At 50.4% G+C, this 70,266-nt stretch overlaps 2 protein-coding genes across 6 annotated transcripts; one reads left to right on the plus strand and one right to left on the minus strand.

Annotated features, from left to right (window-relative positions):
- The first annotated feature begins 899 nt into the window (after positions 1-899).
- TNFRSF1A (TNF receptor superfamily member 1A) lies at positions 900-13,423 on the plus strand. The gene is made up of 10 exons (XM_081588254.1): positions 900-1,149; positions 7,973-8,126; positions 8,355-8,483; positions 8,708-8,857; positions 9,010-9,088; positions 11,274-11,344; positions 11,435-11,548; positions 11,830-11,858; positions 12,060-12,327; positions 12,465-13,423. Exons 1-10 carry the CDS (start codon positions 1,111-1,113, stop codon positions 12,770-12,772), a joined length of 1,341 nt encoding a protein of 446 aa, XP_081444380.1. The 5' UTR covers positions 900-1,110; the 3' UTR covers positions 12,773-13,423.
- A 177-nt stretch (positions 13,424-13,600) lies between these two features.
- On the minus strand, positions 13,601-44,017 carry PLEKHG6 (pleckstrin homology and RhoGEF domain containing G6). 5 transcript variants are annotated; one of them, XM_081588251.1, is made up of 17 exons: positions 43,957-44,012; positions 33,807-34,001; positions 31,785-31,990; positions 30,441-30,590; positions 27,133-27,297; positions 26,594-26,689; positions 26,304-26,354; positions 25,890-26,039; positions 24,923-25,033; positions 24,667-24,816; positions 24,330-24,467; positions 24,011-24,130; positions 22,641-22,773; positions 22,421-22,536; positions 15,608-15,753; positions 14,253-14,951; positions 13,601-13,812 (listed from the first exon to the last, which is right to left on the minus strand). In XM_081588251.1, the coding sequence occupies exons 3-17, from the start codon at positions 31,920-31,922 to the stop codon at positions 13,803-13,805; spliced, it is 2,373 nt and encodes a 790-aa protein (XP_081444377.1). In that variant the 5' UTR covers positions 31,923-31,990; positions 33,807-34,001; positions 43,957-44,012; the 3' UTR covers positions 13,601-13,802. The 5 variants fall into 5 exon arrangements, with proteins under 5 accessions (XP_081444377.1, XP_081444378.1, XP_081444375.1 ...); XM_081588252.1 differs by having other exon boundaries at positions 33,807-34,171; XM_081588249.1 differs by lacking the exon at positions 33,807-34,001 and having other exon boundaries at positions 43,957-44,017.
- Between the last annotated feature and the right edge of the window lie 26,249 nt (positions 44,018-70,266).

Raw genomic sequence — 70,266 nt, forward strand, 5'->3', positions numbered from 1 at the left:
TGTATGGCAGAAACATACACAATATTGTAAAGCAATTGTCCATCAATTAAAAAAACAACAACAAGGGGGGGACTGTAGTAGATTATCTCTGAGGTCAGTTTGGATTGATGTATTGGAATATTTGGGAAAAGAGCACTGGGAACGTTCTAGCAATACCTGATGGAGTGAGCTGTAATTCCATTAGGCCTCATGACATCACCTTCCCCATGGAAGCTGGGTCAGGCACTGTGGCTCTCATTTCATGACCGAGGTCTTCTGGGAGGCTCAGCGAGAATCAGCAGTTGGGGGTCCCGCCCGGCACAGGCTGGATGAGACCTGGTGGGGTGGGGAGTGGGGCAGGTCAGGACCCTCAGTCAGGGTTAAGCTTTACTCTGAGGTTTGGATTGCAGGCGTACATTCCCAAGAAAGTGAGACATTAGGACGTTATTGGAGAACCCTGGGAAAAGGGGAAGAGCCCTGAGGACTGGGATCATGTCTGGCATCACTTACCTGACTGCGACAGTGTCAGAGAGGGTCTCCATTGTGCAGACTGGAGCACAGCAGACCACCCAGCTAAAAAGCAGAGAGTTCTCAGCTGGAACACAGCCAATCTGACTCCAAAGCCCTGTCTTTCTCCTTCTGTTCACTTGGGACAGGACAGGCATTGTGGGAGAGGAGGCAGAGGGCCGGGAGGGACGCACCTGGGTGTTTGGGGGTGGGGGGCGTGGTTAGACCTGGGCACGTGGCTGCTGGGTCCCAGAGCCCTGCGTCTGTCTGACTACAAAGGGTTAAGGGACCTTGGCCCCCCCTTCCTCCCGCCTCCTCCCGCCTCCACCCCAGGCTCTTCCTGTCCTGAAGTTGCAATACCCTATCTGCCTCTCTCCCTTCCCCTCCCACCTCCTCTCAGCTCAAGTTTTCTCGGAGTTCTCCCGGCTCAGGGCCGCAGGGCTGGCCTTCCGGGTTTGAGGTCCTCCAGATTGAGCTGTGTGCCCGCCCCAGTCTCAACCCTCCACTCCCCGACCCGAGGCCCGGGCTCCGCTGGGGATACGCAAGGACTGTGTCGCTGCCACTGTCGCCAGCCGCCACTGCCCCAGCCCTGATGGGTGATTGAGAGGCCACAGCTGGCCGGACATGGGCCTCCCCACCGTGCCTGGCCTGCTGCTGCCACTGGTGAGACGGGGAGGGGGCCCAGGGCGGAGTGGGCAGGCGGGCGAGGGGCGTCTGGGGCTGGAGAGAGTGGAGGGCCAGGCCCAGCCTCAGGCCTGCGCGGGCCTGCCGGCACACGCTGCCCCATTCACCCGCGGCCCGGAGCCGGGGACAAGCTTGAAAGGCCAGGAGGGAAAGCGGACCCAGGCCTGGGCAGACTGAGAATGTGGCGGCAGGTGCCCACAGGGTAAGGAGAGGCAGTTTGTTAGGAAATCGAAAGGAATGGGAGAAAGAAGGTGGGTCCTCTCAGAGTCCGGATGGTTCTGCCCAGCACATCGTTGTGTTGGGCCACGGAGAGGCGAGGCTGTCTGGGCGCCGGGCTGAGAATGGAGAGCCGGGGCTGGATGCCGCTCGTGAAGTGGGGAAACTGAGTCCGGGAGAGGCCCTGGCCTGGGGACGGTGGGCTTGTGATGCTATGTTGGGGGCGTTTGGGAAGGGAGTGGGTAACCACATAGGGGCTGGAGATCCCGCGGCCTCCTCAGGCCCAGGCCTCCCGGCCCCCTGGGGGGCACTCTTCACCCTTGGTCTGTGGCCTCTGTCTGTCGGACTGACCCTCCTCCGAGGCCACAGAGCCCCGGGGCCTGTCCCCCGGCCCCCTCCCCCGGCCCAAACAACAGATCACTTGCTTTCTTCTTCCACAGCTCAGTTTGGGGAAGTTGGTAGACACTTGTTTTCGTCACTGGAAAATGTCCCTTTCTCTCGCCTCAGCCTTCTTTCAGTGTATCCTTGACCCCTCTGCAGTGGTCCAGGAGTGGAGACCCAGCCCCTCGCCTCTGCCGAGCTCCTAGTGGGGACTGTGTTGGCCACTCTCTCCTGGTTCACCCAGTCGCCAATCCCCACCTTGACTCCCCCAACCTCTTCTCCCTCAACCCTCCTTCTGCCAGGGTCTCCTCCTGTGTGCCCTAATCGGTCCTTCTTTTCGGTCACGTCTCCCCACAAGTCCAGACTTCTCCGAGTCTCCTTTTTGAATCTTTCTCTCCAGTTTCTCCCTCTTCTCTGCTCTAGTCCACCTTTCTAGACACTAGTTCTTCACGAAGCACCCCTCCTCCCTCCTAATCTCCGTTGTCCATTCTTCCACGCCCCCAAGCCCACCTTTCCCTTCTCTCCAGGCTGTCCTCACAGGCTCCCCCCGTTTCCCTGTCCAGCCTCCCCGACTCCTCTTGTCTCCCGGGGCAAACCACCGGATCCAGTCCTGTCTCCCTCAAGTACTAGCTGTCTGGACTTGAATGGGTTACGTAACCTTCCACGTCTTGCTTCTTTATCTCTAAGATGGACTGAATAGTCCCCACCTCATAATGTCGTTCTTTTGGTTTGTTTTGTATTTAGTTTAATTTTATTATTGGAGTATAATTGCTTTACAGTTTGTCTTAGTTTCTGCTGCATAGTGTCATTTCGAAGATGACATAGATGGATATATATCAGGTATTTCATTCCTTTGTGCCTGCTTGGTGCTGGATACTGTTTTAGGTGCTGGCAGTGAACATAGTCTTTGCCTTCATGGGATCTCTGATCTAGTGGAGGAACAGGGTATGGCAAACGGAAAGCACTCAGTATTAACGAGAGCTTTTCTATTGTTAGTAGTAGCAGTGTGTGTGTATGTGTGTGTTGGTTAGTCATGTCCAGCTCTTTGTGACCCCATGGATTGTAGCCCGCCAGGCTTCTCTGTCCATGGAATTTTCCAGGCAAGAATACTGGAGTGGGTAGCCATTGCCTTCTCCAGGAGATCTTTGTGATCCAGGGATGGAACCCAGGTCTCCTGCATTGCATGCAGATTCTTTACTGTCTGAGCCACCGGGGAAGCCAGTATTGGTGGTTATTGCTCAGTGGCTTCTGCATTTGGAAAAGAGAGGTACAGGGGGCCTGGACAGATAAAGAAAGGTGTCAGGTGCCTGGGGTTGCGGCTGATGCAGCCCAGGTTGGGGTGTAACAGCTAAGGGAACAAGCTCAGGCTGGAACTGGAGGGGACACAGGAGGTGTGCAGGGCTGGGTAAGGCTGTCCCTGGGCCAGTCAATGAGCAGTGCAGGGAATACTGTGTGTGTGACGGGGTGAGGGTGGTAGAGGTGGGAAGAATGCAGGAGACACTGTGACAGAGCACACAAGATCTTGCTGCTCCCAAAGAGCTTACAATCTTGTAGCCAAGACAGCTTACAGAAAAAAAATGATTTTAGAGATCTTGGGGAAAATGCCCACAAAAGCGTGATGTGGTGCGCTGGAACACCGGTGGGAGGCAGAACCAAGAGGGGGGTGAGTGCTGTCCTGTCTGTGGATCAGTGCCCAACTCCCTCCCCAGTCGCCCATCTCTGACCTAACTAAGAAGTCTTTTGTGTCTTCATCTCATCTTCCCTGGCATTCCTATGGGACCTGCACCTCTAAGGTGCTCCTCCTCGGTTTGTTGAATGAAAAAAGGATGGAATGAGGGAGGGAACGCCTCCTGGAAATTGGGTTTTGGAGCTGAGATTTGAAGTCACAGACAAGCAGGAGGCTGAAAAAAGGGATACTTGTCTGAGGGAGAGCTTGAGCTTCCCTGGTGACACTAGTGGTCAAGAACCTGCCTGCCAGTGCAGGAGACGCAAGAGACACAGGCTCGTTCCCTGGGTCCTGGAGGAGGAGGAAATGGCAACCCGCTCCAGTATCCTTGCCTGGAAAATCCCATGGACAGAGGAGCCTGGCGGGCTACAGTTCATGGGGTCGCAAAGAGTCAGACACGACTGAAGTGACTTAGCACGCACGGAACGGAGGAACAGAACAATGGGGTTGTGTGTTGGAGGTTGGTGGTGGCAAAAAGCTCAGTGCCTTGGCTGTAGGGGTAAGTCTCTGTTGTGGAACAAAAAAAGAAAGTGAGAGGGGCTCCCCTGGTGGTCCAGTGGCTAAGACTCCTGAGCTCTCAATGCTGGGGCCCTGGATTTGATCCCTGGTTGGGGAACTAGATCCCACATGCCACAACTAAGACCCTGCGTAGCCAAATAAATAAAAATAAATATTAAAAAAAAAAAGAAAAAGTGAGAAAGAGAAAATTGAAGGAAGTAGGGGAAGAGATGGAGAGAGAATCTTAACTGTGATCCCTGGTAGAGGAATTCCATTCATTCATTCATTTCTTCATGAATGATTCTCTCAGGTCCGCTGTGTCCAGGAATGTGTCCAGAATAGCAGTAGGCACCTCTTCAAGTTCTTATTCAGGGAAGGAAGGAGTGACCTATGGAAATGATGTTCCGGTGAGGAAGATTCCTACACCTGTGGGTGCAAGTTGAAGCTTGAATGCAGATAAGCAAGGGTGGAGGCTGGACTAGAGCAGAAAATAGGCGAGAAGACAGTGGCAAAGAGCTGGGAGTGAGGCAACCCCTGGACTTGCAGAGGACTGAGAGGTCTGGCAAGTCTGGCAAGATGGATTACAGACCCAGATGGTGGCATGGGAGGGATGGGGGCCCTGAGGAGAGAAGGGTGGCCAAGACAAGTTGATATTGTGATATCTGTCTAGATAACGAGGTTGCTGGGTTTTGTTTGGGGGCACGTAGAGGGTCTGGGAATTCGCCAAGTGAAGTGCGTATCTGACAGGCTCAAGCAGAGGTTCTCAGACTCTTATGTGCCTTGTGTTCAGGCAGGAATGTTCAGACTCTTATCTGTAAGCGCTGCCTTCACTCACCAGGGATGCTCACGAGGAGAGGAAGGCTTGCCAGCATCTCCTGTGAGATTGTGCCAGTGGGTGTGCGAGTGTGTGGGAAGGAGGGAGGAGTTTTTCCCTGGAGATAAATATATTCCTACAGCCCAGCACTGACTCCCATCTTCCCACTTGGGTTATCACTGGCTTTTACTGGAGTAGAAGAGAGATAGTCATGAAATCAATCAAACCACATTTATTTTGCCCCTACAGTTCTGTGTGTGGGGAATTAGACAGTATCTCTGACCAAAACGCTTTCAGATCTCTCATCGCATAGTTTATGGTCTACTTGGGGAGATTATTATCTAGTCACCCAAAGCTGTTATGTTATGATAAGAGCCCCAAATAGATATAATAAATCCATGTTTTTAAAGTTCATGGGGTGGGGTTTGCATGGGGTGAGCTGGAGTGGGGGAAGCCTCACTGATGGGGGGCTTCAGGGGAGGGAGGCCGGGCCTCAGCAGAACCTTGGAGGGGAAGCTGTCTTAAGCTCCCCAGAGATTTTGACATCAAATGAACAAAACGCACTTTAATGAACAAATGAATGGGGAACGGGACAGTGAGGCCGCTGGTCAGAGCTAGACCACCGGGTCTGCCTCTGCTGTCAGCTCTTCCACCCCCACGCTGCAGCCCCAGCGCAGGAAGTCACACTTAAAAGCCTCCCCAAGCGGAAGTTGTGGGGGAGTTGGAGGGGTGCTGGGCCACCTCCTCAACTGTCTCTCCACAGGCACCCCAACTTCCTGCCCTTGCCCTGCTCCAGGCCACAGACACTCAGGTTGACTGGGGTCTGGGCGCTCAAAGCTCACCTTCTGTTTCTACTGTTTTACTGTAAGCCTGCTAATGCAGGAGACATAAGAAATGTGGGTTCGATCCCTGGGTCCAGACGATCCCCTGGAAGAGGGCATGACAACCCACTCCAGTATTCTTGTCTGGAGAATCCCATGGACAGAGGAGCCTGGCCAGCTACTCAAAGAGTCAGACAGGACTGAAGCAGCTTAGCACAGCACACTGCAAGATGCAGTGGCTAAAGATGCGCTTGGTGCTAAGGGATGGTGCCCACTAGTGGGGGGACCTGAGGCTCTGGCTCCTAGAATCCAAGTGGGCTGGCTGGGGGTGCATGTGGGGACTGGGCGGCCCCCCTGGGGATATGGTGCTGGTTGTCTTCCATCCCTGCTTGCTTGCTCCCTCCCTCATGAAACTGGGTGTTCAGGGCTCTGGAGTTTTTTCTGTGCAGCTTGTGGGCTTGTGGGAGGGGCTGAGGAGCCTCAGAACTGGCCTTGTTTCCTAAGGATTATTCAAGGACCCCAGGGAGGTCCTCAAGCCCAACCCAGCTGGCCAGAACCAGCTGAGCTGTGGGAAGGCGGTGAACTCGGCTGGGAGGGCAGCCTCGGTTGGCTCCCTTCTGGAGCTAGGGCGGATCAGGGGGCCCTCGTCGTCGGGGGACTGGCAGGGCTGGGAGGAGGAGGGGTCTGGGTGAGGCTGAGTCTAAAGGAAGGATGCTGAAGGGTGGGAAGGAGCTGAGTGGCCCTCTGGGAGGGGGAGGGGCAGGTAGTGACCTGAGAGGGGGAAGCCCGAGGTCACGAGGTCACCGGAGACTTCCCTTTGGGATGGAATGGATAAGGAGCCATTTCCCGAAAAAGTGGGCCAAGAGGGACTGAGACCCATGGCCTGGCTGTTTGGAGGAGGAGGGGAGGAAGGGGGGCTCTGCGTGGGCATAGACCCTGGCCCCCAGGAGGAGGGAATCAGATGGGGTCCAGATTGCGTGCGGGGTCCTGGTCCCATCAGCCTTTCTGCTGACTCATGACCCTTGAGGAGCCGGGGAAGCGATGGGTCCCCTCTCCCTCCCCTGGATTCCCTCCCTCCCTCTGGCCTGAGTCACTGGGCGGAGCTGCTGGGAAAAGATTTCCCTTTCCCGGATCTGCGTTAACCCCCAAAGTGCTGGGGATTGCAGCAGGAGGCATGTGGCTTGAGAAAGCCTCTGTCCCTCCTTCTTGGGAAGCTGATTCCTCACCAACCCACAGCCCCTGGAAAGCTGCACCCTCCCCCCAAACTCTGGCCCAGAACTGGACCCCCACCACCACCCGCCCCCATTCTTTTCCCTGACACTTCCAGCCTCCTGGATGTAGTTCCAAGGTCCCATGACCTTAGGTACTATGAGCCCTTCTTCGGGAAGGGAACTGCACATACAGGATTGGGAAGCCCTTCCCATAAACTCTTCCTGTTGCCCTGGAAGCCCCAGACACGGGGCTGGGGTGGCTAGGGAAGGGTGCTGCCCCTGGGTAGGGAAGGCGCCCTAGAGGGTTGCAGCTGGGTTTCTGAGTGTGGCTTCCTCTGGCTGGCGCTGGGGCTGGGGCTGGGGCTTCTGACTGCTGCAGCGACACCCAGAGGGAGACTGGGGGGTGACCAGCCTACAGCTTACCTGCTCTGGGCTGCCAAGCCCTCCTGTCCCGGCTGGGGTCTCTGGGCTCTGATTTGCCTGTAGCTCTCAAAATGTAACAAGGCTTCCCTGGTGGCTCAGTGCTAAAGAATCCGCCTGCCACTGCAGGAGACATAGAAGACTTGGGTTTGATCCCTGGGTTGGGAAGATCCCCTGCAGGAGGAAATGGCAACCCACTCCAGTACTCTTGCCTGGAGAATCCCATGGACAGAGGAGCCTGGTGGGCTACAGTCCATGGGGTCGCAAAGAGTCGGATACGACAGTGTAATACAGGAAAGGGCACGACCCTAAAGGTTCACCTCTGTGACTGTTCACAAAGTGAATACACTGTGAGCACAGCACCCAGACAGAGAAACGCCACCTCAACCTTTAGGGCTGCTCATTGGAAGGAAAGAAAGGCCTGTTCTCAACCCCCCAACTGAATACCTGCCCTGGTCCAGCCCTCAGAGCTGGTTTGGGCAAACAAGGATAAAGTACAAGCCGCACCTGGGATCTTCCAGCCTTGAGTTGGAGGGAAAAGGATGGGAAAACGAGAGAACAATGGCGATGGCACAATGCCGACAGCCCAGGCGGAGTGTGGGTCGGGGTGTCCCGGGGAGAAGACTTGAGAAGGTTGGGAAGGCTGTAGACCTGCTACCTCTATGATCCCCATTCTCCCTCTCCTGAAGGTCCTTCTCCATTGACTCCTCCCCAGGTGCTTCCAGCTCTGTTGGCAGATGTGTACCCTGCAAGGGTTCATGGGCTGGTCCCTCACCCCGGGGACCTGGAGAAGAGAGAGAGTTCCTGCCCCCAAGGAAAATATAACCACCCTCAAAATAGCACCATCTGCTGCACCAAGTGCCACAAAGGTAGGAGAAAGAGATCCCCGTGGAACTCCTCAGTCAGAAGGCCCTACTTCTTCCTTTACATTTTCCAGATGTTCTAGAACCTGGCTTGGTTGCCTCTCCTGGTCTGGGGCTTTCTCCCTCCTTTCCTCTCCTAGGGACTTTGGGGAGGTGCCCAGGCTATCCTCCCAGGCCTGGGGCTCCTCCCCTTGAGCTCCTGGCTGCAGCCTAATTCCAACCCCCGAATCATAGGTACCTATCTGTACAATGACTGTCCGGGCCCAGGTCGAGACACGGACTGCAGGGTGTGTGCCCCTGGCACCTACACTGCCTTGGAGAACCACCTTAGACGATGCCTGAGCTGCTCCAGGTGCCGGGAGGGTGAGTCTTAGGAGGGCGTGGGGCTCTGAACAGACTGGGTCAGGTGGGTGTTCGGAGGGGTGTGCAGTCCGTCTTTAGGGGAGGGGACGGGTATGTGCTGCTGGGCGTGGGCACGGATGCTCGTGCACAAGTGACGGAGTGTATGGCTGTGAGTGTGCATTACACAGAGAGACACACCAGATGAGGACCATGGGGGCTCATACCCCATCTCCTCCCCTCACCAGAAATGTTCCAGGTGGAGATTTTCCCTTGTGCAGTGGACCGGGACACCGTGTGTGGCTGCAGGAAGAACCAGTACCGGGAATACTGGGGTGAAACTGGCTTCAGATGTCTGAACTGCAGCCTCTGTCCCAATGGCACAGTGAATATCCCCTGTAAGCATGGCTCTCCCAACCCCGCTCCTTGCCCCATCTCCATCACTAGAGGAGGGTCTCCGCCTTGCTGTACCCCTGCCCCTCCCGGCCCTCCCTCTTGCCCTCAGGGTGAGGGGCGTCCTCTTTCAGCTGTGCTGTTTGTCTCCCCACAGGCCAGGAGAGACAGGACACCATCTGCCATTGCCATATTGGCTTCTTTCTAAAAGGCGCCAAGTGCATCTCCTGTCATGAGTGAGTCCTTCCGCCATCTGCTGGGCACTGGATTGGGGTGGGAAGATGGAGAGGTTCTAGGGGGTGCTTTTGCTCCTATGGGATGCTTTTTTTTTTTTGGAAAATGTTATCTATTTATTGGCTGCGAGAGGGCTTTCTCTCATTGAGGAGAGCAGGGGCTACCCTCTAGTTTTGGTGCACAGGCTTCTCATTGTGTTGGCCTGCCCTTATCGCAGAGCACAGGCTCTAGGGCACTTGAGCTTCCATAGTTGTGGCACACGGGCTAGAGAGTTGCAGCTCTGAGAGCTGGGGCTCAGTCATTGTGGCGCATGGGCATAGCTGCCTTGAGGCATGTGGGATCTTCCCAACCCAGGGATAGAATCCATGTCCCCTGCAATGGCAAGCAGATTCTTAACCACTGGACCACAAGGGAAGCCCGCTACTGGCTGTTTGGTATGGGAGAACTTCATGCCAAGACACCAGCCAGTCTTCCCTGCCCCCAACTTGTTCACAAATCTTACGAAGTCTTTGAGGAATAAAGGCTCATACCCCCAAGGGCTCGCAGTTCCTTTTAGACATTCAGATCTTTTTCTGAAGACATTCAGATTCTTGGGCCACAGACTCTGCTATTGACTCTAGGAATACACGCTTACATCTCTGAAATCAGACTGCATCTTACAACAGTTGATGGCACAGGTGGCAGCTGCGTGTAGGATGTAAATAATGATGCCTTTGATTGTTGATCTTAGGTTTGATGCAGCATAGTCTTTCCCTCCCAGTCCTTTTGACCACACCTCCTCACTCCTTGCTTTGCACACTTGCTTCCAAAGAGGAAACTCTGAGGGCTCTAAAGTTGAATTGCCCTGGGGTTAAACCTCAGGCTAGCCATGTATTGGCTGTGTGAGCTTGAGCCAGTGACTTAACATCTCTGAGCCTTAGTTCTTCTTTACCTTTAAAGTAAAGATAATGACATCAGGTTGGCAAAGTTGTAAGAATGACAAAACATAACTACAAAGTGTCTGATGAGAAATTAGTTTCTTTTTCCCACTAGTCTCTTTTTCTTAAAATCACTTTTACACCCTTTCCATATGGTTCTCTGTGTGAGCTTGTGAGGTGGGCAAAATCAGCTCTCCTTGTTTGCAGATTCCTGCGGAGAACTCACCTCCTCAGGTTACTTCCAGAACCCCTGATGTAGTTCTCATCCTTCTGTGCTGCCTGGTGCCAGCTCCCAACATGGGAAGACGTGCTTCTTCTAGTGTTCTCTGGCTTCCCCCAGCAAGATGTGTTTTTTAATGGTTCACATGCGTGCTAGACCCCCTCTCAAAGTCAGGTGCTGTCATCAGCAGTGTCATCTAGAGAAAAAGTTATTTAATCTCTCTGCCACTGGATTCTCATCAGTAAGACAGTGATAAAATAATTCAAAGGACTTCCCTGGTGGTCCAGTGGCTAAGATTCTTCTCTCCCAATGCAGGGAGTCTGGGTTCCCTGGTCATGGAACTAGATCCCACATGCCGCAACTAAGACCCAGTGCAGCCAAATATTTAAAAACAAACAAACAAAAAAACAGTTCAATGACAGTCAGCATGTATCAAGCATTTACTATATGTCAGGCGTAATTATTTTACTTAATCCTTAGTCCAAGTAGGATCCCTATTTTACTGATGAGAAAACTGAGGCTTACAGGTGAAGTGAAGTGCCTGTAGTCACACAGCCAGTCTGGTGACTCTGACTCTGACTGGTGGCTCGGTGGTAAAGAATTCGCCTGCCAGTGCAGGAATCACAGGAGACACTCATTCAATCCTGGGTCAGGAAGATCCCCTGGAGAAGGAAATGGCAACCCACTCTAGTATTCTTGCCTGGGAAATCCCATGGACAGAGAGCCTGGCGGGCTACAGTCCACGAGAGCGCAAAGAGTTAGATATGACTGAGCACACACACACTGACTGCTTTTAACTCTTTCTCTACACAGCCTCTTCAAGATCAAATCCAGCTCTTTAAAATGAAATGATTGTGGGATCAGCTAATTTTTTTTTTTCCTTCCTCTGCATCAGTTGCCAAGATGGGATTAATTTCCATTCTATTGCAAGATAGCTAAATATTTGTAAAGGGCAGAATTTCCAACAATCTGTATGGGTCTTTCTATTTTTCCCCCCTATATTCCTCTTAATTAGGGGTTCCTACTCACCAGCACTATCTCTTCTTTTAGGTGTAAGAACAAGGAGTGCGAGAAGTTATGCCCAACCCGACCTTCAACTGGCAAAGACCCTCAGGACCCAGGTGAGGAGAACTTTCCTAGTGCCCAACCAAGCCCAGGGGCCCATTCCTGGTCCTGCCCTCGCCTCTGACCATGTTCTGCTCTGTCTCCAGGCACTACAGTACTATTACCCCTGGTGATTGTCTTTGGGCTTTGCCTGGCATCCTTTGCCTCTGTTGTTTTAGCATGTCGCTACCAGCGGTGGAAGCCAAAGCTCTATTCCATCAGTGAGTGGGGACTTGGGGAGGGCAAGGGGATAAGGGAGGGTGGGGTGCAGAGGCACGGAGGGAGATTAAGGGTGTCCTCTTAGTTCCCTGCCGAGGACCCCACTGGCCCGAGCTGGTCCAGGATGGCTGGTGAGACCTCGTACTGCATCAGTGGTTCTCTTGTCCCTGGGGTCACATAGACCCTGAAGCGTGTCACCACAAGGGCCCACCACCAGTCCTGCGATGGGTGCCAGGGCTGAGAGGAAGTGAAATTTGTGATGCTCTGTTTCTTTTTTTCTCAGTTTGCGGGCAGTCGACTCTGGTAAAAGAGGTAAGATGACACCGGGGAAGGACCCCCAGTCTTCCCTGACTGTCCACTATTACCTTGTAACACTCAAAGCACCCGGAATCAACCCCTTGCCCTAGGTCTCCCCTGATTCCCTCTAGCCGGGCTCCCATCCATAATCCAGAAGAACTGGGGCTGTGGAGCTGTTTTTCCTCTCGCACTAATGCTGTGCCCTCCCTTCCTCAGGGGGAGCCAGAACTCCTGGCCCCGGCTCCAGGCTTCAACCCCAGCACCACCATCTGCTTCAACCCCACCCCAAGTTCCAGTCCTGTCTCCATTCCCCCTTACACCCCCTGTGACCAGTCCAGCTTCGCATCTCCCTCCAGCGAGATGGCCCCGCCCCATCTAAAGGCTGGCCCCATCTTCCCGGGGCCTCCGGCTTCCACCCACCTCTGCACCCCAGTTCAGAAGTGGCAAAGCAGCGCCCCCAGCGCCCCCGATCAGCTCGCGGATGGTGAGTTCCTCATTCATCCTCTCTGGGAAACCTGGCCGGGGAGGCGGGTTGCGGGGGGCGCCCTGGGTTGCGAGCGCAGTGGGGGCCCGGCCGGAGGGCCGCCGCCGCTCCAGGCTCAAAGCGCCGCCTTCCCGCAGCCAACCCCGCGACCCTGTACGCGGTGGTGGATGGTGTGCCCCCGTCCCGCTGGAAGGAGTTTGTGAGGCGGCTGGGGCTGAGCGAGCACGAGATCGAGCGGCTGGAGCTGGAGAACGGGCGCCACCTGCGCGAAGCGCAGTACAGCATGCTGGCGGCCTGGCGGCGCCGCACGCCGCGGCGCGAGGCCACGCTGGAGCTGCTGGGCCGCGTGCTCAGGGACATGGACCTGCTGGGCTGCCTGGAAAACATCGAGGATATGCTGGGTGGCCCCGCCCGCCTCGCGCCCGAGCCCCGCCTTCTCCGGTGAGGCCCCGCCCCTCTGACTGCGGGTCCCCCCGCCCTGCGGACGGCTGCTTCCTTCCTGCGCCAGGCAGCCCGGAAGGACCTGCGAGATGCCCTCTGGACCTCTTGTGTTTTTTTCTGGAGAGGAAGAGTCTTGGAGGAGCAGGCACGATCTGGCAGCCACTGACCTGGTGCTACTCCCTCAGTGTACATAGCTTTTCTCGGCTGCCTGAGCACTGCTGGCGGGTCAGCTGTGTGTCTGTGTCTGTGTGTAGTGTGTGTCTGCGTGCAGTGCGTGTGTCTGTGTCTCTGTGTGATGTGGAGTGTGTGTACTCGGGAGAGAGGCCGAGTGTGCCTGGAGCCCACGGCAGTGGTTGCGAAGATGAGGGGCGCCCTGCCTCATTGCCTGTTTTTTGGACTTGGAGAACCCAGCAAGGCGACTTGGGGGCCCTACGTTGGTCCCTGAGCCGGTTTCGCAGTAGATAAGCCATCTTTGTATCCACTCTGCACATCCATTCATCCACTCTGTACACTAATAGAAACTTTGTCCCCCTGCCTGGACCAGCTGAACTGTCCCCAGGCAGGTTGGGGGGAGCACAGAACAATGGGGCCTCCCAAGGGAGCTGTGGACTTCTGTAAATACACTAAAATCCTCCAATTAAAGCTCTGCCCTGGAGGGAGTGGTTTTTCTGAGTGATGATGCTGTTGTGGGAGGCGGGGGAGGAGGAGGCCAGAGCCCTGATTCTGGCAGGGCACAGATGGAGTCACCTGTGCTCAGTCTGTTACAACCGCCACGACCCCCCACCCCAGGTTCTCTTTGCTCCACCCTCATCTAGTGCTGCTTGGACCGTGGTTTTCATGTACAACTTTATGTGGGGCTTCGGAGTGTCTATGATACATAAATGTACAGTTCTTGATCCCCAAAGTCCTCTGAGCAGGAGGGCCAGGATGCCTGGGGAAATGTCCTTGAGGTAGAGTCCCAGGGTGGAGGTGGTGACCAGCACTCATCAGAAGAGATTGCCTCCTGGAGAAATGCTAAGGGTCTTTCGTGTTCCTCACACCTCTCTGAAAGGGAAAGAAGCAGGTGTCAGGTAGACGTGGGTGAAGAGAGGCTAAAGGGCCCCCCCGCCATGATACCACCACCCCCATTCCTGCCCTCCTTTATTTTTTGCCTTTGCACAGCGGCTAAGTCATGTCTTAGTCATGTCCGACTCTTTGTGACTTCATGGACTGTAGCCCACCAGGCTCCTCTATCCATTGGATTTTCCAGGCAAGAATACTGGAGTGGGTTGCCATTTCCTTCTCCAGGGGATCTTCCCAACCCAGGGATTAAACCTGTGTCTCCTGCATTGGCAGGTGGATTCTTGATCACTGAGCCACCTGAGAAGCCCTCCTATGTTGACCCATCTCACCCACCCCCCTACCACCACCTCTTGCATCCCCGCTAGCTCCACACTGACCTTTCCCTCCACTCCCTCCCAAGCCAGCTTCCTTTCTGCACTTACGACGTGGAGAGGGGTGTGTCCAGGTGTACGACATGAGACCCTCGCATCCTCTGCAGTTGGGCCCGAGTCAGCTTCCGAGGCTTGCTGTTCCCAGGCTCGGGGACGCCCTCTATCCTTTGACTGGCTAGTTCCTCGCGGATCTCTCGGAGCATGTCCTCAGGCTGGAGGGGGTGAGGTGAGGGAGTGTAGTCAGGTCCCTGGAAGAGATGCCCCTCTTCTTCTTCGTCCCCTGAGGACTCCCAGGGGCTTTCCCCAGCAGAGTCAGCGTGGGTCGGGGAGGGGGACAGCTGCCCCCGAAGTCGGGCCCTCTGCAAGGTTTCCGCCACCACATTCTCGCCCACTGAGGTCCGGTCTTCTTCCTCAGACCAGGTCGGTGGGTCTACCCTGGGAAGACTGCCTGCTTTCCGGACACCTTCCTCTGGCAGTACAGGGGCGCTTCGGCGTTGGGGAGCCTGGGGGTCAGAAGGCTGGGGACGCAGAGGGACATCTCGGAGTTCCAGGGTGGAGAAGGTGAGGCGAGGGTCCCGCCTAAGGGCCCTCAAGCGTAGACGGCTCAGTGAGGAGTGAGACTCTTTGGGGGAGCCTGGGATGAGAGTGCCGTAGCCAGAGTCCGAGGTGTCATCTGGTACCGAGGGGGCATCTTCATCTGTGTCTTCTGTCACCACCAGGTCGGGGGTGACGGTCAAGGACTCGCAAGTCCTACAGTTAATAGCAAATGGTCAGAGTCAGATGCTGAGGGGCCAAGTTCAAGTTCAGGGAATCTCCCTCAATCCCTCCATCCAGAAATGGCCCCTCCTTCAAACTTATTTTGGTCTCACTTTTTGCATTTCATTGATTGTTTTTCTCATCTCACTGGCTAGACCACAAGCTCCTTTAAGGCATTTTAGCCCCTACATTCGGGTCCAGAAACTTGTTATCAAGTATTTGCTCTTTCCTGAGCTCTGCTGAGTTTTCCCCCTAATGGATGGAATCTTTTTTTTTCCCCTGTAATAAACCATGATGCTCAGCAACTGTGTTATTTTGGGTGAAGCTCTCACATTATCCGTCCACATTTGAACTAGCCAGGTTCCTACAGCCCTGACATTCTGCAAAACCCCTGGCCTGGGGAGCCTATTCCTCTCGGGGAGTTTGCGCCTCTCCTGCCCGTTTCCTTTACCCTGTGCCCACCCAAGGCTGGCTAACCCAAAGGCGGTCCTTTACAGGGCTGGTGCCAAACTATAGCCTGGGTTCCTCAGTCAGGTCCCACCCTCCCTCCCGCCAAAGTTGTCATTCCTAGCCTCATAGGTTCCCCTTCCTTTCCTCCCAGCCTGCAGCCCCCCTACCCTGGGAGAACTTATGCTCCCTGTGGTTCTTACCTGACCTCCGTGCTATTCCGAGAGCCCTCCTGGGAAGGTGTGGAGGGCCTGGTGCTCGAGGACTCCCCGTCTCGGTCCCGATAGAGGGCCAAGAGCTCCCTCTTCTGTTGGATATACTCCTCTGCCTTCAGCTTTTGCAGTGTGACCTGAAGTGCGGAAACTTTCATTAAGAGCTCTCCTTTATTGAGCACCTGTTGTATGCCAGGTACCATGCTAAATGCTTTACAAATATTATCTCACTTCATCTTCTCCACCACCCTATGAAGCAGATTTTTTTGCTCCTACATTACTCCCGGGACTTCCCTGGTGGCTCAGTGGTAAAGAATCCACCTGCCAATGCAGGAGACTCGGGTTCGATCCCTGGGCTGGTAAGATCCCTTGGAGAAGGAAATGGCAGCCCATCTCAGTATTCTTGCCTGGAGAATCCCATAGACAGAGAAGCCTGGCAGGCTACAGTCCATGGGGTTTCAAAAGAGTTGGACATGACTTAGGACTAAACTACAACAACTTTACTCCTGAGAAACAGACTCTGAGGTTCAGTAACTACCAAGGTCATGCCTTGGGAAAGTGGGATAGAGCCAAGATTTGAGCTCTTGAGCTGGTCCTGGGGGTAGGTGGGGGAACAGAAGTGCCCTTTCCCAAGCTGTACCATTCTTCCTGCCTCTCATGCCCCCTTGGCAAGCCCTCTCTCTGGTTTGTTTTTTCCTTCAAGAAGCCCTTCTTGATTGGTGGTGATAGTGGCATAATTGCTCTGAATGATGCTGGATCCTCAGGTTACTCTTCCTCCTACCACCAGGATGGGCAGGGGTATGCTTTGTCCTGGGCTGAGGACTCTGCTGTCCTTCAGAGATGAGAGCACCATCGTTCCAAGAGGAATGGAAAGAGGATATACCACATTTTGTCCTCCTTAGCATTTTCCTATGGGCACCATCAGAATAAAAGAGTGATGTCTGAAAAGTTGTTCATAAAGCCCTTCTACATGCATATGGATACTGGATACACATCACCACCTGGCAGGGTGGAAGCATGGATGTTAGCCCATTTTACAGATGAGAAAACAAGACTTAGAAAGATGAGTGGACTTGAACCAGGCCACACAGGTAGAGAGAAGCCTTTGTGAGTCCTAGTTCAATAACTGCACTATTTTTCAAGGGCAGCCTTAAAGGGTCAAAAACGATCCAAGGACAACTTTTCTCTTGGCGGCGGGGAAAGGCGGCAGCAGAAACCCTTGGAGAGGCTTAAGGTGGAGGTTTGGCAAAAAGTCTGTGGCGGCGGCTGCTGCAGGCAGCGCTGGTACCAGCCCAGACTAAAATGGCCGTATGACTGTGGAAGTATCGAAGGCCTTCCATGCTGGTGAGCAAACCGGAGCCTCACGCCTTCCTTCCCCAAGGTCCAACAGCTGAACGATAACATCTGGTACATCAGGGGGCCGCTAAGACCACACCCCCAAGCTCTACTCTGATTGGTTGATGCCCATTAAGGACTTTGAATACGCTCCGGCCCCACCCCATCCAGCCTTGAAGTACATGAACCCGCCACTCTTAGGCATCTGGACCTTCGTAAGGCTCAGAGGTTAAAGCGTCTGCCTCCAAAGCGGGAGACCCGGGTTCGATCCCTGGGTCAGGGAGGATCCCCTGGAGAAGGAAATGGCAAACCACTCCAGTATTCTTGCCTGGAGAATCCCATGGACGGAGGAGCCTGGTAGGCTACAGTCCACGGGGTCGCAAAGAGTCGGACACGACTGAGGGACTTCCCTTTCAAAGCCTCTCTAGAAACACAGCGAGGTAAGGGGGAGCTGGGTCTGTAAGAGAGACATGTTGGAGAAATAGATGAACAGGGACAGGAATATGACCTCCAGCTCGTATTTCCAATTTTCCCGCCTTGGCTTCCCAGTCACTGTCTCCTGAGAGGATTCTCAGTGGTCCCATAAGACTTGGTATGTTGGCCAGAGCCAAGGTGATGGTTCCTGGGGGCAGGAGACCACGATGCCAGGCCAGGTCCTGTGACCTGAGTGTGGTGAGGGAAACGAGGTGGGAGGAGCTGGTCTCGGGGTCAGGGCAGGGCTGGGGCAGCCTGCTTGATGTTTGGGACCCAGGGATCCAACCTACATCTCTTGCATCTCCTGCACTGGCAGGTGGATTCCCTACCACCGATTCACCTGGGAAGCCCCACCCTAGCCCCAACCCAACATTATGAAATGATCCCCAAAGAGTCTAGTTAATAGCCATCACCGTATGTTGTTACAAACATTTTTTTCCTTGAGAAAAGGACTTTTTAGGATCTGCTCTCTTAGTAACTTTCATAGTTCATCCTTATGTCTCACCTGAACTCCAGTCTGTTTCCATATTCCCACAAACCCCCCACAAGCCCTTAAGAGATCTCTGGGCTTCGCAGGCGGCTCAGTGGTAAAGAATCCACCTGCCAATGCAGAAGATGCAAGAGATGGGGGTTCCGTCTCTGGGTGGGGAAGATCCCCTAGAGAAGGAGATGGCAACCCATCCCAGTATTCTTGCCTGGAAAATCCCATGGACAGAGGAGCCTGGCAGGCTGCAGTCCATGGGGTCGCAAAAAGAGTCGGACACGACTGAGCACACTTGCATTGCTAAGAGATCTCCACTTGGCTGTCTCCTATGACTTCATTTCCAAAGGCTTCTGTTTAAAACTAAACCTCACTACCCCAGCCCCACCCCACCCAGGAAGCAGCAACTAAACAAACAGGTTTCCCTTTCTGATGATTTCAGTTGTCTTTGCCAAGGCAGCTTTTCACACAGGAACTTTGCAAGCAAGTCATCCTTTGTCCTTGTGGATCCGAGTTACCACGAGCTGGCACCACATTGCCTGCTTAATCTGAATGGTTTCTTTGAATCTTCCCTATGAGACAAGGACTGTTATTATTTAAATCCATTTTGCAGGTGAAGAAATGGAAGATCAGCCTCATAACTCCCCCAAAGTCACCCAGTCAGTAAGAGGCAGAGCTGGGGTCTACACCATGCATTCAGTATAGGCTTCTCTTAGTCTCCCTAAGGCTCACCTGTCTCTTCTTTCTTCTTCAGCTCCTTTCTTCTTTTTCGCACCATGTCCCTAAGGCCATGGCCCTCAACCTCAGTGTTTCATACCCAAACTAGTGCGGTAAATCTCCTGCCACCAGTCTCTCCCTCTCCCAGCCCACCTGTCACATGGCCACCTGACAATTCAAGACCAGACACACAGATTTCACCATGGCCTTCCCTTGCTCAAGAATCTATGGCAGCTCTTGTGTCAACCTGCTAACTAAATTCAGACTTGTCCAGTCCACACTCTTCTGCAGGCCCTGGGATCCCTGTAGAACTCGGCCTGTCATCACTGGCTCCACACAAAACCCTTCCCTCCAGACTCAGAAGACATGCTTACTGTCCCCCCCAAATAAATCCATCCCAATTTCTCCCTTGAGTCTTTCTTCTGCTTGGGGTCTTCCCATCCTTAAAGTCCAACTCAAATCTTCCCTCTTAAAAAAAAAAAGTTTATTTATTTATTTTGCTGGGTCAGGTCTTAGTTGCAGCATGCAACTGTGTCATTCAATATCTTGCATTTATTGTGTCATTCGATATCTTGCACTATGGCACTCAGGCTCAGTTACTCTGCGGCATCTTAATTCCCAGATCAGGGATTGAACCCGCAACCCTAGCATTGCAAGGTGAATCCTCAACCACCGGACCACCAGGGAAGTCTGCTTCCCTCTTCTTCGGTCATTCTGCTCCCATAGTGGGTTGAATAGTGGGCCTAGACAGACAGGTCTAGGTCCTGACTCCCAGAACCTGTGAATATGGGCGACCTTGTTTGGAAGAAGGGTCTCTGCAGATGTGCAGAGATTCTAAGTGCAGAATCTCAAGATGAGGTCATCCTGGATTTGGGGCTAATGAGCAGTGTCTAAGAGACAAGAGAGGGAAACTGGGACACAGAGACACACAGAGAGAAGGACCACATGAAGACAGAGGCAGAGAGTGAAGTGATGCTGCCATGGGTTAAGGAACACCTGGAGCCCCTATGAGCTGGAGGAGACATTGAAGGATGCCCCCTAGAGCCCTGGAGAGGACACCTTGATTTTCAACTTCCAGCCTCCAGAACTGTGATGGAATACATTTCTGTCATTTTAAGGCACCAAGTGGTAACCAACACAGCTGTGTTTGGGGAACTTCCTTGGTGGTCCAGTGGCTAAGACTCCACGCTCCCAATGAAGGGGGCATCCGGGTTCAATCCCTGGTCAGGGAACTAGAACTCACATGCTGCAACTAACTAAAGCTTTCCCATGCCACAACTAAGAACTGGTACAATCAACCAACCAACCAAGCAACTAAATAAATAAATATTTTAAAAACTACAGCTCCATTTGGGGAGAAAAGACAATTTCTTTAACAAGTGGTGCTGGGAAAACTGGTCAACCACTTGTAAAAGAATGAAACTAGAACACTTCCTAACACCATACACAAAAATAAACTCAAAATGGATTAAAGATCTAAACGTAAGACCAGAAACTATAAAACTCCTAGAGGAAAACATAGGCAAAACACTCTCCGACATAAATCACAGCAGGATCCTCCATGACCCACCTGCCAGAATATTGGAAATAAAAGCAAAAATAAACAAATGGGACCTAATTAAAATTAAAAGCTTTTGCACAACAAAGGAAACTATAAGCAAGGTGAAAAGACAGCCTTCAGAATGGGAGAAAATAATAGCAAACGAAGCAACAGACAAACAATTAATCTCAAAAATATACAAGCAACTCCTGCTGCTGAATTCCAGAAAAATAAACGACCCAATCAAAAAATGGGCCAAAGAACTAAACAGACATTTCTACAAAGAAGACATACAGATGGCTAACAAACACATGAAAAGATGCTCAACATCACTCATTATTAGAGAAATGCAAATCAAAACCACAATGAGGTACCATTTCACACCAGTCAGAATAGCTGCTATCCAAAAGTCTACAAGCAATAAATGCTGGAGAGGGTGTGGAGAAAAGGGAACCCTCTTACACTGTTGGTGGGAATGCCAACTAGTACAGCCACTATGGAGAACAGTGTGGAGATTCCTTAAAAAACTGGGAATAGAACTGCCATATGACCCAGCAATCCCACTGCTGGGCATACACACCGAGGAAACAGAACTGAAAGAGACGCGTGTACCCCAATGTTCATCGCAGCACTGTTTACAATAGCCAGGACATGGAAGCAACCTAGATGTCCATCAGCAGATGAATGGATAAGGAAGCTGTGGTACATATACACAATGGAATATTACTCAGCCATTAAAAAAATACATTTGAATCGGTTCTATTGAGATGGATGAAACTGGAGCCCATTATACAGAGTGAAGTAAGCCAGAAAGAAAAACATCAATACAGTATACTAATGCATATATATGGAATTTGAAAGATGGTAACGATAACCCTATATGCAAGACACAATAAGAGACACAGATGCATAGAACAGTCATATGGACTCTGAGGGAGAAGGTGAGGGTGGGATGTTCTGGGACAATAGCATTGAAACATGTATATTATCATATGTGAAACAGAACACCATTCCATGTTCGATGCATGAGACAAATGCTCAGGGCTGGGGCAATGGGATGACCCAGAGGGATGGGATGGGGAGGGAGGTGAGAGGGGGGTCCAGGATGGGGAACACATGTAAACCCATGGCTGATTCATGTCAATGTATGGCAAAAACTACTACAATATTGTAAAGTAATTAGTCCCCAACTAAAATAAATAAATTTATTAAAAAAAAAAAAACAAACTACAGCTCCATTTGGGGGCCCCTGCTTTTGAACTCTTCTAGTTTTTGTTGCAGGACTCTGCCCAGGGTTAACATCTGCCCAGGGTTAACTCGCCGGGTTAACATTTTCACGGGCTCTGTGTCATTTACAGGACAAAGTTCAAGTGCCCTGAGCGTGGCATCTGGAGACCACGTGATCCGGCAGGGCACTGCTGCCCTTGTGCTGGATGCCCTGGTAATGCCACCCACTAGGCTGGTGATGGTCTTAACACACGACTGCTTCCGATTTCCGACCTTCACACACTCTGCTCTCCATCTGGAATGTCTTTCCCACCCACCTCGTTCCCCCGACGTGCCCCTAGATATCCACCAACTGGGCTCAGATGGTAGCTCCTTTTGAAGCCTTCTCATCATCCCTACCCTCTGCACAGTCCCTGTCCCAACCAACCCCCAGACAGAGTGAACCACGCTCTGCTCCTTCCGCACGTTTCTGTTACGTGTATACTCATTTGTCTAGATAGGCTGTAGCGTGTATTCCGTGAGGGCAGAAATGGCATTTTATACTTTTCTGATTCCCCAGCTCCTTGCCTTTCGTACGCAGCAGGTGCCCTGTCTGCTGAGTGGAAGCCCAAGTTCAGCAGTTAATTGTTTCACAGCCTCGAAACCTTCAGGGAAGTGTGTCTTGGCTGGCCCAGAGATGGGCACCCACGCTGGCCAAAAGCTTTCTTCTGGGTTCTTTTTTCTTTTATGCTTTTTTTTTTCCGGCTATGCCCCATGGCTTGTAGGATTTTAGTTCCCAGACCAGGGACTGAACCCATGCTCTTGGCAGTGAAAGCGCAGGGTCCTATCCCCTGGACCACCCAGGAATTCCTTCTTCTGTGCTCTTAAGGATGGTCAAGGCTGTGTCTTCCTCTGAGAGCACACCAGAGGGGCAGAAGGTCTGGTCTGAAGCTGAGTGCTTCTCCCCTAGCTTCTCTCTCCTCTCCTTGATCCTCCCCTCTTGTGTCCGAGCTCCAGGGCCCTCCCCAGCTCCGTGCCCAGCATCACATACCTGGGCCTGCTGGGTCTTCTCCAGCCACCGGGCCCGGTCGGTAGTGCTGGGACAGTGCACGGTGAGGGCGCTGGAGACACACTGGAATTCAGTGAGGTGGATCAGCAGGAAGCTGCCTGGGGGCAGGAAAAGGTCTGCTTCCAGGGCTGGACCTTATCTGATCCCCAACCCCACCTCTGCTTCCGAAGCCGATCGGAAGGGAGACAGAGGAGAGACTTACTGGGATCACGGAGTGGCCGGCACACAAGCTTCTCCAGCATGAGGGGCGGGCGGATAACCTTGGCTTTGTCTGCCTTGCGAAGGGGCTTGGTCACCAGGAGCACATCAGAGAACAGGAACAGGTACACTTCCAGCTAAGAGCGTGCAAGGGTCAAGAGAGACAGGGTCAACTGGAGCAAGGGCTGGATGGACAGGGGTCAGGCCTCAGGCATGGGTGTGCGGGCAACACAGAGCAGTGAGAACTGAGAGCTGGGAGCCCCTTAGTGTGGGCATGTCTCTTTTCAGGAAAGACAGTGGCTGACTTGGGTCACAGCAACCAGCAGAGCAAGGCCAGAACCATGTCCTCTTCCCAACACACACAGACACAGTAGAAACACAGGGACACACACACAGACATAGACACACACACAGACATGACACACACAGAGAAACATATGGACACACACACAAGGACATAGAAGCACACACAGAGACACACAGACACACACACAGACATAGACACACCCACAGACACACACAAAGATACAGAGAGACACACGGACACACAGACATAGACACACACACATAGAATACAGACATAGACACACACAGAGACACACGGACACACACACACAGACAAAGAAACACACACAGAGACACATGGACACACACACAGACAGACACACAGACACACACAGACAAAGAGACACACACACACAGACATAGACACACACAGAGACACAGAGAGAGACATATGGACGCACACAGACATAGACACACACACAGACACAGAGACACACACACAGAGACATATGGACACACAGACACACACAGACAAAGAGACACACACACAAAGACACACACAGACACAGAGACACACACAGACATAGACACACACAGAGACACACAGACACAGGCAAATACACAGACATACAGACACACACACAGACATATGGACACACAGACACAGGCAAATACAAAGACACACAGACACACACACACACACAGAGACATATGGACACACGCAGACATAAACACACACACAGACACACACAAAGATACACACAGAGAGACACACGGACACACATACAGACACACACACACAGAATACAGATATAGACACACACAGACACACACAAAGATATACGCAGACACACAGAGAGACACATGGACACACACAGACACATGGACACACAAACACACGGACACACAGACACACAGACATGGACATACACACAGACACATGGACACTAGCAGAGATACACACACACAGAGACAGACATAGACACACACACAGCCCCCTCCTCCCATTTCCAGCCTCTGACCTAGCCTGGCTCCCAGGGTCTCTCCCTTCTTCCTCTTCCCTTCCCTCCCATCCTCTCTGCTCCTCACCTTCCCTTCTCGTCCCTCCTTCACACGCACGGGCCCCTCGAGCAGCAGCTGCCTGGTGTGCTCTGGAGCGACCCCTAGCATAGGGGCCATCAGGTCCAGGGTGGAGAACGGTCGCAGGTTCTGAGGGTGCAGAGAGCAAAGCGGGTACTGGGGACCCCGCCCCTTGGAGGAGTGCCTCCGGTTCACCCCCCTAAGCCCGCCTGGGACCCACCCCCCCAGGAACGATGGCCACAGGCAGAGCCCTTGGCACCTCTGCCCCTCCCCCTCCAGGCCTGGGGGCCTTACTTTCCCGAAGCCCCCTTCCCTCTGTCTCTCTCACCTTCTCCACCTCCTCGCTGGACGGCTCCAGCACCTCGTAGGGCCCGATGCGCCGGGCTGCAGCCACCAAGCTCTCCTGCTCTTCGCCCTGGCGCACTTGCTTGTTGATGTGTCGCAGGAACGACTCCACCGCTGCGATCTGGGGGAGCGGGAGGGGGAGGGTGCAGAGGAAGACTGCTCGGCTCCTCGCTGGTTCATCCCACCCACCACGGACGACATCAGCGCCACACGGGCACATACGCATGAGGAAGGAGACCTCAAGGGTTCCCGGAGCTGTGCCCCCACACACCAGCCCCCGACAGCCCCCCTCCCGCAGGGGTCAGCCCTGCAGGTCCTACCATGGCGGTCAGGGCCTCCCGGGCCTGGGGCTTGGGGGTCCTCTTGAGCACAGCCTGGAGCAGCAGCGGGTACTTGGTGATGCGCTGGTGGGGCTTGATGAGCAGGTCTCCCAGCATCTGCCTCCCCGAGCGCTTGTGCTTCTCACACCACTGCCAGGGAAGGGGGTCAGGGGTCAGGGGTCAGGGGCTGCAGGCTACCCACCTGCCTTGGACCAAGGTCCGCCGCGTCCCCCTTCCCCAGCAACTCCTCTCCCACCTGCACGAAGATGTGGAAGAGAGGGTTGTGGTCCTGCTGCTCCCGGGCGTAGGCCATGGTCTGCCTCACTCGCAGGCAGTATAGGACATAGGGCTGGAAGCGCTGGCTGCACTGGAGGGAGAGGTGTGTAGGCGGGGAGCGGGCAGGGGAAGGCGGGATGAGATACAGGCTCCAGCCGCACACAGCATGCGGAGCAGCCTGGCCTAGACCCTTCGTCCAGTGCCTGCCAATCCAGAACCCCCTCGACTTCCAGCCCCTCTCCTTGGACTCCAAGAAGGGGTTGAGGTCCTGAGGGGTTGACCAGCTGCCCCCCTCTGAGCTCCATCCTCAGCCCCCGCTGTGCTGCACTGTTCTGGACTTCACCTGCCATCAATAATTCAGTGGGCCCATTGTCAGGGCACTGCAGATCCCATTTCAGCCCAGCTGTGGAGTGGTGACCTGAGGCTTGCCCAGAGCCCTGCCTGGGAGAAGGGGGCCACAGAAGGCCCCCAGGAGACTGTGCCCCCACCTCTCTACCCCAACCCAACTGGGAAAGGCCATGCTTCCCTGGCTGGGGAACTGGGTGGAGGTTGGATCCCTGGCCTCTTGCTTGCCAGGGCCCTGTGGTCTTTCACATCCCCTCCCCCCAGGCTCCCAAGGGACAAGTCACTAAGGCCCCAGTCTTGCTCCCTGATGCTTGTCCCTGGGTCTCTGTTCCAGACATAAGATTTCATGGCTGATGTGTGTAGCCCTTCCCTGAGATAGCTGCCCTCTGGGATGTCCAGAAGCCCAAAGAGCCCTGGGGACAGAAGTCATACTGGTGAAATGAAGGCAGGAGGTGAAGTGCTATTTAGGGGTAAGGGCCATGTGTTTAGACTCGCTTGAATCACAGCAGGATTCCGGGGGCAAGGGCTTGCCATGCAGACAGGACCCCTCTGGGCCCTCCCAGTTCCACCCCATCCAGAAGCGGCCCTTCTCTCCTCCTCACCGTCAGGAAGCCGTCCTGCAGGCTGACCGGGTCCAGAGGCTGGCCTGAGGCTCGCGTCTCCTCCAGGGTGGGCCCTAGCACCTCTTCCCAGAAGCTCTGGTGGGCTCGAATCAGGCTGGGGACGTTTCCAAACAGAGTCTCAGCTGACACCTGGAGGAGGGAGTGGCACTCAGCCACGTGCCTGGGCAGGTGACCCGCGGGCTGCACTGGCCACGGACAGGCAAGGCCAGCTGAGCCTGGGTGGTGGAGGCTGGGGCCTAGAGCAAGAAGCGGAGTGGGGAGGGCGGGGGGTGGGGGTCCTAGTAGATGGGGCAGTGGCATTTCAGTTCTCTGTGACCTTGCCCCCGCCCAGACCCCAGGCTCAGTCCACCCACACCGACCCGTCCCCCCGCCCCACACTGAGTGCCCACTTACTTCCGTCAGCAGACCCACGCGCTGCAAGTTCAGCAAACCCGCGGCTAGGAGCTGGATGCAGGGAGAGAGAGGGTCTTAGCGCCTGGCCTCCTCCCCTCGGACCCCAGCCTTCACAGCATCCCCACCCCCATCTTCAATACCGCAGCCTCTCTCCCAAGACCCTGGGCATGGGGCTCTAGGCATCCTGCCCCTCCATCTCCAACAACCCTGCCCTGTCCTGGTCTGGATGATGAGGGATGATTCAAGGGCCAGGGCCGGGGCCGCTGGGTGCGGTGGGGGGTGGTGCTCACATCCGTCATGATCTTGAGCTTCCGCACGTAGATGAGCTCCGTGGTCAGTAGCTCCCACAGGGCCTCCTGCTGGTGGCAGAGCTCCCGGCTCATCTCCTGGGTGGGGATGGGGCTGGTGAACGATGACAAGACCAGCTGCCGCCATCTGCTAAATGCTACCGGATCTGTGTCCTAAACAGCCTTTAACCTTCTCGCGGTCCTCCAGTGTGGAGGAGGTATTTGTCATCCTCATGTCATGAGGCGACCAAGGCACGGAGAGGCTTGTTGTCTTGTCCAAGGTCTCACTAGTACCTTGCCGGGCCTCACTAATACCTGGCAGGGTCTCATTAGTACCTGGCAGGGTCTCATTAGTACCTGGTGGGGTCTCATTGGTACCTGGTGGGGTCTCAGTAATACGTGGTGGGGCCCGGATCTGAAGCTTCAGTGACATGCCTCTAAGTGCTGTCCCCGCGGACCCCACTTCCCATGGCCTTTCCCTCCTCCAGGCCAGAGGTGAAGGGTGTGTGTGTGTGTCTCGGACCCCAAGGGAACAGGCCCACCTTGTGCCCAGGCACCAGCTCCTTCCAGGACTTCTCGATGGCCACGCTGTTGTCACTGCCCTCCCCGATCTCCCAGTGCTGCCGGTCCTCGGGGGGCAGGCGGGGCATCCCAAACATGCTGAAGGTGTGCAGCCTCACCTGCAGCTCGTGGGCCTTGGTGACTTCCTAGGGGCACCGAGAGGGGATTAGTCCTGGTGCCCAGACCACCGGTGGGGAAGGGCTGCGTGTGTGCATGCGTGTGTGTATGTGAGAGAGCTCATCTTTAGGTGGGTTGATAAGGAGTCTGGGGCCTTTGAGGAGAAAGGGGTCTAGAGCCCTCGAGAAGGAGAAAGGGGTCTGGGGCTCTCAAGGAAAAAAGGACAAACTTTTTTTTCTACATTGCTTTGTCTTAGTCAATATAACAATGTATCTTGCTTGAGGACATGTTTCCCCTTAACAAGAACCTTCTGACTAATCTTGTTATCTTAAGACATTTATTGTGGGAATGAGTCTGGTAAGACCTTTCTATTGTTAGTTCTAATCTTGTTAACTTAAGATGTATGTGGGAGTTCAGTTCAGTTCAGTTCAGTTCAGTCGCTCAGTCTTGTCCGACTCTTTGCGACCCCATGAATGCCAGGCCTCCCTGTCCATCACCAACTCCCTGAGTTCACCCAAACCCATGTCCATCGAGTCAGTGATGCCATCCAGCCATCTCATCCTCTGTCATCCCTTTCTCCTCCTGCCCTCAATCTTTCCCAGCATCAGGGTCTTTTCCAATGAGTCAGCTCTTCGCATCAGGTGGCCAAAGTATTGGAGCTTCAGTTTCAACATCAGTCCTTCCAAAGAACACCCAGGACTGATCTCCTTTAGGATGGACTGGCTGGATCTCCTTGCAGTCCAAGGGACTCTCAAGAGTCTTTTCCAACACCACAGTTCAAAAGCATCAATTCGTCGCCGCTCAGCTTTCTTTATAGTCCAACTCTCACATCCATACATGACCACTGGAAAAACCATAACCTTGACTAGATGGTCCTTTGTTGGCAAAGTAATGTCTCTGCTTTTTAATATGCTGTCTAGGGTGGTCATAACTTTTCTTCCAAGGAGTAAGCGTCTTTTAATTTCATGGCTTCAGTCACCATCTGCAGTGATTTTGGAGCCCAGAAAAATAAAGTCAGCCACTGTTTCCCCATCTATCTGCCATGAAGTGATGGGACCGGATGCCATGATACTAGTTTTCTGAATGTTGAGCTTTAAGGCAACTTTTTCAGTCTCCAGTTTCACTTTCATCAAGAGGCTCTTTAGTTCTTCACTTTCTGCCATAAGGGTGGTGTCGTCTACATATCTGAGGCTATTGATATTTCTCCTGGCAATCTTGATTCCAGCTTGTGCTTCCTCCAGCCCAGCGTTTCTCATGATGTACTCTGCATAGAAGTTAAATAAGCAGGGTGACAATATACAGCCTTGACGTACTCCTTTTCCTATTTGGAACCAGTCTGTTGTTCCATGTCCAGTTCTAACTATTGCTTCCTGACCTGCATACAGGTTTCTCAAGAGGCAGGTCAGGTGGTCTGGTATTCCAATCTCTTTCAGAATTTTCCACAGTTTATTGCGATCCACACAGTCAAAGGCTTTGGCATAGTCAATAAAGCAGAAATAGATGTTTTTCTGGGACTCTTTTGCTTTTTCGATGATCCAGGGGATGTTGGCAATTTGATCTCTGGTTCCTCTGCCTTTTCTAAAACCAGCTTGAACATCTGGAAGTTCACGGTTCACGTATTGCTGAAGCCTGGCTTGGAGAATTTTGAGCATTACTTTACTAGCAGGTGAGATGAGTGTAATTGTGCGGTGATTTGAGCATTCTTCGGCATTGCCTTTCTTTGGGATTGGAATGAAAACTGACCTTTTCCAGTCCTGTGTCCACTGCTGAGTTTTCCATATTTGCTGGCATATTGAGTGCAGCACTTTCACAGCGTCATCTTTCAGGATTTAAAATAGCTCAACTAGAATTCCATCCCCTTCACTAGCTTTGTTCATAGTGATGCTTCCTAAGGCCCACTTGACTTCACATTCCAGGATGTCTGGTTCTAGGTGAGTGATCACACCATCGCGGTTGTCTGGGTCATGAAGAACTTTTTTGTACAATTCTTCTGTGTATTCTTGCCACCTCTTCTTAATATCTTCTGCTTCTGTTAGGTCCCTACCATTTCTGTCCTTTATCGAGCCCATCTTTGCATGAAATGTTCCCTTGGTATCTCTAATTTTCTTGAAAAGATCTCTAGTCTTTCCCATTCTATTGTTTTCCTCTATTTCTTTGCATTGATTGCTGAGGAAGGCTTTCTTATCTCTCCTTGCTATTCTTTGGCACTCTGCATTCAAATGGGTATATCTTTCCTTTTCTCCTTTGCTTTTTGCTTGCTGTCTTTTCCCAGCTATTTTTAAGGCCTCCTCAGACAGCCATTTTGCTTTTTTGCATTTCTTTTTCTTGGGGATGGTCTGGATTCTTGTCTCCTGTACAATGTCACGAACCTCCATCCATAGTTCATCAGGCATTCTGTCTATCAGATCTAGTCCTTTAAATCTATTTCTCACTTCTACTGTATAGTCATAAGGGATTTGATTTAGGTCATACCTGAATGGTCTATGTGGGAGTGGGTCTTGTAAAAGTATATAAGGCCCTGATAAGACTACCAAGGGGGACACTCTCTGTCTCCCTTCTGATGTCTATGTCAGAAACTTTCTCTGTCCCCTTTTACCTTAATAAAACTCTGCTACACAAAAGCTCTTGAGTGATCAAGTCTGGTCACTGGTCCTGAAGCTAAATCTTCGGGGATCACGAATCTGACATCATTCACTGTAAGTTATCATATGTGTGTGTGTGTGTGTATGTGTGTGAATGGGAGGTGGCAAGCAGCCCTGAGCATGAGTGGGGACACGCAGGCCTGGCGAGAGGCGAGGATCAACCCTGGCTGGGATTACAGGGGTCGGCACAAGGCTGGAACCCGGATGGAGAGGTGCCTTGTCTGCAGGAAGGTCCCTGACTCCGGGCTCCCTAATCAGAAAGACAGCTTCCAGGTCTCTCCTGAGTCAGACCCGTTCAGAGGGACCTTCAGGTGGGGGCCAAAAGGGGGCTTAGGGAACCAGCGGTCCCGGGAACATTTGGACACTTGCCCGTAAAGCGGACATTTTTATGAGACAACCTGGCTGGGAGATGCTCCCCTGAGGGTCTCTAGACAGAGCTGCACTTGGCTTCTTGGAGGGGCTCTGGTGTTCTCAGCTCTGATTGCAGCTCAGACTGGGAGCTCAGTGATGGAAGGAGAGGGACCCCTCACCTTGAGTTTGGGGGAGTGAGGTGTCCCGACCCCAAAGGGACTTCCGTGCGTCTTCTCGGGCTCTGGTTCTCGAAGCCTCAGCGGAGACAGGCGTCGGGCTGGGCCAGAACCCGTGGTAAAGGGGATGTAGCCCTGGAGGCGGCTGGGATCCTGGAGGAAGAGCAGGGGGAGCTCTGGGTGTGCCCCCTTCCCCCAGAGGTCCCAGAGAGGCAGAGTGGGGCCCGGCTTAGCTCTGGACAGCGTCCCCCACATCTGCCTGCAAGTTGGGCCGGCTCACCGCTCCCCTAAAACCAGTTTAGTGTGAGCCGCTCTGGCCCTGAGTCACAGTGGCTGCTGCCAGGAAGGCTGCCTACATGGGCAGGAGCCAGTCAGGTAGGGTAGAGGGGCTGAGGGTAGAAGTGGCCTTGTGCAGAGCAGGTGCAGAGGCACGTATGCGACTGGGCTCTGCGTGTACCCCAGTGTCCCCAGCTCCTGTGTGCTCCCTACACTCTGGCCGTGTGTGTGCACAGGGCCCGGTGCACATACACTCTGCGACCCATGCACGTGGGGGTGAGGGCACACACATGTGTGGCCTCCTCCCCGGGGCATACACCATCCCGTTGGGAGTGGCTGCCCTTCTGTGGGAGAAGTTGAGGCTTGGGCCAGCAGTCTCTCCCGGGCAGGCCTGGTCACATTCCTTGACCTGCCTGTGGCCTCACTTACCCCACAGACTTCCTAGTCTCCCTTCCCGCCCTCAGTGGTATCCCATGGCCAAACCTTCCTCTGGTCAGATGGGGGCTACCCCCGGCTGGAAGCAGAATTGACCTCAAGGTGGAGGGAGGCCGAGGGAAAGACCGCTGGGCCTCCACGCCCCTTTCCTTGGTCAGCGCTGGAGGCCGGCCAGGGGGGTGGAGCCGGGCTGGAGCCAGGCAGGCCCCCACACCCCTCCCCACCTGTACAGTAGGGACATCTTGAACCTTTGCTCTTCCTCCAAGCCTGACTCAGAGGAAGGCAGGTCTCAGGGAGTCGCTCACAGGCTCTCCCCTAGTAGAGCTGGGAGTCTGGGAGGCACTGAACCCTGGGTTTGGTCACCTCCCACCCCCAGCTCCATGCCTCCAACAGCACCGAGGGCCTGGCCCCTCCTGGCTCTCTGCTTCACCTGCCCCATCTGTCTGGGGTGGGTGTGGAGTCCCGTGACCCTGGCCCCACACAACTGTCCTCTTCCTCACAACCCAAGAAAGAAGGCAGGGGTGTAGGCTGGGAAGAGAGCCGCCCAAGGCCTGGCAAGGGGACAGAAACTTGAAAGCCCGGGTGTCCTCCCGCCTGCCCCGCCCAGGTCACCTTTGGGGCACAGCCTGGACTCACCAGCACAGGGCCTCCTCGGGGATAGACACTGCCTGGAGGACTTGCGGCTGAGGCCCGATACCTGCCTCCATAGGTCTCAATGCGGGAGGCCACCAGCCCTCGGAGGGGACCCTTATCGGGAGGACCCAAGGCCTGCATCCCTTCTCTCCTGGGTCACCTGCAAAGGCTCATCACTCCAACGTGCAGGGGAAAGGGGCCCCCTGAGGCTGCAGAGAGAACATAAGGATGGAAGGGCCAGCCTTGGTTAGTGGAGAGTGCCAGGCTGGAGACAGAGGTGGAGGGGGAGGGGAAGAAGGAGAAGAAGGGGAGGAGTAGAGCCCAGTTTGCTTGTTGGGGGAGTACCATGGCCTCATCTAGGACTTGGTGGGGGTTGGGTACACCCCACATGCTGGGCAGAAAGCCCCTTGGAACCATACCCCCTCATTCACATGTGCACACTTGGGGTACCAGTTCCTGCACTGGCTTCAAAGGATGCTGACATCCTAAAGAGTAGCTGGGAGGAAGGGTCACAGACAGGTCCCCTGCTTCCTGGGTGCCCCCAGGTGAGGGGGATGCCCCTTGCACCTAGCAACACCCTTCCCTCCTCAATACATGGGAGTGGGGGTAGGGGTGGGAAGTTGCGGGGGGTGGGGTGCAGAGGCGGTGAAGACAGCCCGACCTGCCACCTGTTTTTGCACAGCCCACAAGCTAAGAATGGCTGTTTTACATGTTTAAATAGTTGGAAAAGTCAAAAGAAGAATAAATTAAAACAATAAATAAAATTATGAAAAAGAAGACTAGTTAACAACACAGGAAGATTATATTCAATTCAAATTTCCATGTCCCTAAAGAAAGCGCTATGGGATCACAGACATGTCCCCTCCTTGGCCAGTTGTGACTTCCTCCCTGCTAGCTATGACAGAGACCGCAGCGGCTTCAAAGTCTGAAATATTTACTCTCTGGCAACCCATTCCAGTATTCTTGCCTGGAGAATTCCATGGACAGAGGAACCTGGCAGGCTACAGTCCATGGGGTCGCAAAGAATGGGACACGACTGAGTAACTAACACACAGACACAGACACAGACACAGACACACACACACACACACACAGAGACACACACACACAGACACACACACACACACACACACACACACACACACACACACACACACACGGAAAGGAACGCCCCACCCCTTACTTAGACCTTCAGGCCATGGGCAAGTCTTAGACCGCTGGCCTTAGAGATGAGCAGAGAGGGAGCGGGCTCTGTCTAGTCTCCCCAGCCTCTGGGAGCTCCTCGGTGAAGCTGGGAGACACGCGGGGGGCTCCCTCCCCTCCCTCTAAACCCCGGTAGAGGCCTCCCCGCTCTCTGGGTGGGCGGGGCTTGGAGAGGAGAGACCGCCTAAGCAAGTGCTGGTGTCCCTCCTGGTGGGCTCCGGAACCCCGCTCCGCCCTCCCCTTACCTTTCCTCTGATTTGTGAGCTGGGGAGCGCAGCGTTCCTTGCCTCCCAATAACCCTCCCTCCTTGGGCTCCGAGTCCCTCTTCCCGCAGCCCCGGGTCCTTTCTGAGCTTTGACCCGCTTCCCTTCCTCTGGGCCCCGCGCCCCCCGCCTCCCGTCCCGCCCCGCCCTCCCGCCGCTCACCTGTGCCCGCAGGTGTCCCGGCGCCCGCTGCCCGCGCCGCCAGCCCCGCGGTCTCCGACAACGGCTCCCCCGGCGATGCTCGCCCCGCGGCCCGGCCGGGTCTGGGACCGAGCGGCCCGCGGGACCCGGGCTGCGCGGAGCCGGGCAGGGAGGGCGGGGGCGGGGCGGGGGCGGGGCGGCGGGCCGGCTCCTCCCTCTCCCGTGGGCATCCGACCCGCCGCGCAGCGGGCGCCCTTGGTCCTTGGGCACCGGGCGGCTCTGCCTCGCCCAGCAGGGCCCCCTCCTCTCTTCCCCTCGCCCCTGAAGTCGCCACCCACCCAGTCCGTCCTGTCGCCGTCGCGCGTTGCCCTCCGGGTCGGCGGTGGTGATGACCGAGTGACCCGATGCAGGTACCCACCTCGCTTTCCGCGTCGGTGAGTGGCCGGCTAGCCCCGTGCCCCGGCCTCGGCCTCGTCTTCCTCCTTTAACCAGGCAGGAGAGCAGGACCGGGAGCAGAAGGGGCCTCGGGGATCAGGGACCCCGGGGGCACTGCCCCCTTCTGGCAGCGGAGTCCAAAGTGTGACCTTTATCTCTGCTTGTCGGCTCCAGCCATCTGGTGGAAGGTTGGATTTCACCTTTGCTCCGGGGATGGCGCCTCATGCCAGGCTGAGGCTGGCCCAACGCTTCTCCCACTAACCAAATCTGGGGGTGGGCGGACCCCACTCTTTACTGGCAAACAGCCACACTCCCGCCTTCAGGAGGGCGTCTGAGTACCTACAGCCACTAATAAAACAGACACTGTTCAAGGAAGGGCACACTTCACATTCCCAAGTCAGGACACATAGTCTGACAGAAGTACTGGATATCAGGAATCAGGAGTGTCCATAGATGTGTGGTCACTGTCATCTCATGCTCAGGGAGCCAAAGACCCCGTGGAGGGTGGAAGGGAGGTGGGGGCAGATCTGAATGCAATGGCTCTGGCCCTCCACGGTGTCCCGTGGCCTTCCTCCTGTGAGTCGGCTATGCCGTGAGGTATACGGACACTTTCAAAAGCTCCCTCTCTCATTGTTTCGCTGGCTTATTGAACCCACTGGTAATCTCAGGTGTTCCAGTCCTCTCTGACCGCGACGGCTCTGTTTGATGTGGAAGAGGGATCTTTATCCTTTGATAGTTTCTAATTTCATCCACCTTCCTCCTATTCGCCCTCCAAGTATTCTCTTGTTCTGAGCTTGCTGTGATGTGATTGCTCTTGTAGTTCAGAAGAGCTGTTGGTACCTCCTGCTTCCTGCTTTCCAGCTCATTCAGATCAGTTTTAGGGAGAGCAGTAGGATGGGGCAGGAACTGGGATGGAGAGAAGCCTTTTTCCCATTCGCGCGCCCGCGTGTGTGTGTGTGTGTGTGTGTGTGTGTGTGTGTGTGTGAAAGACAGAGAGAGAGACCCAGAGATAACAAGACTAGCCACGAGGTAAAGACAGCCAGTAAACAGGAGGTGGTGGTGATTACTGGCAGTATTAAATGACACCCTAGACACTGCTGGTGCCAAGGATGCCCTCCCAGTGTCTCCAGGAAGGAAGTGGAAGCAGTAAGAATGGAATTGAAATTGAGAGACCAGAGGCAAGCCTGGACTTACAGGCTCTGGGGAGAGCTGGCTGAACTGGCCCAGTGGACATGAGAGCGTTAACCCTTTCACTTCCCTCTAGGCTGAGATCCAATCTCCACCCGCCACTGCCCCAGGGCCTGTCTTCAGCCCCTCTGGGAGGCAAGGTTCCCAGGGAAAGCTGGAGTCTAGAAGCTGGGGGAGTGGCCGGGAGGAGTGTGTGGGCTGGGAGGTGGGACTCCTGTGTTCTATTTGTTCTGTTCTGGCCTCCTTAGTTGGTTCCTCTCACAGTCTCCCTTGTCCTTCGGTGCTGTGGAGAAAAGACCCCTGCCTGTGATAGGCTGAGAGGGGAGCACAACTCAGGGAGCTGAATGCAACCTAAAGACTTGAAAGATTGGCGGGTTGGCCTCTACTGAGTGGAGCTGGGGTGGGGGTGGGGACACCTGGATAGTGTCTTCCTTCCTGGCCAACCCCCACCTTCCCTCATACCCATCCCTCTTTTTTTTTGGTTGCACCACACAGCTTTCAGCATCTCAGTTCCCCAACCAGGGACTGAACCTGTGCCCTCAGCAGTGAAAGCGCAGAGTCCTAACTGCTGGACTGCCAGAGAATTCCCCCGGCTTGAGTCCCATTTCTCCTCTGTGCCTCAGTTTCTGCCCCAGTGCAGATGACCCCAGCAAGTCCCCAGCTGGACCCCGCAGCTAATGAGGTGTCTGTCTGTCCAGGAGCAGAGCTCTGAGGACCAAAAGTGTCTGTCCAGTACAGCATGAGGGTAACTTCTGGGGCTGGCGTAAGGAATCCCAAGTCCCTCCTGCCTTTCCTCACAGGTGGGAAGGTCAGGGAGATTCCCCTGATCCCTGAACTCTGCCTAGCCCACACCTCTTGGGGTGGGGCGGGGGCCATCTGGGTTAATGAGGTGCTGGCAGGCACTGGCAGCCAGGCAGCTGATCGGAGGCATGTCCTTCTCTAGGCAGCGCTGGGAAGGGTGAGGTTGGGCAGGGGAGCTGAGGGTTCCAGCTGGGAGGCACCAAGTCACGTGAGACAGATAAAACCAGGAGGCCAGTCCAAGGGGCACAGCTGACAGCGCCTTAAATGGGAACTGATGCCCTCCCTCCCTACGCTGCTTACTGGCAGTGTTCTCTGTGCCAAGGTGGGGAGGTATATAGAATATGCATTCCTAGTACGAGTATCCGCGTTGAATAGTACAGGCTTCCCTGTACCACCCTGTAGTTCAGCTGGTAAAGAATCTGCCTGCAATGCAGGAGATCCGGGTTCGATTCCTGAGTTGGGAAGATCCCCTGGAGAAGGAAAAGGCAATCCACTCCAGTATTCTTGCCTGGAGAATCTCACGGACAGAGGAGCCTGGCAGGCTACAGTCCATGGGATTGCAAAGAGTTGGACACAACTTAACGACTAAACCACCACCCCCCACTCCAGTGTTCTTGGGCTTTCCCTGGTGGCTCAGGCAGTAAGAATCTGCCTGCCATGCGGGGAACCTGGGTCCAATCCCTGGGTTGGGGAGACCTGGGTTCAGTCCCTGAGTTGGGAAGATCCCCTGGAGGAGGGCATGGCAACCCACTCCAGTATTCTGGCCTGGAGAATCCCCACAGACTGAGAAGCCTAGCGGGCTACAGTCCACGGGGTCGCAAAGAGTTGGACATGACTGAGCGACTAAGCACAGCGCAGCAGCATTCCTAATACAGAGATAGTCCCTGACTTCCAGGAGATTACAAAGGAAAGGGGAGACAGACAGGCTAGTGGGGAACAGAACGTTGGTGTGTAAGTTACATGTAAGGAATGAACCAAGAGCTGTGGGAGGGATGAATAACTACATAGGGTAGCCAGGGAAGGCTTTGTAGAGGAGGCGGATGTTGTGCTGATGGCTTAGAAGATAACTAGGAGTTTGCTAGGTAGAATAGGAGGGAAGGGCATTTCTGGAGGAGGGAATGGCATGAACGAAGACAAAGTGTTTAGAGAGGAAGGAGAAGGGACTTCCCTGGGGGTCCAGTGGTTAAGAAGCCTCTTTCCAAGGGGAAGCTGATTCAGATTAGGGGACTAGGGTCCTACATGTCTCTGGGCAACCAAGCCTTTGCACCACAACCAGAGTGCCCTTGAGCTGCAACGAAGACCCAGCATAGCCAGAAAAAAAAAAAAGAGAGAGAGAGAGAAAGTGGGGAAGGGCAGGATTCCCAAAGGCTTCCTGAGAGTCTGCCCTGATAGCATCCTGCGGACATTGCCCCCTCCCAGCTGCCAATTTCTGGGTGGTGGCTTGAGAGGACTAACTTCTTCCTGGTGTTCAAAGACCTCAAATGTATGGTCCCGGTTATGCTTCCTGCCCTTCACCTGCTGCTCTCCTGCTTTGTCCCTGGACAGTCCCCATCCTCTGAATCTACATCATCTTCCCTGACTCCACGGACTTGCTCAAACATGTCCCCCTAATGGCATAATTAACACTCCTGACCCCTTGTTCCCCCATTTCCACTTCCACTTTGTTCAACATCCCACACCCTTCAGGACCTTTTCCTGACAGTTCCTCAACCAGAGGGATCACTTTCTTTCCTGCTTTCAATGCCTTGGCCACCAGGCTCCTTTGAAAGGCACCACCTAATATTGCTGATGTGGGCATAGGTGCCCATGGCCCTCACTGGACTCCTAGCTCCTTGGTGCAGGGACACCCCAGCACAGGGGCTGGTGCAGGCCTAGCATCGCTGTCTGTGGAGTTGAACGGCCTTGACTTACTAAAAGGACTCAGACAGGATGAACTTGTAGATAGAATGTCATCTCTCTGCTCCTGCTGAAATAACCACCTTTGTTTTTTAAATACTTGGAATGCTTCCCTAATTTCATTGGAGCATTCCTGATTCATTAGTGAAGCTTCAGCATATCTTCAGTGGTGCTTCTGGCTCCTTAGGACAACCACCCCAAGTAGGTTTTACCTTGCACACCAGTTTTGATGGCTTAATAGTGCAGTCTTCTAGAATATTTTGTCCAGGGCTTCCCTGGTGGCTCAGTGGTAAAGAATCTGCCTGCTAATGCAGGAGACATGGGTTCGATCCCTGGGTTGGGAGGATCCCCAGGAGAAGGAAATGACAACCCACTCCAGTATTCTTGCCTGGAAAATTCCATGGCCAGAGGAGGCTGGCAGGCTACAGTCCATGGGGTCGCAAAGAGTTGGACAAGCCTGATCCACTAAGCATACAGCATGCACCTCTTCCCCGAGGGCCGTGGTCTCCCCTAGTGGCAATCCTTGGAAGTGCAGTTCGGTTTGACGGTCTGGTTTTCCCTTTCATGCACTGAAAAAGGAAATGGCAACCCACTCCAGTGTTCTTGCCTGGAGAATCCCAGGGACGGCGGAGCCTGGTGGGCTGCCGTCTATGGGGTCGCGCAGAGTCAGACATGACTGGGGCGACTTAGCAGCAACAGGGGGGCCAGAGTGGCCAGGCTCCAAGCCTTGGCCTTTCTCAGTTAGATGGCAGCTGTGTGGTCTCACAACTCAGCACTCCTCGCCATGTAAGAAGGCTGCCTAACGGGCAGATGGTCCTCAATGCTGCCTGATGACTGCCAGCAAGGGTGCTGCCCAGATTGTCCCTTTGTTCCAGCAGCTCTGATCAGTGACAACCCCTTCCTCCAAGCAGTCATTTAATGTCTTCCCTCATGTCTGGGCTGACAGTGAGTGTCGACCTGCTCAGCCCGAGTGACTCAGCAGCACACAGAATGAAGAATTTTAAGGCTCTGGGTCAGTCTTTGCAAAAGTTTTCAAAATGAGAGGAGCTCACCACCCCCAACCTCGGTCAGCTTCTATGAGCACTATGGCCCTTGTCACGAGTCCAGGCTCACAGCCAGCCCTTGCTCGTGAAATACACAAAATATATATGTATTTTGAGGTTCATTTGCCCAGAGAGATTGACTGTCGGCCCATCTCATTATGGTGCCTCTTGCCCAGCCTAGGAAGGTGGGTAGCTCTTTCACTCCTAAAGCAGATGCTAGCACAAAAGTCCTAAATCATTATTTATAATTTGATTTGACAACCCTGAATTTCAGGAAGTTCTTTCTCATCTCTGACCCAAATACCTCCTGCTCAAGCTTAAAGTAATTTCCTCATGCTCAGGGGAATACCCGTCTCTGTATCATGGGCCCCTTTTTGGATAATTGAACCACAATTTGGGTCACAGTTCGTGGCTTCCCAGGTTGCTAGTGTTAAAGAATCCACCTGCTAATGCAGGAGACTTAAAAGACACTGGTTTGATCCCTGGGTTGGGAAGATCCCCTTGAGAAGGAAATGGCAACCCACTCCAGTATTCTTGCCTGGAGAATTCCATGGACAGAAGAGCCTGGTGGGCTACAGTCCATAGAGTCACAAAGAGTTGGACACAATTGAAGTGACTTAGCAAGCACACTCGGGTCATTGTAACAGCATGCTGAAGCCTTGGATCCACTCCCCATCCTTCAGAGACTTAGATTCTCAGTTTGGGGTCATGTGGGCAGCCCCTAGGTCTCAAGAACCATCCTGTGTGCCTGGCACTGTGTTCAGTGGAGACCAGTTAGCTCTCTTCCCTGCATAACCCAGTGGAGTGGGGCTGCCTGTATTAGCCCACTTGATAAATACAAAAACGAGACTCAGAGGTGAAGCCCCTTGGCCAAGGACATGAAGCCAGTATGTGGAACAGCATATGGAACATCCAACAAAGCTTCAGGGTGGACACTGGTCCAAGGACTAGCCTCACAGGAGATCTCTGTGTGCATTCTGGAGAGATGTCTTCTCTGACCTCGCCCCCATTTCATCCCCATTTTATGCTCGTCCCACGTGGCACTTGTGGTAAAGAACCCGTCTGCCAATGCAGGAGACTTAAGAGACACAGATTTGATCCTGGGTCAGGAGGACCCTCTGGAGGAGGAAATGGCAACCCATTCCAGTGTTCTTTCCTGGACAATCCCATGGACAGAGGAGACCTGCGGGCTATAGTCCACGGGGTTGCAGAGAGTCAGACATGACCGGGCACACAAGCGTTATGCTCATCTCCACCCTGATCCTGCACTGATCCTTTGCATCTGCCTAGATGGCCTTCAGTCATGGCCCCATGCGTTCCTTACAGTCATTGTTCAAAGGCAGGCCCTTCACAAGGGCTTTTGGGGCAGGTGAACTTGACTTCTCCAAGTCTCCATCCTTGTATGTAAAATGAGGATAATAATACTAATTTTTGAATCATGATGATAATAACAGCTAGCTTTTTATTAAAGCAATTACTAGGTGCAGGCATAATTTAGCACTTGACATGTGTAATTTCATTTAATCCTCACCAAAACCCTTCGAGTTAGATATTAACCTCATTATAACAGATGAGGAAACAGGCTCGGAGAGGTTACATAACATGCTCACAAGGACAAAGTTAGTAAGAGGAGAAGCCAGAATTTGAACTCACGTTGTCTGACCCCAAAGCCTGCACCTCTCACCTCTCGCCTGTAGAAAACAGATGGGTTACTGTGGGTAAGCCTGCTGTAAGACGGTGAAGGACAGGGAAGCCTGGCTTGCTGCAGTCCATGGGGTTGCAAAGAGCTGGGTATGACTTAGTGACTGAATTGAACTGAACTGAAAGCCTGCCGTGGGGCTAGGAAACCAGAGGAAACTGCCTGCCTTGTTTCCATCTGAAAGGCTGTCTCAGCATCCAAAGAGACAGAACTGTCATTCCCGAAGCCTTGAGAAGTGATGCTGGCCTTTGCTCAGGGCTGTCCTGGGGCACAGGGCCCTGCAGCTCACGACCAGCTCTGTTTCCTTAAAAAAAAGCATCTTCGCGGGATTTCCCTGTCGGTCTAGGGGTTAAGACTCCGCGCTTCCACTGCTGGGGAAATGGGTTCGATCCCTGGTTGGGGAACTAAGATCCCATGTGCTGAGCGGTACAGCCAAAAATCATCTTCATATATCACCCCATCCCCCAAATATCACTCCTCACATCTGTTCAGCCTCTCCGCTCCGTCTGTCTCCTCGAAAGCCCTCTTCCTGATCATCTGTCCTGAAGCTGCATCCCCTTGCCGTTATAAAGTCACCTGCCCTAGTCCTCTCACAGATTTTTCCGAGAAGCCACTGTGCTCAAAAGCAGGTAGTCAACTCCCATGAGGATGGAAGATGCTTGTCTTGGTATCCGGACTCTGGGCACGTCCGAAGCTGATGAGAAACCCTAATGGGCTGAGGTGCCAACTGAGAGGCGATTTAGACAACTGCCTTCCTCATGGGCCTCTGTCCCATCTCCCTTTTCCTTCCCCCTCCTCCAGCCCCTGGGGGAGGGAGGAAAGGGGAGTTATTTGACCCTCCTGACTCATCCAGTTCTGCACGTTCTGCACAACTCAGATTGATTCCTGCCCAGCCATCAGACCCCTCCAGTCCCAGCACCCTTGCCCAGCCATCAGACCCCTCCAGTCCCAGCGCCCTCTCCCACCTTTGGTTCCTGTTGCTTTCACCACCCCCGCCTCTCAGCCTGCCTTCACTGTTACCAAACTTTCCATGGTGGGTGTTGCGTCTCCTTAACTAGGCTGTGTACTCCTTCAGAGAGGCAGCAACAGCACAGTTGTCTAGCTCAGGTGTGGAGTCAGGCAGCCTTGGTTTGAATCCTAATTCTGACACTTTGGCTATGTGGCCTGGGCAAGTTATTTAATTTCTGTGTCTCTGAATCTTCACAGCAGAAGCATCTATCTCATATGATTGTATGAGGACCAATTGAAAGTGTTGAAAAGCAAAAGTGTAAATCGCTCAGTCGTGTCTGACTCTTTGCGACCCCATGCACTGTAGCCCACCAGGCTCCTCTGTCCATGGGGATTCTCCAGGCAAGAATACTGGAGTGGGTTGCCATACTCTCCCCCAGGGGGTCTTCCAACCCAGGGATTGAACCCAGATCTCCTGCATTGCAGGCGGATTCTTTACCATCTGAGTCATCAGGGACCAAATGAGTTAATATTAAAAAGCACTTAGAATGTGACCTGACATTGGATGCTCAATACAAGTTTATAATATAAATAAAGTGCAGCAATGGACAAATAATTAATTACTGTTAGAATAATTAGGCATCAGAGCAAATTAACAACAAGAAGAGAAGATACTACAATACTAGGAAGTGGCAGGCTTGCAAAATATGTATTTAATGATTGTTGTTAAATGCATTCTTTACAGGAGAATCACATCACAGTGCTGTTAAAAATTAATCTAACAAGGACATGGTAGGAATTAACAAATGAGGTGAGAAATGACTGACAATTGACTGGCAGGAGATGATCCAGCAAGCAGGAGACATGTATCCAAATTAAAGAAAGAAAAAGAATGATTTTCCATTATCCAATAATTTAGGGGCCAAAGTTAATAAAAAAATTTTCTATAAGTCATTAAATGTTTGCAAAAATATAAAGCACTGAAGTGCCTCTAATACATGTCCCTTTTATTTAAAGACCTCAAGTAATAGCTCAGTTGGTAAAGAATCCACCTACAACGCAGGAGACCTCGGTCATGATTCCTGGGTCTCGAAGATCCGCTGGAGAAGGGATAGCCTACCCACTCCAGTATTCTTGGTCTTCCCTTGTGGCTCAGCTAGTAAAGAATCCACCTGCAATGCAGGTGACCTTGGTTCAATTCCTGGGTCGGGAAGATCCGCTGGAGAAGGGAAAGGCTACCCATTCCAGTATTCTGGCCTGGAGAAGGGAAGGAGAATTCCATGGACTGTATAGTCCGCGGGGTCGCAAAGGGTCGGACACGACTGAGTGACTTTCACTTTTACTTTCTTTTGCATTCAGCTGTTGAAAGTAAATGTGAAACTTTTTCACTTCCTCCTCCTGGAAGTCGTGTAAATATGCAGAGGAGAACAGACCCAGACAGCACGGCTGAGGGTAGCAACCAAGCTCTTCAAGGCTGAGAACAGCCAGGGCGCAGGTGCGCCTCGCAGCAGAGAGCGTCCATTGCCCAGATGTCCTTTAAGAATCATGAATATTTTTGAGATCGACGGACAAGGCACGTGCTGAGCCACCAGTTTGTCACCTGCATCAGGTAAAGTGCCATCACCCTTAGGACTTCGCCTGTTTTGTGCTCAGGGATTCACCCTCAGGAATCAGGCATTCTTGGACAATGGCGGGGGTGGGGGTGCAAATGGAAATGAATAGCATCCTGGGGCTTTCCCGGTGGTCCAGTGGTCCAGATCCTGTGCTTCTTCGGCAGAGGATTTGGGTTTGATCGGTCCAGAGAGTTCTGCCTGCCTCAGGGTGCGGCCCCTCTGTGATATATCCAAGTCTAGAACACACCAACGGGGCCCAAGTATGTTTTTATTTATTATTATTTACCACTGCTTTATGGACTCATTTTCTATCAAATCTTTAAAAAAATTTTTATTGCAGTATGTGCTGTACTTAGTCACTCAGTCGTGTCTTTCTCTTTGCGAGACCATGGACTGTAGCCCACCAGGCTCCTCAGCCCATGGGATTTTCCAGGCAAGACTGCTGGAGTGGGTTGACGTACCCTCTTCCAGGGGATCTTCCTGACCCAGGGATCGGACCTACATCTCTTATGTCTCCTGCATTGGCAGGTGGATTCTTTACCACTAAGACCACCTGGGAAGCCCCAGTTTCAGGTGTAGAGCAAATTAAATCAGTTGTACATATACATATACCCCCTCTTTTTTAGATTTTTTTTCCCTTATAGATCATTATGGAGTACTGAGTAGACTACCCTGTGCTATACGGAAGGTTCTTATTATCTATTTTATACATGGTAGTGTGTACATATCAATTCCAGTCTCTCAATTTCTCTCTCTTCACCCCCCTGCCCCTTACTGCCTGGTAACCATAGGTTTGTTTTCTGCATCTGTGACTCTATTTCTGTTTTGTAAATAAGTTCATTTGTACCTTTTTTGATTCCCACATGTAAGCACTATCATGCTATATTTACCTTTCTCTAAAATAAATATTTATCATGCTATATTTATCTAAGTGAAGTGACTTACTTCACTCTGTGTGACAATCTCTAGGTCCATCCACTACTTATCTTCTTTTTAATGTCACATTGGAGAAGGGCATGGCAACCCACTCCAGTATTCTTGCCTGGAGAATTCCACGGACAGAGGAGCCTGGTGGGCCATAATCCATGGGGTCGCAGAGTCAGACACAACTGAGAGACTAACACTTGTCCCCAAAACAAAAAGATATATGTGACAGAGAAGACATGAAGATGGGTCACAGGTTTGTGGCGATTCGATTAAAAGAGGACTCCTCAAAACTGATATTTTGGTGTCGTTTTATTTGGGGCCACAAAGCTTTTGCATTCCAAGCATTAATATAATACTTAATAATAATTAGTAACAAAAATCCAGGAGGGGTGAGAGGCTGAGGCACACCTAAAGTGTCTCATGTAGGGGTGTATTATTTTTTACATGCTCCCTCCCCTCCCTATTAGACAAAATTATTGATGACATTTCATATTTGTCCTGACTCAATAAGAAACGTTTAACCTGTGATTCACCCTCTTTTTTGCTATTTAAAAACAGAAAACACTTATTCGTCCTTTAGATCTCAGGCCCCTTAAAAGTTGGGGCCTTCTCTGACCCCTGGAAGTGTCCTCCATAAGTGTCAAAAACGCCATGAAAGGTTGGTAGAAAGATGAGGGAAGAACATTTCATGGAGTAAGGACTTCAGGTAGGTGAGTCAAGTGCCCAGACTATCCAGCGTGGGGAATTTGAGGAGTGGACATAAGCTCAGGATGGGGGGCTCAGGGTCAACTGGTTGTTAGGGGTTGAGAGCAGGAACTCCAGAAGAATGACCCATGGTTTATCTGTGTTTGCTGGCCTTGCCAAATGTCACGGTCTGCTGTTCCAGGAGGTTCTCAGAGGCCAATCCAGAAATCCAGGGCCCTGCCCTCCCAGGGTTGCCAGGGCAACCTTGTTGGTAAAGAATCCTGTTTACTACCTTCTGACTCACGCTTACCTGTGGTTTCTATGGCTGCCACCAACAATGGAGCATAAATCCATTCCTGGAGGGTGGGGTCTGCAGGGTGGGGCTGCCCTCTTCCTTTTTCTGGCTCAGAACCACACAGAATTTCCCAGACCATAGCAGAGATGATGGGGGTTGGGGGAGAGTCTTTGACTATGGAATTTCAGGTGGGGTGTCTTTGGGAGGGGATTTGGAGAGGCGGGGGCCAGGAGCAGAGAACGGTAGAGGCACAGGTCTGTGCATTTCAGCCTGGGGTTCATGCAGAAAGGACAGTGTGGCCCCAAGCTTATCGAAGCCCTTTCTCTCTAAATAATTATGGTGAGAGAGTCTTGGGGTACAGGAGAGTTAGAGCAATAAGACTTTCCTGACGGTCCAGTGGTTAAAGGCTGCCACCAATGCAGGAGGCTTGGGTTCAATCCCTAGGCAGGGAACTAAGATCCCACATGCTGCAATGTGGTCAAAACAAAAAAAAAGTTTTAGAGCAAGATTCAGGAGGCCTGGGTACTTTCTTCACCAGAGACAAACAGGCTTTGGTCCTCAGGATGGCGGTGGGGATAATAGACTAGATTTATAAGCACAAAGCTGGGGGCAGGGTGTGGGAACAGGCTGATGACAGCTGGTGGGGACACACACAAAGGAACTAAAAGAAAGGCAGCCAAAGGGACAGAGGGTCTTTTTAAAAGACCGTCTCATACTGATTCACTTTGCTATACACCTGAAACTAACACAACATTGTAAATCAACTATACTCCAGTAAAAATTAAAAAAACAAAACAAAACACCATCTCATCTCATACGTTTGCAGAGTCTTAGAGGTTACAAAGCACCTGTGTGTCCATTTTCTTGTTTGCTTTCCACAGAGCCATGTGAGGAAGCCAGAGCAGGAAATACAATCTATCCTAGAACGGGGAGAGTAAGGCTTATCGAAGTTGACTAACATAGTCAAGGTCAAAACCAAGACTAAGACCTAGACATCCTGGCTCCCAGTCCAGTGCCCTTGAAAAACCAGTTTTTTTCAAGCTTAAGCATCTACAGACCACTTTAGTGGGTGTCCAGTACACAAAAGTACCAAAATTTTGGACACATGTGAAAAATGATCACAAACTCTAAAATAGTATAAAAAAACATATAAAAAGGTAACAAAGCAATGAGAAAGATATACATGAAACCTTCACTAAAATATGTATATTGAGGTCAGTGTCAGAGAGTTTGAGTCATGTCTCAGGTTTGAGTCATACCCAGCGTTTTTGTTGTTGTTGTTGTTCTATTTCCACTCGATTAGGACAAGTTAAGGAATGAGGTTGAGTGCTTCATGAGACAGGCCTGGATAACAGATGAAACTTCCATTCAGAACTGTGCAGAGCAATCTCATGGAAGATGGTTTGCTGAACCATTAGGACTGAAGTCTGCAAGTTTAAAGACTGACTATTTTAACTGGGTGGTGGTTTAGTCACTTAGTCGTGTTTGACTCTTATGACCGCATAGACTGTAGCCCACCAGTCTCCTCTGACCATAGGGATTTTCCAGGTAAGAACACTGGAGTGAGTTGCCATTTCCTTCTCTAGGGCATCTTCCCCACCCAGGGATTGAACCCAGGTCTCCTGCATTGCAGGCAGATTCTTTACCTTCTGAGCCATCAGGGAAGGTGCGGGCAACTGGGGATTCCTTATCCAATCCTTGACTTGGTTCAGCTTTGGAAGGTACTTCTTATTCTGAAGGGCTTCCCTGATAGCTCAGTTGGCAAAGAATCCGTTTGCAATGCAGGGGACCCTGGTTCAATTCCCGGGTTGGCAAGATCTGCTGGAGAAGGGATAGCCCACCCACTCCAGTATTCTTGGGCTTCCCTTGTGGCTCAGCTGGTAAAGAATCTGCCTACAAAGCGGGAAACCTGGGTTTGATCCCTGGGTTGGGAAGATCCCCTGGAGAAGGGAAAGGCTACCCACTCTAGTATTCTGGCCTGGAACACTAGATTGTATTGGAATACATGGATTGTATAGTCCATGGGGTCGCAAAGAGTCAGGCACAACAGAGCAACTTTCATTTCACTTTCTCATTCTGATGTAGAATTACAAGTTGTGTGTGTGTGTGAGTTTACCATTTTATCAAAGTAGTTTTAAAATTCTCCCAATTATATGTTTTTTATTTCTTTTTCAAAGAAATCAAATATTGGGACACAGTAAAACTTTGAAGAGGCAACTGTGTCAGAGTTCTAGCTTTAAGAAATCCTGATGTTTTATGCCAGAGTTACAACTGTGAAATTTTGGTCCTGGGTTCCGATATATAATTAAGACATATTACTTGAACAAACCACTTGCAATTGGAGAAATGAACTTTATTGGTATTCTTATTTATTGTCACCCCACATTTCATAGTTTTGTTTGTTTGTGAGGCATGTGGGATCTTAGCTTTCTGACCAGGGATCAAACCCATGTCCCCTTGCATTGTAAGGCAAAGTCTTAACCACTGAACCTCCAGGGAAGTCCCCACATTTCAAAAATTCATATAGTGAAAAAGAAGAAGTAAAACTGTATTTTCAGATGACATTGTCTTATATATTTTTTAAAAAAATACCCTGAAGAATTGATGAACAAAAATCCCAAACAAACAAACAAACAAACAAAAAACCCAATCCTGATTAGAGATAATAAGTAAGTTCAGCAAACCTGAGGGATGTAAGATCAATATAAAAGTCAGTTTCATTTCTATTTACCAGCAATGAGCAATCTTAAATTAAGAAAACAATTCCATTTATAATAGCATCAAAAAGAATAAAATACTTAGGGATAAATTTAACCAAATAAGTGCAAGTCTTGTACATCTGAAACATTGAAAGAAGTTAAGGACGTTTAGACAAACCTAAAGACATTCTTGTTCATTGTTTAGAATACTTAATATTGTTAAGATGGCAATGCTCACCAAATCGATCTACAGAGTCAATGAAATCTCTGTTAATACGACTTTTCTTCTTTTCCAGAAATGGACAGGCTAATCCTAAATTGCATACAAAATTGCAAAGAACCAGGAATAACCAGTACAGTCTTGAAAACAGAAGGACAAAGTTGAAAGACCCACACTTGCCAATTTCAAAACTTGTGACAAAGCTACAGTAATCAAGACAGTGTAGAATTAGCACAAGGACAGTCATAGATGGACGGGATAGAATTGGGAGTCGGAAAACGAACCATACATTTATGATCAATAAAGGTGCCGAGACGATTAAATGGGGGAAAGATAAGCTTTTTCAACAAAAGATGCTGGTAAAACTAGATATCCACATACAAAAGAATGAATTTGAACCCTTTCTTCATACCATAAACAAAACTTAACTCAAGGGACTTTCCTGGTGGTCTGGTGAATTAGACTTCACCTTCCAATGCAGGCGGTAAAGGTTCTATCCCTTGCTGGGGAGCTAAGAGCCCACATATCTTGAGGCCAAAAAACCAAAACATAAAACAGAAGCAGTATTGTATATGATAAATTCAATAAAGACTTTAAAAATGGTCTACATTTAAAAAAATCTTTAAAAAAGGAACTGAACTCAAAAATCAAAGACCTACATGTAAGAGCTAAAACTATAAAACTTTAGAACAAAACATACATGAAAGTTTGTGTGACCTTCGATTAGGCAACGGATTCTTAGAAATGAGAACAAAAGCACAAGAAATCAAGGAGGGAAACATGCAAATAAATTGGACCTCATCAAAAATAAAACTTTTGTGGTCAAAGAACACTAAGAAGAACATGAAAATGCAACTCACAGAATGGGAGAAAATATTTGCAAATCACATATAAGATAGGGAGCTAGTGTCCAGACTACAAAAAAAAAAAAAAAACCCTTGCAACTCAATATTCAAAAGATCACCTAGTTAAAAAATTGGGCAAAGGGTTTGAATAGATATTTATCCAAAGAAGGTACACAAATGGCCAAAAATTGCATGGAAAAATGTTTTTAACATTATTAGTTACTAGGGAAATGTAAACCAAAATGATAATGAGATGCTACTTCACATCCACCAGGATAGTTATAATAATTATAATATAATTATAATATATACTATATAATTATAATATAACAGCATTGACAAGTGTTGGTGAGAATGTAGAGAAAGTGAAATCCTCATACATTGTTCCTGGGAATGTAAACTATTTCAGCTGCTGTGGGAAGCAGTTTGGCAATTCCTCAAAAGGTAAAATACAGAATTACCATCTGACTCAGAAATTTCATTCACATATACCTGAGAAAATTGAAAACATTCATTCACACACATGCTCATGCATGAATGTTCATAGCAACATTATTCAAAATAGCCCCAAACCAGAAACAATCCAATGTTGATCTACCGATGAATAAATAAACAAAATGGGGTCTATCCGTACAGCAGAATATTATTCAGCTGTAAAGAGGAGTCAAGAACTATTATATGCCACAACATGGATGAACTTTGAGAATATGGTGCTAAGTGAAGGAAATCAAACAGAAAAGACCACATAGTTAAGATGCCATTTATACAGAAATATCCAGAACAGGCAAAGCCATAGAAGACAGGAAGTAGGTTAGCAGTTGCCAGTGGTTGGGGGAAGAAGAGAATTTAGACTAACAGCTAATAGGTATGGCGTTTCTTTTTAGGGTGATAGGAATGTTCTGGAAATTAGATAGCGTTGATGGTTGTACAACAGAGTGAATATACTAAAAACATACACTTTAAAATGGTGAATTTTGGGACTTACCTGGTGGTCCAGTGGTTAGGACTCCACACTTCTAAATTGCGGGGTGCATGAGTTTGATCCCTGGTCAAGGAACTAAGACTCTGTCTGCCATGCGCTGTGACCAAAAAGAAAACCCCACTAAATTAAAAAAAAAAAAAAAGTGAATTTTATGCTATGTGAATTGTATCTCAATAAAAACGCTAAAACAAAACAGAATTCATGTCAACTTCTCTGCCCTCCAGTGTTTATGTGCTTCCCAGGGCTTGGCAGAAGGAAGCAGGTTCCTGTACTACTATTTCTATGACCATGTTGAAAAGAATGTATCCTTCATGACTGCAGTTTGACTCACAATGAAAATGAGTCAAAATCTATTTCTTCCAACACTGAATTAGGTTCAGGACACATATTGAGCACTGTCAGTGGTTCTCTGAATTAAACAGTGTTCAAACCAGCATTCAGGTAACGATAATAATAACTCACCTTTATTGAGTACTTCCTTATTTTTTTAATTGCAGGATGTTTGATCTTCGTGGCAGCATGCGGGATCTTTAGTTGTGACATGCAAACTCTTAGTTGCAGCATGTGGGATCTAGTTCCTTAAACTGGGATTGAACCCAGGCCCCCTGCACTGGGAGCCCAGAGTCTTAGCCGCTGCACCACCAGGGAAGTCCCCACTGAGGGCTTTCGATATGCCAGACATTGCTTTATGTGAAGTTCTTCACTAATCTTAACCACCTCTGTAGGAAACAGGCATTATTATTACTGTTAACAGCATCATTCCCGCTTCTCAGAGGGAGAAAGTGAAACAGAGTCGGAATATCTCCTTTGTTAGAATTTCAACCTCCTGCCTTCTTGCTCCCAAAAGCCAGTGTTTCATCTGTCCTGATTCCAAGGTATCTTTTTCATTTACCAAATAACCTCTAATAAAACAAAATATTTTCCTCTGGCAGTAGAGAATTTGAGAGATAAGCGGAACAAAAATTCAGTGACTACTTTGCCATCATCTACCTTTTCCCCTTTCTAAAAGCTATTGCACAGTCTGGATATGAAAATTTTCACCAGGAGACTTGAATGCTGGCATCTGTACCTAACGGTGATTCCTCGTGAACTTGGTGTGCCATTGTTCTATGACATCCAGCAGTGGCATTTCATCACACTGCTTTCTTGCCAAGTATTTGTGTCACTAACTCCACAACTGGTTTGTCTGTCTTTTCTGTTGTGTACCCATGTTTGCTCTGAAGAGTGAGGGCAACTAGGAGTGATGTGCTCTATTTTGGGGGGCTTTTTCTAACTCTATCACAAAATTAAATTTTTATTCTGGGAAATGCTATATTGGGCTTATTCTGGGAAAAAAAAAAAATCGGTAGGCTTTACCTGTGACCAGTACACAGGCTTTGATGACTTTGAGCCTTGATTTGACATTTTTAGAGTTGATAATGCACTGGGGACGGGGTGAGTCGTCAACAAAACCCAGTTTCTGGGACCTCCCTGGTGGTCCAGTGGTTAAGACTCCATGCTTCCATTCCAGGCTTCCACTGGTTTGGTTCCTGGTCAGGGAACCAAGATCCCACATGCCACATAGTGTGGCCAAAAAAAAAAAAAGACTTCCAAACCCTCCAGTTTCCAGATAATGTTTGTGGTAGTTCCTATTTGCAGTTTCTCTTTTTCTTATTGTGAGAAATGATCACTCATATTTTCCTTCATCCCAGCCCCTTTGGACATATTGTACCCCACTGAATGCTGTTCACACTTTACGGACGGCATTGTTCTGAGTGGTCAGATCCCTATTACTATCTTCATGGCTGCTTTTATGAGTCAAGGAAGCACTTTCGAGTCATTGATGATTTTTTTCTAATTTGGGGCTATAACAGCAGGGCAGTAGGGACATATAAGGCACATTTTACAAGGTAAACAAAAATGTGCATACAAAAGAAAAATGATTTGCCTGTGTCAACTGCTCCCATTGACGAAATATTTAAGAACATGAAATATTTAGGATTGTAATAACTATTAACATAATGAGACGCAGTGATAGCTGTAATCAATGCCACATTCCAAATTTGTGAGAAGTGGCGAACTAGGGTGCTTATTGGGCTTCCCAGGTGGTGCTAGCGGTAAAGAACCCGCCTGCCAATGCAGGAGACCTGAGACACAGGTTCAGTCCCTGGGTTGGGGAGATCCCCTGGAGGAGGGCACAGCAACCCACTCCAGTATTCTTGCCTGGAGAATCCCATGGACAGAGGAGCCTGGCGGGCTACAGTCCACGGGGTCGCAAAGAGTCAGAGACGACTGAAGTGACTTAGCACACACACAGGGTGCTGATTACTTCTTCCCCTAAAACTACCCTCAGTCTACCTGTGGGCTCAGTGATACAACTTCTCTTGGAAACATTTCAAAGCGAAAAGAGATTTTAAATTCCTCAGAGATAGGCTGTGGGGAAGATGACAGAAAAAGTGGACAAAGGCCATCCGAGGTGCTGAGAGAGCCTGTTAGCCGGGACTCAGAATCTTGCAATTCTCCCCGTTGGCCTGGGAATCCTATGCAACAGTTCTATGTCACCACCAGAGGGCGCTGTAAAACTAGGGATGGTAGCCTTGAACCTGCAGAGTCGCTTTAGTTATTCCCCAGGCATTATTGATCTCTTGAATCTTTCTTTCTTTCTTTTTTTAAAGACATAATCTTCCATGAAACGGTCTAGATGTTCTTTCATTTTGTTCTTTTCTTTCACAGTTCATCCCACAGCCAGCTTAAATCCCTTGAATATCTAAAGATGAGTTTAATTTCGTCTTCATTTTTCCTTTTTTAAAAAATGATTTATTTATTTATTTATGGCTGTACTGGGTCTTCGTTACTGCAAGGGCTTTTCTCTAGTTGCAGCAAGCTGGGACTACGCTCTAGTTGCAGTGCGCAGCCTTCTCACCGGAGTGGCTTCCCTTGTTGCAGAGCACCGCCTCTAGAGCACAGATCGGTAGTTGTGGTGCACGGGCTTAGTTGCTCCGAGGCATATGGGATCCTCTGGGATCAGGGATCAAACCCATGTCCGTTGCATTGGCAGGTGGATTCTTTAGCACTGAGCCACCAGGGAAGCCCCTGCCCCACCCAGGCATTCTTGACAGCTAACGTCTAGCTTTGTTTTTCTCCCTTATACTCAAGGCTCTTAACCTGGTGACTCTGGTCAGTCTTCTAATCATCAGTGACCATCCAATATTTATGTGTAAAATATGTGTTCCCGTGTTTAGCGTCTGGAGGTGATGGTGGCGATGGTGGTCATGTCAGCAGGAAACAGGCAGTAAACAAATAGGCCTGTAATTGCAAACTGAGAAAGGTATTCTGAAGGAAACAAAGGGAACAGTGACGTAGAAAAATGGGGAAATTTACAGATAGTTGGAGCTGAAGCTGCAATACTTTAGCCATCTGATGTGAAGAGCAGACTCATTGAAAAAGACCCTGATGCTGGGAAAGATTGAAAGCAGAGGGAGAAGGGGGGCAACAGAGGATGAGATGGTTGGATGACATCACTGACTCAATGGACGTGAGTTTGAGCAAACTCTGGGAGATGGTGAAGAACAGGGAAGCCTGGTGTGCTGCAGTCCGTGGGGTTGCAAAGGGTCTGACATGACTCAGCAACTGAACAACAACAACAGATAATTGGGCCAGGGAAAACCTGAGCATGCTCGCTCAGAGTAAAGGGTGGAGGTTGCTGTGAGAAGAGGTAGAGACAGAGTCTTTTAGGGAGGGACAAGCCTGGTCTGGGTACACATATGAGAAGCATCCGACACGGCTGAGCAGGGGACCCAGAGCAGAGGTGACGGTGACAGAGAAGCAGAAGTCATCGGGGCTTTCTAGACCAGATAAGGAATTCAAATCCTATTCTTAGAGAACTAGGAAGCCATTCTAGGGAAGAAACACCAGTTAATTTGTTTTTTCTTATTTTATTTTTATTTTACATACATATATATTTTAATTACAGGATAATTACTTTATAATATTGTGATGATTTTTGACTGTGTGGATCACAATAAACTGTGGAAAATTCTGAAAGAGATGGGAATACCAGATCATCTGACCTGTCTCTTGAGAAACCTGTATGCAGGTCAGGAAGCAACAGTTAGAACTGGACATGGAACAACAGACTGGTTCCAAATAGGAAAAGGAGTACGTCAAGGCTGTATATTGTCACCCTGCTTATTTAACTTATATGCAGAGTACATCATGAGAAACGCTGGGCTGGAAGAAACACAAGCTGGAATCAAGATTGCTGGGAGAAATATCAATAACCTCAGATATGCAGATGACACCACCCTTATGGCAGAAAGCGAAGAAGAACTGAAGAGCCTCTTGATGAAGGTGAAGGAGGAGAGTGAAAAAGTTGGCTTAAAGCTCAACGTTCAGAAAACTAAGATCATGGCATCTGGTCCCATCACTCCATGGGAAATAGATGGAGAAACAGTGGAAAGAGTGTCAGACTTTATTTTTTCGGGCTCCAGAATCACTGCTGATGGTGACTGCAGCCATGAAATTAAGAGATGCCTACTCCTTGGAAGGAAGGTTATGGCCAACCTAGATGGCATATTTAAAAGCAGAGACATTACTTTGCCAACAAAAGTCCGTCTAGTCAAGGCTATGGTTTTTCCAGTGGTCATGTATGGATGTGAGAGTTGGACGGTGGAGAAAGCTGAGCGCCGCAGAATTGATGCTTTTGAGCTGTGGTGTTGGAGAAGACTCTTGAGAGTCCCTTGGACTGCAAGGAGATCCAATCAATCCATCCTAAAAGAGATCAATCCTGGGTGTTCATTGGAAGGTCTGATGTTGAAGCTGAAACTCCAATACTTTGGCCACCTCATGCGAAGGGTTGACTCATTGGAAAAGACCCTAATGCTGGGTAGGATTGGGGGCAGGAGGAGAAGGGGACGACAGAGGATGAGATGGTTGGATGGCATCACCGACTCGATGAACATGGGTTTGGGTGGACTCAGGGAGTTGGTGATGGACAGGGAGGCCTGGCGTGCTGCAATTCATGGGGTCGCAAAGAGTCGGACACGACTGAGCGACTGAACTGAACTGAACTGATGATTTTTGCCATACATCAACCTGAATCAGCATTAGAAAAGTGAAAGTGAAGTCGCACAGTCGTGTCCGACTCTTTGCAACCATGGACTGTAGCCTACCAGGCTCCTCTGTCCATGGAATTTTCCAGGCTAGAGTACTGGAGTAGGTTGCCATTTCCTTCTCCAGAGGATCTTCCTGACCCAGGGATCAAACCCAGGTCTCCCGAATTGCAGGCAGACGCTTTATTACCTGAGCCAGCAGGGAAGCCCTGAATCAGCATTAGGTATACATATGTCTCCTCCGTCTTGAACCCCTCTCCCACCTCCCTCACCATCCCACCCCCCCAGGTTGTCACAGAGCACTGGCTTTGGGTTCCCTGCATCATACATCGAACTCTCATTGGCCATCTATTTTACATATAGTAATGTGTATGTTTCAATGCTATTCTCACAAATCATCCCACCCTCTCCTTCCCCCACTGTGTCCAAAATGTCTGTCTCCTTTACTGCTTTGCAAGTTGGATCGTCAGTACCATCTTCCTAGATTTCATATATATGCATTAATATATGATATTTGTCTTTTTCTTTCTAATTAACTTCACTCTGTATAATAGGTTTCAGTTTCATCCAACTCAGTAGAGCTGACTCAAATGTGTTCCTTTTTATAGCTGAGTAATATCCCATTGTGTGTATGTACCACAACTTCCTTATCCATTTATCTGCCGATGGACACCTAGGTTGCTTTCGTGTTCTAGCTATTGTAAATAGTGCTGCAATGAACATTGGGATACGTGTGTCTTTTTCAATTTTGGTTTCCTCAGAGTATATGCCCAGTAGTGGGATTGCTGGGTCATATGGTACCTTTATTTATAGTGTTTTAAAGAATCTCCATGCCATTCACCACAGTGGCTGTATCAATTTGCATTCCTATCAACAGTGTATGAGGGTTCCCTTTTCTCCACACCCTCTCCAGCATTTATTGTTTGCAGACTTCGATGATGGACATTCTGACTGGTGTGAGATGATACCCGACTGTAATTTTTATCTGCATTTCTCTAATAATGAGAGATGTTTTCAAGTGTAAAAAACTCCAACACAATGCCAAATTTACCATCTTAACCATCTTTTTAGGCTTACAATTCAATAGTGTTCAGTTCAGTTCAGTCACTCAGTCATGTCCAACTCTTTGCAACCCCATGAACTGCAGCACACCAGGCCTCCCTGTCCATCACCAACTCCCTGAGTCCACCCAAACCCATATCCATCGAGTAGGTGATGCTATCCAGCCATCTCATCCTCTGTCGTCCCCTTCTCCTCCCGCCCCCAATCCTACCCAGCATTAGCGTCTTTTCCAATGAGTCAACTCTTTGCATGAGGTGGCCAAAGTATTGGAGTTTCAGCTTCAACATCAGTCCTTCCAATGAACATCCAGGACTGATCTCCTTTAGGATGGACTGGTTGGATCTTCTTGCAGTCCAAGGGACTCTCAAGAGTCTTCTCCAACACCACAGTTCAAAAGCATCAATTCTTTGGCGTTCAGCTTTCTTCACAGTCCAACTCTCACATCCATACATGACTACTGGAAAAACCATAGCCTTGACTAGATGGACCTTTGTTGGCAAAGTAATGTCTCTGCTTTTAAATATGTTATCTCGGTTGGTAATAACTTTCCTTCCAAGGAGTAAGCATCTTTTAATTTCATGGCTGCAGTCACCATCTGCAGTGATTTTGGAGCCCCCCAAAATAAAGTCTGACACTGTTTCCACTGTTTCCCCATCTATTTCCCATGAAGTGATGGGACCAAATGCCATGATCTTAGTTTTCTGAATGTTGAGATTTAAGCCAACTTTTTCACTCTCCTCTTTCACTTTCATCAAGAGGCTTTTTAGTTCCTCTTCACTTTCTGCCATAAGGGTGGTGTCATCTGCATATCTGACGTTATTGATATTTCTCCCGGCAATTTTGATTCCAGCTTGTGCTTCATCCAGTCAGCATTTTGCATGATGTACTCTGCTTATAAGTTAAATAAGCAGGGTGACAATATACAGCCTTGAAGTACTCCTTTTCCTATTTGGAACCAGTCAGTCTGTTGTTCCATGTCCAGTTCTAACTGTTGCTTCCTCACCTGCATACAGGATTCCCAAAAGGCAGGTCAGGTGGTCTGGTATTCCCATCTCTTTCAGAATTTTCCACAGTTTATTGTGATCCACACAGTCAAAGGCTTTGGCATAGTCAACAAAGCAGAAATAGATGTTTTTCTGGTACTCTCTTGCTTTTTTGATGATCCAGGGAATGTTGGCAATTTGATCTCTGGTTCCTCTGCCTTTTCTAAAACCAGCTTGAACATCTGGAAGTTCACGGTTCACGTATTGCTGAAGCCTGGCTTGGAGAATTTTGAGCATTACTTTACTAGCATGTGAGATGAGTGCAATTGTGCAGTAGTTTGAGCATTCTTTGGCATTGCCTTTCTTAGGGATTGGGATGAAAACTGACCTTTTCCAGTCCTGTGGCCACTGCTGAGTTTTTCAAATTTGCTGGCATATTGAGTGCAGCACTTTCACAGCATCATCTTTCAGGATTTGAAATAGTTCAACTGGAATTCCATCACCTCCACTAGCTTTGTTTGTAGTGATGCTTTCTAAGGCCCACTTGACTTCACATTCCAGGATGTCTGGCTCTAGATGAGTGATCACACCATCATAGTTATCTGGGTCACGAAGATCTTTTTTGTGCAGTTCTTCTGTGTATTCTTGCCACCTCTTCTTAATATCTTCTGCTTCTGTTAGGTCTATACCATTGAGTACCTTCATATAGCTGTTCAATCAATTTCCAAAACTCTTTTCATTTTGTAAAACGAAAATTCTGTTCCCATCAAACAACAACTTCCCATTTCCCCCTGCCCACTACCTCCTGCAGCCCTTGGCAACCAGCCTTCCATCTCCTTCTGTCTCTGTGGATTTGACCACCGTAGGGACCTCATGTAAGTGGAATCATACAGTACATGTGTGTGACTGGCTTATTTCTGGTAACATTATGTCCTCAAGTTTCATCTACGTTGTAGCCTGAATCAGAATTTTCATCACCAGGGAGAAAGAGGACCCGGATCAGAGGCCACGGTGATGGGTGGGTCTTTTGCATGGATGCCGCCTGGTAGAGTGAGTAGTTTCCAGGAAGAGCAAGCCTGGAGCCAGGAACCCGGTCTTCAGGGAAGGAGGGGGAGTGGCCAAGAGGCCAGAGGATGACAGTAAGCATTTACTTTTCCTGAGACTTTTCCTGTTAGCTGAACTGTAAAGGGGGGGAATAATCTCTCATTCCCCAATTGCTGTGTAATTAATGTGTTGCCTAAATAAGTGGCCTACAAATTGTCATTATACAATGACCTAAGTCTTCCTTTCCTTCTCTGAGTTTGGCTGCATAATGGCACATGCCTCCCCCAGGGTGGCTGTGAATGTGAAATAGATGCATAAACTAAGCACAGAGTCGCTCAGTTATGTCTGGCTCTTTACGACCCCATGGCCTATACAGGCCATGGAATTCTCCAGGCCAGAATACTGGAATGGGTAGCCTTTCCCTTCTCCAGGAGATCTTCCCAATCCAGGGATCGAACCCAGGTCTCCCGCATTGTAGGCAAATTCTTCACCAGCTGAGCCACCAGAAAACTAAGATCATGGCATCCGGTTCCATCATTTCATGGCAAATAGATGGGGACTCAGTGCAAACAGTGACAGACTTTATTTTGGGGGGCTCCAAAATCACTGCAGATGGTGACTGCAGCCATGAAATTAAAAGACGCTTGCTCCTTGGAAGAAAAGTTATGACCAACCTAGACAGCATATTAAAAAGCAGAGACATTACTTTGCCAACAAAGGTCCATCTAGTCAAAGCTATGGTTTTTCCAGTAGTTATGTACGGGTGTGAGAGTTGGACTATAAAGAAAGCTGAGCGCCGAAGAACTGATGATTTTGAACTGTAGTGTTGAAGATTCTTGAGGATCACTTGGACTGCAAGAAGATCCAACCAGTCAATCCTAAAGGAAATCAGTCCTGAATATTCATTGGAAGGACTGATGTTGAAGCTGAAACTCCAATACTTTGGCCACCTGATGCGAAGAACTGACTCATTGGAAAAGACCCTGATGCTGGGAAAGATTGAAGGCAGGAGGAGAAGGGGACAACAGAGGATGAGATGGCTGGATGGCATCACCGACTCAATGGACATGAGTTTGAGTAAACTCCGGGAGTTGGCGATGGACAAGGAGGCCTAGCGTGCTGCAGTCCATGGGGTCGCAAAGAGTGGACACGACTGAAAGACTGAATGGAACTGAACTAAGGCACAGAGGGCTTCTGGTGGAGCCGCCGAGGGTGAGGAGGGGCGGGGCAGGGGCTGGGAGTGGGCGGGGCAGGGGCTGGGAGTGGGCGGGGCGCAGAGCGCGGGGCGGAAAGCAGGGGCAGCAGGGCGTCCCGGTTGCCACGAGAGGGCGCCGCGGGGGCGGAGGGAGCGGGTCTTCGGGCGAGCGGGTGACTCACGGCGGCGGGAGGGAGCGAGGGAAGATGAGTCAGCCTTCCTCCGGCTTCCCGCGCCCGCCGCGCCCCGGCCGCCGCCCGGAGCTGACCCTAGGGAGGGGCCCCGGGGGCGCCGCCCTGCAACCGGCAGGGCCCGGGCTTCCCCGAAGCGGGGGCGCGTTGGGCCTCGCTCTCGGCGTCTTCTTCTGGGCCGGGGCTTCAGGAGGAGACTCCGCGAGCCACCGGGGGTGATGATCCAGGGCGGCGGGTGCCAGCTTAGGAGCCGCAGAGGCGCTGCCCCCGGGCTCGGGGTGGGCGGTGGTCCCCAGGGGGCTTCCCTGGGGAGCCACCCCCGTCAGGCCAGCGGGGTCCGCTAGGATGCTCCGGGTGCGGTGGGTTGCGGGAGGCGGCGCAGAGAATCGGGTCACCCCGCCCTGCCGCCAAAGCCGCACCCAGAAAACCTGCCCTGTTCCTTGGCGCGCAGGCTGTTTTCGCCTCTTCCGAACCTGGTGCCCGATGCCCAGTGCCCGGAGAGGGTCTGACTCAGCCCTTGGAGGTCAGAGCTGCCCGAGACCTCGCAGAGCCTGGGCCCTGGCCTCGCGTGGGCGATCCAGCCCAGGCAGGGAGGTGACTTGTCCAAAGGCCCCACAGGGGAGACGGGACCTCCTACTCACCAGCCGGTGGAAAGTGCTTTAAATAGTTCCTGGCACCTAGTCAGCCGTTATGTGTAATAAATAATAATATATGCCTAATAGCTCATCTTGTGGGGTACTTACTGTGTGCCCCTACGTGTTCTTCATGGATTGCTTGATTCTCACAACCGCACGAAGACATAAACACTATTCTTATCCTCAAATGGGGGCTCGGGAAACATGCTCAGAGAAGTTAGGTAACTTGTCCAAGATCACACAGCTAGGAAGTAGTGTGTGGGAGTTAAATCCAGACCCCCTGAATTCAGAGGCTGTGTGCATGAGACTGACTTCAAATATTGGTAAGGTGCAGGTGTTAACACAAAAATTAACTAGTCGATCTAAGAAAGAAATGGGAGATTTTTATTGGTGCCAAACTGCCGGGTTATAACCTGAGAACAGCCTCTCAGAAAGCTTTGAGAACTGTTCGGCCTGTTAGGGGCTTCCCTGGTGGCTCAGAGGGTAAAGCGTCTGCCTGTAATGTGGGAGACCTGGGTTCGATTCCTGGGTGGGGAAGATCTCCTGGAGAAGGAAATGGCAACCCACTCCAGTACTCTTGCCTGGAAAATCCCGTGGACAGGAGACCTGGTAGGCTCCAGTCCGTGGGTTGCAAAGAGTCAGACACGACTGAGCGACTTCACTTCACTTGGCCTGTTAGAGGTCAACACACGGTTGTGTAACAAGGTTTGAGAGAGGGGGCTGTACATTAAATGGTAGGTTATTGACAGTTTACAAGATCCAGATCCACAGGCGCAAAGCACAGTCATGGATTATCATCTTACAAGATTAAGAAAGAAGTTTATCTCTTAAGGAATTGCGACCCTTTATGAGATTAAGAAAGATCATGATCGAAGAGGAGGTTGGGTTAATACAGAGACATCACATACGTGCGCACATACACGCATATGCAAAAAGGGGAGGAAGGAACCCAAAAGGACAAAGAAACATTAATGTTTAAATTATGTCTTGCCTTGGAATTTGGATTTTATTTCATCGCAGGACTATGCTGCAGGTTGTTTGCTTCTCAGGGTGTCTGAAGAGCAATAGTGTTAAACTGAGAGCTAGCTAGATGCTGGGGTGGGGGTCTTGTGAGCTCTGTCCCTCCAACCAGGGCCCACGTTCTGCAGTTTCCCAGGTGCCACAGGACAGAAGAGAAGCACTGGGCATCATCTCGTCTGGTCACTGGCTAGCCCTCTGCTCCCTGGTCTCCGGCCCCTACTTGCGGCTCCTTTGTTGGCCCACACTCACTGCTTGGGGGAACATTGCCTTTAGCAGTTTCCCAAATTCCTGCCAACAGAGAGAGACGACTTGAGGATGTTAAACACACAGACCCCAGCCCATGGCAGAGGGGTGATGATTCTCAGCCTTGATCTTACATTGGTGCTCAGCGGACTTTATGCCTAGGTCCTCTCCCCTGGAGATTCTAATTAGATAGATCGAGGGGTCCCCCTGGGCCTTGGGATGATCCTCAAGTGCAGCTGAGATTGAGCACGGCTGCTCCAGTGGTAGAGTCCGGAGGGTGAAAGTAGCCTTAGGAATCTCTACGTTTAAGAAGCTGCTCATGTGATTTTCAGCTCCCCTGTTTGCCAACCTCTGGTGTAGAACACACTTTCTTCTAATTGTCTTTGAAGACTGCCCCAGATTCTTACAACTGAACTATCTGCCTAATGCGTGTGAACTGCCTCGCAGGTTGTCTTGGAAACTTTGCATCAATTCTCCCATGCAAGAAAGGGTGAAGGGTCCCTGCCTAGCTTCTCCTAAGCCCCTACCTTAGTTTACAGGAGTTCTCTCCTTACCAGAGACCAGCATTCTCACCCATACTGTCAGCTTCACTGCTCAAAAGTTCTGGACAGGGTGGTCAGCTCCTTTGAGCTGGTGGTCACCTGGAGGTGGAACTCTTGAACCCTGAGGGCTCAGCCGTGTTGACACCCCAAGGACCTCAGGGAACCCTCACACCCATCCTCTTTCCCCAGGTCTCAGTAGACTGTGATGTCATGACAAGGGAGCTGGCTCGAGGGACTGCTCCCCACTTCCTCTGGGACGTGTTTTTAGCCCTCTTTTTCAGTGTTGCTTCTGCCCGGAGGGCTTACCAGGTGGCTCAGTGGTAAAGTATCTTCTTGCCAATGCGGGAGACTCGAGTTGGATCCCTGGGTCTGGAAGATCCCCTGAAAAAGGAAATGGCAACCCACTCCATTATTCTTGTCTGGGAAATCCCATGGACAGTGGGATGAAGTATAGCCAGTGGGCTATAGTCCATGGGGTCATAAAGAGTCTGACACGACTTAGCAACTAAACAACAACAATAAAATAACAACTTCTGTCCTGGAGTAAAGTTACATCTATCTTCTCCCAGCTTGATCGCCAACCTGTGAATCTGACTACTGGGAGTTCTGATTTCTTGGTGCTCACATTAGGTGTGAGGCTAGGAGTCTAGGGATCTGCGTTCTGGACAGCGTGCCCCAGGGCATATTACGACCCCCTGTAATCCTCTCCCTGTCACTCTGGGCACCCTGTGCCACCTCACTCTGCTCCCCCCCTCCCCAGTCTCTGTCCCTCCCCTAGTGCTCCACCCTCCACCCAGAGCTGCCATCCATTGTTCTCCTTGGGAGTGGATGCATCATGGGAAATCACTGTTTGGGGCCAAGGAGAAAGGAAGGAAGGAGGGACGGGAATGGAAGGGGCGGGTGATGGAAAAAGTGACTGCCAGCCATTGCCTGGACGTGAGCCTGGAAGGCAGGGCAGGGCGGTTGCCGTGGTGATGGTCAGAAAAGCACCACCACTGGTTCCCTGTCCTTGGCACTGAAGGCTACTTGTGTGTCTTTCCTGTCCTGCTCTGATACCTTTAGGCTGCCTCCTGGGACAGAGTCCAGACCCCCGGATTTAACTCTCGTGCCTCAGGTTCCCAGCCTGACCAAAGGAAGGTAAAGAGCATGTGCTGAGTATTCCATCTGCCCCTGCAGACCTTCCAACCTTCTCCACGTGCTCTGTGCCCCAGCCGGCTCACCTTTGTGGGCCCCTCCTCCTGGGCTCTCTTGCCCTCTGGCTTTGGGTCAGAAGCCCAGGGGGCCTCACCATCCCTAGCTGGTCTCCCTCAGCCCTCACCTACTCCTCCGTGATTAGCCCCTCTCTGGGCACTCCTTTCTCTCCGTTTGCTGCTGGGATCCTGGCTGCTGGAGGGATCCTGTTAACAAGGAGGGAGGGATGAAGGAGGGCAGGCACTTCAGGACTCCTTTCTCTGATCAGGCTCTGGCAGGCTGGCCGTGTGGGCGGGGGAGCCTTGAAGGTGTAATCTGAGCTGTACCCAGGAGGCTGCCCTGCCCAGAAATATCTCGTTTGAAATCCTGAAGTCCAAGGGTCACTCTCTGGGTTAAAGAGTTTCTCTGTAAAGATCTCACATTCCCTGGGAAGGTGAGTACATTACTTTCATTCATTTCTCAATGTATTTTATAATAGTTTCGGCAGATAAGAAGCTTGACCAAAAGCTTCAAGGTGCAAAGACTGTCTTCCCCGTGTAGACATAGGTGGCATGGGGTCTGGTGAAGAGTAGGCTTAAAAATAATCTGTGGAATAGATTCATCCCCCATTCAATAAATGTTTCTTGAGCTCCTACTGTGTTCCAGGTATTCTGGATGCTTGGGATGCATTAATGAACAAACAGAAAAAGAGCCCCTTCAGGCAGAGAGATGAACAGTGTATTTTATATACATACATATATGTGGTGCTTCCCCGGTGGCTCAGAGGTAAAGAATCTGCCTGCATTGCAGGAGCCACGGGAGATGCACGTTTCATCTTTGGGTCAGGAAGATCCCCTGGAGGGGTCATGGCAACTCACTTCAGTATTCTTGCCTGGAGAATCCCATGGACAGAGGAGCCTGGTAGGCTACAGTCCATAGGGTTGCAAAGAGTTGGACACGACTGAAGTGACTTAGCATGCATACATGTATATGTGTGTGTGTGTGTCCAAAGCCTGCTACCTCCTCTGAAGAACCTCCCTGAACCCCACAGCCCCATCCAGACTTACTCTGTCCCCTTTGCTGTAAGCAGACTGTGCCAAGTTGCTCTTTGTGACCCCATGAACTATAGCTGCCAGGCTCCTCGGTCCATGGCATTCTCCAGGCAAGAATACCGGAGTGAGTTCCCATTCCTTTCTCCAGGGGATCTTCCTGGCCCAGGGACTGAGCCCGAGTCTCTTATGTCTCCTGCTTTGGTGGGCGGGTTCTTTACCATTAGCACCACCTGGGCTAAGCAGACCAGTCTCTTCAAGTTTCCTTGGTGTATCTTATTTCAGAGACAGTTGACAAGGAAAGCAGAGGCTCCTAACAAAGGAGATACTTGTGGCTACTAGAGAGTTTTTAATGTGAATGTTGTATAATAAACCCCACACTGGTGAAACTTAATGCCATGTAAATGACTGTATTAAAAGTAATCAAGTACTGCTTGATCCAAGAAGGTGACATAGGAGGTTCCTGAACTGACCGTCTCCTATGAGCACAGCAAATCTATAGCAACACGTGGAGAAATTCCATCAAAAAATCCAGAAATCATCTGAGTGAATTCTATACATTGGATGAATGGGAAAATATACACATCAAAATGAGTAGAAAGGCTGAGACATAAACCCCATCCCACACAGGGCTATGCAGTCAGCAGGGGACTCAACTCCCAGTGTCTCCCTGGGGAGCCAAGGTTTTGGACCTCAAATCTTGTGCCCTAGCTTTTAGAAGTTCCACTTTTGGGAATGGGCCTGAGACAGGAGATAGATGGGTCCCAGGCTGAACAGTTTCTCCTCTCTGGACAGAAACTCCACGATAGCAGATACTCTACAAGTGAAAGATGATGGAGGAGGCTGGGCCCTGCCCAGATAAGAGATAAAAGGCCACATATTCCTCATTCTTGAAGTTAAGGAGACCTCTTCTACATATGCCCAGAAAGGCTCCTTGGAGGTTTAAAGGGGAGGGAGCCCTGCCTCATAGTAAGTGATGTCAATCACCCATAGGCCTCTTCACTAGAATCCGTCTTGGCTAAGAGATGAGCATGGACACATGGGAGGACCCTGAGATGTACCAAATGTGGACTCAGAACCAGGCAAATCAAAATCATTGGCCAAAGGAAACCTGGAAGAAATGTCCCGTATACATGATTCAAACTTCCATGAGGGTGCGACTCAGTGACTCTCTCTCTGAGCCTGCCCATGTGTCTATTCACACATACTGTACTCTTCTCCTCCTAGTAAGTGCTTTACTTGTTTCACTACTTTCTGTTTTGTGGTAATTCTTTTCTGCAAAGCTGAGGAGCCAAGGCCTTGTCAATGACCACTGGTCCAGTGGATATGATTTGGTGCTCTCACCACTGTGACCTGGCTTCAATATCTGGCTGGGAACTAAAGCCCTATTTCAAGCAACTGCAGGCTGAGGCCACCTGAGATCAGCCCCCCAAAACACCCAACTCTGAAAGTCAATGGGGCTTACATCCATAGGATCCACAAGACTATAGCAAATGAAGAAATAGTTCTTAATGAGCTACCCACCTCCAGGCTTAGTGGAGAGGGAGCAGACAGAAATGCTGTTTTCTCAGTCTTTCCCTGAAGGAGTCCTATTCGCATACCTTAAAAACTGTTGCTTCAGAGTCTGGCTTCCAATCAGCCTGCATCTAGATTGAGATCAGACAGAGATCTTCAACTTTGGGACACTGACAGGTCTCAGCATATCCTCAACTACTGGGAGGCATGGAGAACAAAGAATGCAGTTTGGACAATCACAGAGGCTTGAAAGATAATCAAGAACCAGCCTGTCAAGCGCTGAGCTGAGCTGAATGATAAAGTTCATCTGCTTCTTGAAACCAACTTGAGACCAGCCTGTCGAGATTGGGACAGGTGGCTGTTTTGTCTATCGCACAGAAAACAACATGGAAAGTAAAGGAAAAAGAAGAAACAGAAGAATATGCTTCAAAAAAGAAAGAAAACAAGACAAAGAAATGGACATAAATTACTTACTCAATAAAGAGTTCAAACTAATGGTCATAAAGATACTCACTGAGGTCAGGAGAACAATGCGTGGACAAAGTGTGAGTTTCAACAGAGTTAGAAAAATATAAGGAAGTACCAAGCAGAAATCACAGAGCCGAAGAATTCAGTTACTGAAATGAAAAATTCAGTAAAGGGGATCAATGGCAACCTAGATCAAGTGGGAAAAAGGATTAGTGAGCTTGAAGACATGATAGTGGAATTCATCCAATTAGAGGAGCAAAAAGAAAAAAGGAGGGGAGGGTAAAGATAGCTTGTGAAAGTGAAAGTTGCTCAGTTGTGTCTGACTCTTTGAGACCCCATGGGACCCCATGGACTACAGTCCATGGAATTCTCCAGGCCTGAATACTGGAGTGTGTGGCTGTTCCCTTTTCCAGGGGATCTTCCTAACCCAGGGATAGAACCCAGGTCTCCCACATTGCAGGTGGATTCTTTACCTGTTGAGCCACCAGGGAAGCCCAAGAATACTGGAGTGGGTAGCCTATCCCTTCTCCAGTGGATCTTCCACATCCAGGAATCAAACTGGGGTCTTCTGCATTGCAGGTGGATTCTTTACCAGCTGAGCTACCAGGGAAGCCCTAAAGATAGCTTGTGAGATGCCCTTAAGTGGACCAATATTCACATCATAGGAGTTCCATGAGGAGAAGAGAGGGAGAAAAGGACAGAAAGTTTATTCAAAAAAGTAATGGCTGGGACTTCCCTGGTGGTTCAGTGGCTTAAAACCCATCTGCCAATGCAGAAGACATGGGTTCGAACCCTGGTCAGGGAACTAAGATCCCACATGTCTCCGAGTAACTAAGTCCATGTGCTGCAACTGCTGAGCCTGTACTCTCTGGTGAGCCCAAGTGCCACAACGAAGACCCAACATAGCCAAATAAATAAATATATATTTTTAAAAAGACTCTGAGTTTCCATTGCGGGGGTGATGGAGTCAATCCCTAGTTGGGAAGTTCTGTATACTGTGCACCCCTCCTCCTCCACTGAAAAACTCCAATATGTCATTATGGAAAATAGCATGAAGTTTACTCGAAAAATTAAAAATAAAACTACCATATAATACAACAACCCCACTTCTGGGTATTTATCCAAAGGAAAGGAAAATAAGATCTCAGAGAAATATTAATATATGCAGTCCCATGTTCATTGCAGCATACTCACAACAGCAAGATACAGAAACAACTTAAATGCCCCTCAATGGATGAATAGATAAAGAAGATAAATACACAATGAAATATTATTCAGCCATGAGAAAGATAGAAATCCTACGGTTTGTGATGACGTGGATGAAACTTGAGGGCTTTATGCTAAGTGGAATAAGCCAGACAGACAAAGACAAATACGCCATGTTATCACTTATACGTAGAATTTTAGAAAGTCAAACTCATAGGGACAGAATGTAGAAAATCAATTGTCAGGGCCTGGGTGTGTGTGGCGGGGTGGGGGAAATAGGGAGAGGTTGGTAAAAGCTTACAAACTTTCAGATGAATAAGGTCTGAGGATCTAATATAAACATGTGACTTTCAGTTCAGTTCAGTCGCTCAGTTGTGTCCGACTCTTTGAGACCCCATGAATCGCAGCACGCCAGGCCTCCCTGTCCATCACCAACTCCCAGAGTTTATTCAAACTCATGTTCATTGAGTCAGTGATGCCATCCAACCATCTCATCCTCTGTCGACCCCTTCTCCTCCCACCTTCAATCTTTCCCAGCATCAGGGTCTTTTCAAATGAGTCAACTCTTCGCATGAGGTGGCCAAAGTATTGGAGTTTCAGCTTTAGCATCAGTCCTTTCAATGAATATTCAGGACTGATTTCCTTTAGGATGGACTGGTTGGATCTCCTTGAGGTCCAAGGGACTCTCAAGAGTCTTCTCCAACACCACAGTTCAAAAGCATCAATTCTTTGGTGTTCAGCTTTCTTTATAGTCCAACTCTCACATCCATACATGACTACTGGGTGGACCTTTGTTGGCAAAGTAATGTCTCTGCTTTTTAATAACTGTGACTTAATGGTGACTTTAGGTGATAACAATGCACTGTAAGGGCTTCCCTGGTGGCTCAGATGGTAAAGAATCTGCCTGCAATGCAGGAGATCTGGGTTCGATCCCTGGGTCGGGAAGATCTCTTGGAGAAGGGAATGGTTACTCAAGTCCAGTTTTCTTGCCTGGAGAATTCCATGAACAGTGGAGCCTGGTGGGCTATAGTCATGGTGTCACAGAGAATCCAACACGACTAAGCGACTAACACTTCACTTCAATGTACTGTATAATTACAATTGTCAAGACAGTAGAACTAAATGTTCTTGCAAAAAAAGCCCCTAAAACAAAAGGTAAATATGTGAGATGATGGATATGTTAATAAACTGAATGGGGTAATCCTTGCATAATGCATATGTCTATCAAATAGCCACAATGTACACCTTAAATATCTTACAATTTTGTATGTCAATTATACCTCATTAAATCTGAAATACAATAAATCAAGTAGCTTCTGTGAGTGTGTGTATCAGTGTTCGTAGCTTCAAAATATAAAACTCTTGGTCAGAAAAGTAATTTATTTTAGGATATTCGATGCCCAGGAAACTTCCAGGAAGAGCAAAGAGCCCAGCTTGCAAGCCACACAGACCTATCACTAGGCCAGCGAAGGCGCGCCCCCATCGCTAGTCATGGACAGTGCATCTCATACCACCAACATGGGTCCCCTAGACACAGGAACCTCGTGTCCTCAAGCCCCAGACATCCATGCCTCCGTCTCCTCCATTGCCTGGAGATGTAGCCCTACTGGTACCTGCCTCCTCACACTCTTTCTTCACTCACAATTTTAAACCTCAGTTGGTTGCCTTGGGTGGGTGGAGCTTAGGTCACATGCCTGTTCCCTGGCTTAAAAGGAGGCTGGGAAAGCAACTTTTCTGGCTTCTACCAGGCTCTGTCAGTCCGTGTTCTTGGTTTTAGCCAACAGAAACTGACTCTGGTTGACTTAAGTGAAGGGAATTTACTGCAGGAAAGATAGGAGGAAAGTGAAGGGGGGGCAGTCTTTTGTGAGGCATCTACTACGTGCTTTGTCATTCACATCCTTTTAATCCTCACGTCAACCTTGTGAATTAGGTATTGTTGCTCCTGCTTCACAGATGAAGAAACTGAGGCTCAGTGACTTTGAGGGACTTGCCTAAGCTGGTAAGCGGCAGATACAAAAATAAAATCTAGAACGTTTTGATTTAAAATCCCATGCTAAAAAAAAATAAAATAAAAAAATCTCATGTTGCTTCTGGAGTTTATTTTTCTCTTTTTATGTACATGGATTGCCTAAAAGCTCCAAGTATTTTCACCACGGCTGGAGTCCTGGCAGCATCAGCCATTGGGGTGGCTGCCAGGGGCTGTGGCAGCAGAGGAGACTGGGAGGCGGGGTATGCCTGTGTGGGTCCTTTGTGTCAGGTATTTATAAACCTGGATCTTCTCCCTCACAACAAATATCAGAGGTATTTCTTCTGGCTCTCAGATTGAGACAAGGTCTCCTCCCCTCTGTTCACAAGAACACATCCAGGAGAGGCAGTACCCAGGGGTCAGGTGAGGCCAGGACAGCTGGGGGGTGAACTAGGGCTCCCAGATTACAAGTACCCTGGGGACTTGGGGTCTGCCATAGAGTCCCTTGGATAGCAAGGAGATCAAACCAGTCAATCTTAAAGGAAATCAACTCGGAATATTCATTGGAAGGACCAATGTTGATGCTAAAGATCCAATCCTTTGGCCACCTGATGTGAAGAGCCAATTCACTGGAAAAGACCCTGATGCTGGGAAAGATTGAAGGCAGGAGGAGAAGAGGACAACAAAGGATGAGATGGTTGGATGGCATCAGTGACTCAATGGATATGAGTTTGCGTAAACTCTGGAAGATGGTGAACGACAGGGAAGCCTGGCGTGCTGCAGTTCATGGGGTCACAAGGAGTTGGATACAACTGAGCGACTGAACAACAACAGTATGGGACCAAAGGCCTGAAGCCACTTCTGTAGGATTTTGTCCCAAACCACGTGGCCTTGGCTCCTTCAGCAACGAATGGTTGGTTCAGCCTCAGCACCACAGGCTGACCAGGGCCCATGATGGACTTTAGTGTCAGGGCTGTGGCCACATCAGAGCGCTGGGGATGGGCTGGGCCTTATGGTCGAGGGGCAGAAGCAGGAAGAGGCCCAGAAAGAGCAGAAAAAGAGGTGGCCCACCTGAGAAGTGATCACACCCTGGATCCTGGGCACTGTCCCCTTCCTGTTACATGGCCTCCTGTAGGGCTGTTCCTGGGGTCCCTAGAATCCTTCAGACCCTTCTTGCTGTGAATTCCTTATGGTTACATTTTCAGACCTAATGGAATGAGAGAG

The sequence above is a fragment of the Giraffa tippelskirchi genome, chromosome 4 (assembly GCF_054371585.1).
Source record: "Giraffa tippelskirchi isolate mGirTip1 chromosome 4, T2T-mGirTip1v1.2.pri, whole genome shotgun sequence".
Lineage (NCBI taxonomy): Eukaryota > Metazoa > Chordata > Mammalia > Artiodactyla > Giraffidae > Giraffa > Giraffa tippelskirchi.

Coding starts and splice junctions, on each gene's coding strand:
- TNFRSF1A (XM_081588254.1), top strand. CDS start 1,111: ATGGGCCTCCCCACCGTGCCTGGCCTGCTGCTGCCACTG. Junction 8,127..8,354: donor CTGCACCAAGTGCCACAAAG/GTAGGAGAAAGA, acceptor CCCGAATCATAG/GTACCTATCTGTACAATGAC. Junction 11,345..11,434: donor CAAAGACCCTCAGGACCCAG/GTGAGGAGAACT, acceptor CTCTGTCTCCAG/GCACTACAGTACTATTACCC.
- PLEKHG6 (XM_081588249.1), bottom strand. CDS start 31,922: ATGCAGGCCTTGGGTCCTCCCGATAAGGGTCCCCTCCGAGGGCTGGTG. Junction 26,690..27,132: donor AGCTGGTGCCTGGGCACAAG/GTGGGCCTGTTC, acceptor ATCCCCACCCAG/GAGATGAGCCGGGAGCTCTG. Junction 24,468..24,666: donor GGGAGGCCCTGACCGCCATG/GTAGGACCTGCA, acceptor CCGCTCCCCCAG/ATCGCAGCGGTGGAGTCGTT.